Raw genomic sequence first — 72,089 nt, forward strand, 5'->3', positions numbered from 1 at the left:
CTATTTCCGCCTATGATATTGTTACGTGAAAGACCTACAGTCCGAAAGCTGTCCGCACAACTAACGTTGATCAGAGCAGCGATTTCATAACATTCAGCGCCGTCGTCTTCTCGGGGTCTGTCCCTTTTTTTCATCCTCACCACAAACAGCGAATACAGCTAAAGCGGGAAAAGTACAGTCCCGGTGTGGTCTACGTTAGCGAAATAGAACGTTGATAATAGGGCTTCAGACGGGACACATGCATTATTATGGAGGTTGGCGCTGTGGACAGGGACTTCGGAAACACAGATTCAACTTTGTAGATGACGTCGGTCACGGGGCGCTAAACACGGTAAGGACCTGTGTGACGGGGCAGAAGTTTTTCACACAAGCCCACTCGGCGACACGGGAGCTACAGCAAGACGAGAGATCCAGGAGTGTAGTGGACACCATGGTGGCGATTGTCGTACCGAATCTTTTGGGAGTCTTGGGATGCACAGAGCCTGGCATGAGCTATCCGGCGGGCACCATGAGCGCGGGCGACGGCATCACTGCCGTAAGTACTGGTGGTGCCTGCTGCGGGTAGGGAGGTGTCGAAGGGCAGTAACGGGGGTCGGCCAAATAATAAATAAAATGGGGAGTATCCAGTGGTAGAACGGACAGATGAATTGTAGACGAACGCGGCAACTGGGAGATGAACTTCCAAATCTCGCTGGTCGTCAGACACATACATCGGCATCAGGTCTGTGAGTGTATGGTTTAGACGTTCCTTGAGGCCGTCGTCTGGTGGTGATAGGCGGTGGTGAATTTGTGTCGGACGGAGCACGAACGGAGAATTTCGTCAACCACTCGCGACAAGAAAAAGCGGCCACGGTCAGTTAGTAGTTCACGAGGAGCATCATGATGAAGAATCAGGTTTTCTAGAAGGAAGTCAGCGACGTCTTTGGCGCAGCTGGTCGGGATGGCTCGGGTAATAGCGTACCGAGTAGCGTAATCGGTGGCGACGGCGATCCATTTGTTCCCCGAGGCGGAAACGGGAAAGGGGCCAAGGAGGGCAACGCCTATACGGGAAAACGGGTCAGTCGGTATGGGTATCGGGTGCATATAACCTGAAGGCAAAATTGTGGGCTTCTTCCGACGCTGACACAGTTCACATGCGGCACTGTACTGTGGGACAGAGCGGTAGAGCCCCAGCCAGTAGAAACGTCAGCGCAGGTTGTCGTATGTGCGAGAGGCACCCATGTGGCCAGCCGTGGGAGCATCATGGAACTGTTCAAGGATGGTGGAACGCAGGTGTTAGGAAACGACGAGCAAAAGGTCTGTGCCATCTGTCGCATGTTACGCCGGTATAGGGTGTCCTCGTGGAGCACAAATAAGGCGAGAGATGGATCAGGGCGGTCGGAGGTAAGACGGAGGATAATGGAATGCAGAGAAGGATCTAAGTGCATTTCGTCGGCAATCTTAGAAAAGGCCGAGACAGACAACACACATGCGTCATCGTCAGAGTCTGTAGGACTAAGGGAGTCGACGGGATGACGTGATAAACAGTCTGCATCTTGGTGAAGCCGGCGGGACGGAAAAGGTATATTCTTGTAATCGTAGCGCACAGCGCCCCAAACGGCCAGTAGGATCTTTGAGCGAGGAAAGCCAGCACAAGGCATGATGGTCTGTTAACACAGTAATAGGGCGGCCAAAAAATAAGGGCGGAATTTTGTAATAGCCCAGACAAACGCCAGGCACTCTCGCTGTGTGATAGAATAATTTTGTTCGGGTGTTGAAAGGAGGCGGCTGGAATACGCAATCACCCTTGTACGGCCGTGTTGTCGCTGAGTTAGTATAGATCCTATGCCATGGCCACTTGCGTCGGTGCGGAGTTCGGTTTGGTGGATGGGTTGAAATGGGCCAAGACGGGTGGAGTAGTGAGGGCAGCAATAAGCTTCGAGAAAGCTGCAACTTGTTCAGAGCCCCAAGAGAATGAAACGTCTTTCTTGAGGAGGTGGGTGAGAGGACAAATAGCCGGAAATATGAACATAGGCCAATAAAACTTAGACCATCGCTGGATGAACGCGGAGTGGGAAAATCTTCGACGGCACAAATGTTGTCAGGGTCAGGCTGAACGCCGGAAGCATTAACCAAGTGACCGAGAGCTTTGATTTCTCGGTGACCGAAGGTACATTTCTTGGAGTTGAGTTGAAGTCCGGCGCGGCGAAAAAGCGAAAGGATTGTAGAAAGGCGAAGGATATGGCTGTCAAATCTAGAGCAGAAAACAATTACATCATCAAGATAACACAAAAAAGTGACCCCCTTGAAGTCTCTGAGCAAAGAGTCCAATCATGCGTTCTAAGGTCGCTGGGGCATTGCAAAGGCCAAAATGCATGACTTTAAATAAATAGAGGCCGTCAGGGGTAATGAACGCTGTTTTTTCACGGTCTCTCTCGTCGACAGAAAAATGCCAGTAGTCGGAACGAAGGTAGATGGACGAAAAGTAGCGGGCTCCGTGCAAACTATCAAGCGCGTCGCTGATGCGCGGAAGAGGATATACATAATTTTTGGTTATCTTATTCAAATGATGGTAGTCAACACAGAATCTCCACCTATTATCCTTCTTGCCCAGCACGACATGGGATGCCCAGGGGCCACTGGAAGGCTCGATTATGCCGTTCGCTAACATCTTTTCGACCTCCGTTGGAATGACGCGTCGCTCGGCATGGATGGATAGACGGATGGAATACAGGAGCGTCCCCTTTGAAACAGGGTGGTAGCAGTAGCTATCATGCTCAGTCTTCTCCCTGTATCTTGATTATTGATTTAGATTGGTTAACTAAACCATCATTCTATTTCTGAAATGCTTTGTTTCTACATTACTAACATTATGTCACTTCTCTGCTTTTAAGCCACCAATCTTCCAGTCGTTTTTTTGCTAGTTTCCACCGCTGGTTTATTCACCCGGCCACTGTTATCTCTAAACCCCAGAGCTTCAGGAACAGTGATTTCGCCTGCATCAACTTCCGGATGGATACCATTACATTCGAGTATAAATGGTCAATTGTTTCACTGGAGTTACCACATACAGCACATCCGTCATCTCCATTGTTAAATTTCTTTTTGTAGCTGCGTGTTCTAAGGCACCCTGATCTAGCTTTAGAAAGTAGGGCACTGCCTCTTGAGTTATGAGCGTCATTGTCCTTCATAGCGACCTCTTGTAGACTCGATCATGTAGACATGCTGATTTCTTCGGAATATCCTGTGCTCATGTTGCAAAAATAATAAGCTTGCCATTGCATCAATTCAAAAGCCCAGTCCGCTTATTAAGCCCTTTGCCCTTATGCTTGTGGAAAAGTTATAAAGTATATGTCTCTATGGGTAACCAATCTGAGCAATTAGCGTTGCTCTTCCTTCCTGATCTGCATTTTCCACTTTCGGTATAATTCCACAGTCTGTATCTTTTCCATCGAATTTATCCAATTTTTACCTTCTGTGTTTTCCACCTGTTGCTTAGTGCTCTTTATTTCTTCGTCCTTGTGACTAGCATACTTACTAGTTAGTTTCCTAGTTCTTTTCCTTCATTGTGAGTCAACGCTTTTTAAGTACAGGTATTTAAATATTTTAGCCGCCCATCTATTGCTGTCCAATTTCCTCAGGCGTTCCTCGTATATTTTACTCTGAGCTTCCCGTACTTCGAAAGATGCCCAACCCATATCTCCCTGTACCGCCTCATTTCTAGTTTTGCCGTGGGCACGTAGTGCTAATCGTCCAACGGATCTCTGATTTATTTCTAATGTCGACTGTACCTCTGATTTTAGGCACAAAACCGCATTTACGAAAGTAAGTCCGGGCACCATAATTTCTTTTGAAATACCTCTCAAAATCTCATATCCATTGTATCCCCACAATGCCTTATGCTGCATTATCCCGGCATTCCTTCGCCCTTTGGCCTTAAGTGATTGCTCATGCTTTCCAATGTATGCCAACCCTTCGTTTACCCATACCCCCAGATATTTATATTCTGCTACTCTAGGTATTTCATGGCCTTGTATTTTAAGACCCTGATCAGTTGAGCCGTTGAAAATCATTAGACCCGACTTAACTGCGCTGAAACTGAAGCCTAGAGCGCCCCCTTTGTCTCCGCAATACTTAACTAGAGTTTGCAATTCTTCCAGACTCTCAGCTAGCAGCACAATATCGCTTGCAGACATCAAACCGGGGAAGCGCTGCCGCCTTTCCACCTAATCTATATGACAGGGTAAAACCTTGGTTACTCTCTTGTATCCTCAGTTCCAGGTTCATCATATAAAGCATGAACAGCAGCGGTGATAGAGGACAGCATTGTCTTAATCCTTTGCATACTTTGACATCTTCCGTACTTCTTATCCCTTCCCACGTAATTTCTACTTTGTTATCCCGGTATATTTCCTGTAGGAACTCTATTTTATCATAACCGATACCTTCTTCTTTTAATATGTTCCACAGGAGTTCCCTGCTTACGTTGTTGTACGCCCCGTTTATGTCCAGGAAGGCCAAATACAAAGGTCTATTTTCCATACTAGACATTTCGATGCATTGGGTAAGCACGAACAGGCTATCATCTAAGCGCCTACCATTTCTAAAGCCGTTCTGATGTTCTCCGAGTATTTTGTTGCTTTCTACCCATGCTTGCACCTTTAATTTCAGCACCTGCATGGCTAACCTGTACATAACAGATGTTATGGTAATCGGCCTGTAGGATTTTATGTGCATCCTGTCTCCTTTCCCTTTATAAATCACATTGATTTTACTCTGCCGCCAGCTGTCCGGAATTTGCTTATGCGTTATGACTGTTTCCGGAGCTTTTAACAACGTTTCCTTACTTTTTGGACCGAGTTCATTAATCAGCTTGATCGAAATTCCATCTATTCCTGTAGATGTGTTTTTAGGAATATTTTTTTTCTGCCTTTTTCCAGTTTAGATTGGTCAGTTCTAAGCTGTTTTGTATTCTGCTACCTTGTGTTGCTTCCTGATTTGCGGAGATTACCCTATCGTCGCTTTTAAATGACTCGGCTATAACTTATGTAATGTAGTTCACTGCGTTGTTTCCCTTTAAACAATTTCCCTCGTTCTCTTGAAACCGATCCTGCTTTCTTTGATTCTTCCTTCCTAGCCAGCTTATATGGTTCCAGAATTTTCTTGCTCCGCCTCTAGAGGCATCGTGTATGTCAGCCATCCAGCGATCGGTGGACTGCCTTATTTTACTTTGGATGAGGGCCTGCACCTCAAGTTTCGTTTGTCGATATGATTCCAATTTTTGGTTGATTTCCTCCTGAGATACCTGTGCTTTCTTTGCCATTCGGTGTTCCATTGAAGCAGCCCGTCGTTGTTCAATAGCTTCCCTGATTACCTTATTCCAACAGCTCCGTGGCTTTCTCTTTCCATTCCAGCATTTTGCTACTTTAACCTCCTGAGTTTTCCTCCTTTTGAGTAGTTCTACCTGTTCATAATCCCAGTCTTCCATGGGGCATTTCTCTATTGCTTCCTCTATTTCTGCGCTGCTATCTGCGCTATTTGATCGTCGTTTAATTTTGCGTTTGCGTTTTGTCTACGTTCCATTTCCCTGTTCATCAAGGGCCCCATCTGCAGACTAATACGTTTATGATCTCTTCCCAGACTACACTCTCCTTCTTCGTCTATATCCATTTTTGTGACCTTGTTATAAAGTTCCTGCGACATTAGACAGTAGTCAATGGTCGTCTGCCTGTTGCGGAATTCCCACGTGATTTGGCCTTCATCATTTTGTTTCTCTATTTACTATAACTAGATCGTGTCACTCACAAAAATCTAGTATTAGCTTCCCGTTACAATCAGTGTATTCATCCAGATTGTCGATGTGGCCGTTCATGTCCCCCAGCAAAATAATATTGGCCCCGTCTCCAAACTGGCTTATATTGTCACTGAGACATTCAACAAGATAATTGTTTTCTTGCCGGTATTGGTGTCCTGTTTCTAAATAAACTACCCCTAGCCATGCCCTTATGCCGGTAATAGTTCCTGATACCCAGATATGTTCTTTACAAGATGATTTAACTTTTTGCCAGTTTTTTTGCCTGGTGTATCAACATACCTACCCCTTCTACCCTTTTTCCCAGACGTAGCCATCTCTAAACGGCGGATCTTCTAGATCCCTGAGCTGAGTCTCACAAAGAGCGTACACACCTATTTTGTCATCCTTGAACTTCTGTTCTATCTCTAGCCATTTCGCTCTTTTTCTACCTCCTTGCATGTTTATGTAGCTGATCCTAGTGTTAAATTTCTTTTTTGTACTTTCCTTTCTTGACCTCCTCTTTGCCATTTTTGGGCGGTCAGCCTCCGTTATTACATTTTCTTCTGCCTCACTTCTAGCTACCTCTGTGCACGGAGTCCTCGCGGACCCCCTAAAAAAGCTACAGCCCTGCCTGCCAGGCGCCAGCCGATCTCTGCTCCCACCCTTCTGTTAAAATTATTGCCATCTCGCTGAAAAGCCCTACCAAAACCTGCTTTATGCACCTTCCTGTTTACCTCAACCACTTCGAAACGCTTCTCCACGCTTAACTTTCCTGAATAACTGTCACCACGTCCTTTTCCAGCTTTCCGTTCAATCCTAGCACCTCCGGTACTGTGCATACAACTATCCGTGCTTGCTGTGTTATCTCCTTGATCTCGTCAATTCCATTAGCTAAACTTTCCACCACTTCTGCAGCGTCACCATTTAGGACATCGTTTAGCCCCGCGGCTACTTTCACCATACTGCGCTCTGCGGGATTTCTCGACAGCCTATTTTTACTCTCTTTTAGCACTGCCCTCATTGTGCTCCTTGTGAAGGCTCCAACTAACACTCTCGTATCACCCTTTACACGTTCCAAGATATCTCGCTTGCACCTGTTCATGTTAGAATCTCCAGCGATAAGCACCTGGGCCTTCTCTCTCCCTCTCCCAACTGTTGGCTCCGGCAAGCGAAACACGATAGCGCCACCTGTGAATAGGACTGGCGTCCCCGGTGTCAGTGCGGTGTTTGACAACTGTAGTTCGACCCAATGGGTGGGTACCGAAGTCCGAAAGTCACTGTAGGTAAGCAAAAGCTTATGTAACTCAGCGGTGAATTCAGGTCAGAGATCAGCTGCAATCATGCTGTTAAGCGGATCAGGGCGCGATGTGGAAGACGAGGGGGTGTGTGCAGAGACGGCAGTTGATCTGGAGACAGAGCTGAAATGGCACAATCGGTAATCGGGGACAGCGCAGCTAATGAAATTTCCTCGGGCAGAACTTGAGTTGAAACGCTGAAGTTAAGGACAGGGAGAGTGGTGCGGTTCTGGGAGATGTGCACAATTATGGCGAATTCCAATCGCAGAACTGGAGCAGCGCGCACGCTCCATCACAGAACGCCTCAATCCGGCGGAGAGCACGCTCCCAGACTGCGTTTCGAATACTCTTGCTCCGGCCGGAGCAAGTAGGTGGCGCTCGCGAGGAAACGGAGACGGAGAAAGTATCCATCGTTCCTTGCACTTGCCCGCGCTTTTCGTGCGCTCGCGTCGTCTGCTTAGCAAGCATGCAGCCTTTCTTCCCTTAGATCCTCCTTGCTCGAAGAGCCGAGCGCGGACACACACTGTAAGACTCCTTCAGCACTTTCTTTAATATGGAAGAAAACTTCGGTTCACGTACCGAATGTTTGGAGTCTTCCAGAGCCGAGCTGTAACGTGCGCGGCTTTGAGTTTACACCGACGATGGACGTATAAATAGTTGATTCTTGATTCTTCGACAGATGGGTCGGAACCGCTGCTCTCAGACTCGCTGTCCTCAAGCAAAGGGAGCGCAAGAGCGCGACGCGAATAACCATCCATGGCGGCGGCAAATACTGATCGTCTGCTATGGAACGGCGCGGTGCAGAGACCCAACGCGGCTAGCCACCGGAAATGGATGCGCTAGCTAGCACATGCGCAGGTGTCGCTCGGAAAGTCACGTCACGCAAACTTCCGGTCGGTTCCCCCGATTTTGGCGGAGCAGTTTTCACTGCTCCGCCGAGCGACCCTTGCTCGCAATTGCTCCCGTTCTGCGTTTGGAAGACGCGATACGTGTTCCGGATCTGCGTTTGGAAGACAATTGCTCCGAAAGGAAAACGTTGCTCTGGAAGTGCTCCTGCTCTGCGTTTGGAATTCACCGTTAGATGAGGAAGGGTGACGTGCCGCTGCAGCATGACATCAGTCATGGAACAAGCGAGATAGTCGCCATCTGGGACGGGTGGGAATGGCGACATAGGGATGTAAACGGAAGCTTCAGGAGGAAGGCGGCAGAACTGTGCTGATCGATGGCGGGGTGAGCAGGAGGGGTCTTCAGAGCAGAGGGGAAGGTCTAAGCGAAGTAGGCCGGTAAAGCAGTCAATAAGGGCAGAGTGGGCTGTTAAAAAGTTAATTCCAAGGATAACGTCATGGGGGCATTCATGTAGGACGGTGAACAACACTGGGACATGAGGGTCAGCAATTGTAACTCGCGCCGTACACATGCCAACCACGGCAGCAGGGCTACCATAGACTACGCGAACTGTGGACGAGACGGCTGGAGTAAGGACTCTTGAGGCGACGGCGAAATGAGGAGCTGAGAGCGGACAATTGGGCGCCTGTATCAATGAGAGCGGAACGGGAACTCCATCTACAAGGACGTCGATCCGAATATTTTGTAGGGCCGGAATCATCAGTTTTTTCGGTTCGGATCATAAATGCAGCGTCACCTCCGGGAGATGCATTGGCTAGTTTTCCTGTAAGTAGCTGGAATAGGACGGTGACGAACTGCGGCGCGGAAGAGGAGAACGTGAACGTCGTGTTTGCCGGGATGGTGAACGGTTGGCAGCACGGACAGAGGAACCGGGGTCAGCACGGGTCTGGTAAGGGCGAGATGAGGGATAGCGAGAGGCATAGTCACCGCGGCGGTCGACGTAGGTGTACTGACGAGATGGCGTTTACCAGCGGCTACGGCAGTGACGGCAAATGTGGTCAACGCGAGAACAAGTAAAACAGATGGGGCGATTGTCATGGGTACGCCATTCATTTGGGTTGCAGTACCGATATCGGGGCGAGAAACCTACGCAGGTTGAGGCAGCAGCAATTACTGGAGCGGCAAGTCCTGAATCCATGGTGTCGGTGGCGCTGGTAGAAGGGAGGCCCATATTCGCAACCTCTTGGCGAACAACAGCCTTAAGGGATATAGTAGCCAGGGTGTTGTCAGGTGTATGCGACAGTGAGGCCGCGGGAGTCATTGCCTCAAGCTCTTGGCGGACAATGCGTGTCAAAGTGCTGTCGTTAGCAGGCGGTCGAGGAGGCGGGAGATCGATACAGGAGGAGCTAGCAGCCCTGTTCGGCAGCCGATCGAAACGGTGAGATATGCGCCTCTGTTTCGCCTGCTCGAAACGTCGACACACCTGCGGCACAGAGTCCACGGTGGAGCAATCACTGCTCAACAGGAGGTTAAAGGCATCGTCGGCAATGCCTTTTACAATATGGCAGACTTTATCCTCCTCAGGCATGCCTTGGTCGACTTTGCGGCATAGAGACAGGACGTCTTGGATGTAAGTGAGATAAGACTCCGTAGACGTTTGGGCGCGAGAGGCGAGGGCTTTCTTGGCGGCAATGTGGCGGCCATTAGGCTTTCCAAACAGGTCGTGGAGAGTCTGTTTGCAAATGTCCCAAGATGTTATATAGTCTTCCTGGGTTTCAAACCACACCCGCGCGGTCCCAGCCAAGTAAAAGATTACATTCGCAAGCATGAGTGTGGGATCCCACCTGTTGTGCTTGCTCACGCGCTCGTATAGGGCTAGCCAGTCGTCTACGTCGACGTCGTCGGTCCCACAGAAGGTTCCGGGGTCACGGTGTGGGCCATGTCAGCAGCAGGTGCGGCGGCTTAGAGGTACAGGCGTCTGTGGTCATCGTAGTGGTTCCGATGTTGCGGCCGCTGCGAAGATCCAGCTTGTGACAGGGTATCGAATAGATTCACCTCCACCAAAGATGTTACGTGAAAGATCTTCAGTGCCAAAGCTGTCCGCGCAACTAACGTTGATCAGAGCACCGATTTCACAACACTCAGCGTCGTCGCCTTTTCGGGGTCTGTCCAATTTCTTCATCCTGATCACGAACAGCGAATACAGCTAAGTAACAATATAATACAAGCATCACAAAAATGAAACATGCAAAACACGTATCCGAATACAGATACAGGAGCGATACAATCAAATTCTCATTTTTTCCGCATCTAATCGTGAGTGGAATAAGTTACCTGGTGAAATAAGCCTGAGGTATCCGGAAAAACATTTCTGTCACAATTGTCAACGTGTATTGAAAAATGCTAAAATGTCACCATGTACCATTAACATGTTCGTTGTCATAGAAACGCAAAAGTAGATTCTATGCTGTGTTTGGTTTCTATTTTTCTGTTTATTTACATGCATGTGAACCCGATCCTGTTACGGTCACTAAATAGTGCGGAAGCAATGAACATTATAAAAAATATCCAGACCTAGTACGCCACACAAGTAGGTAATTATGTAGTTGGCAGGATAGTGGCAAGCTATCTAGAAAGACAAAATATATGATAAAAACGCCATGAAATTAAAACCGTCTAACCAGCTGGCACCATACGCCCCGTGCGCCGCCTGTAAGGGCGGCACTAAAAGCCACCTAGCGGTTGTTTTCAAAATGACTTCTGGGATACGACTTGCGGTTGCTCATGCGTCGCCACGAGAATTGGTTATGTTGGCGGAGGCGTTGTTTTTTCAGCTCCTGCCGATTTTTTCTGCAGCGGCCTGAAGCATAAAGTTCTTTGTTAGAGACGAAAACATTGATGGTGCTGCAGCTATCTGGGAAAAACTAATGATTACACACGCACGATGCCTGCTACAAACAGGTGCTGAATGATCAGCTGCATTTTTTGAGCGCTGCTTTTCTGTTTGTATGCTGCATCGACTGATCGATTACTTTAACAGAGCAATCAGTTTCTTTTTTATTGTACCCTGAGTTTGCTTTGCAAAATCTTTTAATATGTGCTCATAGTGGCGCGCCTAGATGCAATATATGAGAAATTCTGCGCCACCCACCATTACACCATGCCAGCACCGCACTCTTATACGCATATCGCTTCATCGGCCGAATTCAGGAGACTTTACTGCAATGTCGCTAAGGATCGCCTATTGGAGAAAATTTGGCATCGTCACCGTTTGCCGCGAAAGAAAAATCTCGATGGGAAATTTAGAAGTTTAAAATGTTCAGATAAATTACGCTAAATGTCTTAAGGAAGTTCTATAACCTGGAGGCCACCTTGTAGAAGCTTTGTTGTTTCTAGGCCAGCGAATACCATCTTCGACTCTGACTTTCTTTTCTTTTCAATATTAGTATTATTATTATTATCATCATCATCAGTATTATTATTATCATTCTTCTGTGGATTCTGTGTTGTTGGACAGGGTTAATAAAATTAATAACCTTGGTGTACTTTTTGACGCACCCTCCGCTTCTCCTCTCTTACTAAACGCATTGCTCAACGGGCTATGCGGATACTCGGATTCGTCTGCAGACTTTCGAGAGAGTTCTGTAGTCCACTTTCATTCCTAAAGCTGTACCTGTCCATATGCTTACCGCTTTTAGAGTACGCGTCGGTTGTGGGGAATGGCACTTGTAAATCGAACTGGAACAAGGTTTACAGAGTAGAGCAAAAATTCGAGATCGCTTTCCTCGCTCAACTTCCTCCTCTCGCTCCACCAAGGGTACCCAACTGAACCTTCCTTCTTTTAACTGCCGTCGTGTCAGAGTAGATATAACTTTTCTTTACAAGCTCCTTCATGACCACAATATGTGCCCTTAGCTCTTAGAGTACAACCTTCTGAGCATTCCGCGAAAGAGCATGAGGGAATTCAGACCGGTTCAAGTTTCTTCATTCCCATTCTCCTCTTGACAGAATGCAGAAGTTGTTTCACTCTTTTGTCTTCACCTTGACATCTTACAAAACTCGCTCTCTTCATTTATATTGCACTTTCGTAGCTTTGTATTCTAAACTGTATTTATCACATATAACTTCCACTTTCTAGCCTAAGTATCGTATTTATTTACTTCACGTTTTGCTATTTATTTCCGTTAAGTGCTGTTTAAAGTATCTTGTACTGCTTTTTATCCGTTTCTTATTTATATTTTAACTTTAAACTTTATTTTCGAATCTTACTGTCCCGCGTTCAATTCTATTTCTTAATTGTATTTCCCTGTATTTCTAGCCTGTGTTTTAAATACCACGCTCTTGTTGCGCCAGGAATGGTTGTTTATTTTATGTTTATTTATATTACTATAATCAATGTCAGTTATTTGTTTTTTTCTCATTCTATTGTTTTTTTGTGTGTGTTATGTGCTCTACAATTCTCTGACTGTGTATATAAGACATGCTACTCATTGATTTCTTTCTTTCCGTCACACTTTTCGTCTCAGTTTAATTTGGTGCGTTGTTTGAAAACTTGTGTGCGCATTTTCTTTTTTTTTTGTCTGCGGCAGCACAAAGACTACATGGTTGTTCCTGCGCACATTAAATAAAGATTGATTGATTGAATAATATTAATATTATATAATTATTATAAATAAAAAAATAAATAAATATTACTAATATTATTTCTCTTTTAAGAACAGGTCTTTTGAGTCGTCAGTTTTTGCTCCCTTTTTTATACTTATTTGTCTTCAAGCCCGATAAATCTCTTGCTGGTACGGACTCCCACTTCTTTTTTATATTTCTCGTTAAGTTCTTCGAAAGGACAAATAAAAAGGGTAAAATTGACTTAGCCGTAACGATGTATTAGATCGCGCGATATATGACACGTTTTTTAACGTATGCATGAGAAAATGGGTGAAACGGGGCATACCGAGCGCTTGAAATCTTCGCCTTCGCTTATGTAACAGGACAAAATATTTAAAGATGCTTCCCTTAACAAGCACCGCATAAGCCAATAAAAACATATACCAGGCACTTCGAGTACCGCGTTTAATTTAATAAGTTCCGTACCTGATGCTCATAAAACACATCTTTACTTTGTACTCAGGAACTACTAATGGCTTCAAATTTTAAGTGCCATAAATATATGCAGCACTGCATTAAGTAAATGAAATATTCTAGGCTTACTCAGTAAACAACATATTTACATTTCTTTTTCATGTGACTGGACGCTAATTATAGGGATTTTAAGAAATTCACGATGAATGTGCCGATATTCGTTGAAATTCTTTCATATCGAAATGAGACAGGAATGACAACCGATTTGTTAACGCGAAGTGAACTCGGACAGTACGCTCCAGTTCGTATTGTTTTCCGACCAGGGGAGAGTAAATACAATATCCAGCGCATTTGTATAGTTTGCGAATATTTGCCCCAAGGAAACATATTGCTGGATGTGCCCCGTAGTTTTAGTCACAGAGCATTAACAGCGGATGTTTACGCAAAGATACAAGCGCCTCAGTAAAACATATTTATGATTCCGAATAGAAGAAAGAAGGGGGTGTAGCAATTGTATAATGACATGAGGAATTCTACGCGAACGTTACATACGGCAAACGTAATATCCCAGCCGCTATGATCATCCGACAAGCACATTAAAAGGATATCTGTGAGCGTGCGGTTGAGGCTTGTATTGAGTCCGTTCATTTGTGGATCGTAATCTGTGGTGAATGTAAGCTTAATGGAGCAGTACTTGAGAATTTCATCGACTGCTGGAGCAAGAAATTAACACTCACGGTCACTGAGCAGCTTACTTGGCGCACAAGCAGCAAGATGACTTCGTGGAGATAAAACGCCGCCACGTCAGTTGCACAGCTGGTGGGTATCTCTCATGTGACAGCGTACCTTGTAGTATAGTCCTTGGCATCCGAAATCCATTTATTCCTCGAAGCAGACAGCGAGAAAGCCCTAGGAGATCAAGACCAACTCGGGAAAACGTGTCTATTGGGATGTCTCTGGGCTGCAGCGATTCAGCAGGCAAACTCGAGGGCTTCTTCCATCGCTGACACCGGTAAAAGGAAGCCACGTAACGACTAACAGAGCAGTAGAGGCCTGTCCAAAAGATTCGCCAGCGGACGCTGTCGTACGTACGATATACGCCGAGATAGCCCACCCGCGGCACGGACTACAAACAGAAGCTCAGCACCATCTTGCCGCATATTCCGTCGGTATAAGGTACCGTTGCGGGGCACAAACAAAACAAGGATAGCATCATGGTGATCAGTACTAAGGCGGTTGATATGCTGCAGAACTTGAGATCTAAGCGCTGATCATGGCGAATGTTAAAAAGGTAAGAGATGGACAATACACATGTGTCATCGTCACACTCGCTTTCAGGCAGCGGATCTACCGGATTGCGGGACAGCGATTCGACGTCAGTCTGCAGCCGACCGGACTTGTGGACGACAGAAAAAGTATTCCTGAAGACTCAGCGCCAACACCCTATGAGTTTTCACCACAAAAGCCAGCATAAGGCGCGGTGGTCTGTGATGACGGCGAATGGGCGGCCAAAAACTAAGGGCGAAACACTGTAATGCCCCACAAAGTAGCTAGACTCCCACTTTCTGTGATCGAATAATTCCAATCAGCCGAAGAAAGAAAGCGACTGCCATAAGCAATGCCGGGAGTGCAACCCGTTGGGCGAGAATGGCACCAACACCTTAACCACTGGCATCGGCGCTTACCTCCGTTGGTGCAGAGGGGTTGAAGTGTGCCAGGACGGGCAGTTTGTTGGGGGCTGCAATGAGTGCATAAAAGGCTTGAGATTGGTCTTGACCATAAAAATAGAAGGTCGTTTTTTAGGAGCATATTGAGTGGACGATCCGTCTCCGCAAAGCTGTGAACAAACGGCCGAAAATTGAAGCAAAGGCCAAGAACCCTACGCGTGTTACTAGTAAAGCCGGTGTAGGATATGAACGTAGCGAACGAATTTTGTCGGGATCGGCTTGAAAGCCACGGGCGTCCACAAAGTTTCTTAGCACCTTCAGTTCACGTTGGCCGAAACTACACTTCTTCGAGTTAAGCTGAAGGCCAGCTCTTCGGAATAATTCAAGAATGGCATCTGGGCAATAAAGATGGTTCTCGAAGGTCAAAGGAAGTACTATGACATGATTGAGATAGCATAGCACGTCGTTCATTTGAAGTGGCGTAGAAGAGAGTTCATCAATAGATCGAATGTTGCGGGCGCCTTTCAAAGGCCAAAAGGCATCACAGGCCATCGGGAGTGATGAAGGCGGTCTTCTTTCTGTCGCGTGCGTCGAATGCGATCCGCCAATGACCGTACCAAAGATCCACCCAATAGAAAAAGCTGGCACCGCACAAGCAGTTGAGGACACCATCCTAGATGTGGGTAAATACCCTTTGAAATTTTATTGAAGTGTCGGTAATCAACGCCTACCCTCTGAGTACTGCTCTTCCTTTTACCAAGCACGACAGGGAACACACAGGGGCTTCTCGAAAGCTCTATAATGTTTCTTTCCAAAATCTTGTCCATTTCATCTTGTATGACACAATAAGAAATGACAACTCGGTAGGTCCGTCTGTGAATTGGGCTGGCATCCCCGGTATTGATGCGATGAGTAACGAGGGACCTCTAACCCAAGGGTCACTCACCAAAAAAAAGATAGCACTGTACTAAGTCAGAAGTTTCGTAAGTGCTTTAGCCCGGTCAGGACTCAAGTCAAGAGCAACCATTTCTGATATGCGGGCCTACGGAGCCATGGACGGTGCAGGTCGTGTCGGCACTTCAGCAATAGGGTCATCTAAAGAGAGCGGACTCATTAAGTAAAAAATTCGATTAGTTCAGTGAGGAAATGCCCTCGGAAAGAACTTTCACAAATAAGCCGTAGTTCAGGACTGGAATAATAGTGCGGGTAAATCGCTACGTGGAAAATGTGAAGAAGCATGAGTCTACGCTGCATAGTCACGTCGGTTAAGGGCCATCAGGAACAGGGAAAATGCGGCATGAGCACATACACAGTAGGTTCTGGTGGCAGGCGACAAAATTTAGCGGAGCGGAGAAGGAGCATTGATGTTTCTGTAGCCGGTTCGTCAGGACAGAGCAGAAGGTCTAAGTGAAGCATTCCACAAGAACAGCCAATGTGAGGGGAGTGTTCTGGTAAAAAGTCGAGTGCTTATATAACGTGTTGAGTGAAATTGATGAGGACCGTAAATAACCCAGGGATGTGGCGGTCGGCAGTGCTAATTCTCGCAGAACGCATAACAATCGCAGTAGCGGTGTTGTCATCAGGAACATCAACGGTAGGTAATGTAGCGGGTGTAAGTAATTTCTTGAGGCGTCGACGGAGCAAGGAACTGTGAACAGAAATGTGGGCGCCAGTGCCAATAAGGGTAGAAACTGGGGCTCTGTCTCCAAGTATATCAATAAAATTGTGTGCGTGCAGGGGTCAGACCGAGTTTGCAGTCCGGGTGGGTAATGCAGCATCACTCCCGGGTGCTGCACTCGCTAGTTTCCCGTATATGGGCCGACATATGACGGGGAGGCGCTGCAACTAGATACCGGTGAACAGGATCGGCGAGCCTGTGGAGATGGAGATCTGCTGAAGAGAAGGGCAGCTGAGACAGGTTCAGTGCGAGGCTCATCTGGTTGAGGAAGAAAGTGTCGAGGTCCATCACAGGTGTTGAGAGGCCCGTCTTATTTAGCTGAGAAGCATCAAGATTCATAATACTACCAATGATGAACATTCTACAAGGAGCGAGGGCTGGGAGGGTACGGCTAAGGCAATAATGCGAATTGTAGCCGGCTTCACAGCAAATGAAACAAAATGGCCTGTCGCCTGAGCCGCGCCGCTCTGAGGATTGCAACTAAGCTAGCGATGTGGGGAGGCCTGGCTGAAGGTAGGAGCAGCTACGGGAGGAACAGGGTACGGTTATGAGATTGGCGCAGGGGGCTGGAGGAGAGTTCGATGTTGGCAATTTCTTATCGGAGAACAGTCCGTATCATGAGTGTCGGGCAGCCGAGACGCGGGTGGTGCAGGGCGTAAGGCCTCGGGTTCCCGCCGGATGATCCCGGCCATGTTCATTATATCAGAAGGCTGTTGCAAAAGGGCCTGATCAACGCAGGCAACGTTTCCGCCGTGTTCGGAAGGCGCGCAGAGCAATGTACGAGACGGCTCTGTTTAGCCAGCTCAAAATTTTGGCAGACTGAAAGCTCAGAGTTGACCGTAAAACAATCCTTGCGTAAAAGGGTGTTGATGCATAATCCGCTTTTCCCTTGAGAATATGCCCTACCTTGTCACTTCCTGCCATGATGCTGTTCACCTTGCAACACAATGCGAGCACGTATTGAATGTAACAAGGTAGGACTCGGTGGGGATTTGGTGTGAGAAGAAAGCTGTTTTGCTGCGAGTGCTCGCCAAATGGGCTTCCCGAAGAAGTCTTGAAGCTCTTGCTTACAACTTTTCCAGATAAGCAACTCCTGTTCATAATTTTTGAACTAAGTGCGAGCTGTTCCCGCTAAATAGAACATGATGCTAGACCGCATGATGGTCGCGCATCAGTAGTTGCTGTTGGAGCTCTCATACTCATCCAGCCAATCGTCAACGTCTGGCTTGTAATCACTATAAATATATAAAGTTGGCTTATTTTCTTGAATACTAAGATCCGTGTCGATGTTTAAGCGGTTGTAAGGGCTACCTCGGAGGTCATAATGGCCGTTTCTGACGATGTTATTATCCAAGGTAGGTGGCGGCCGCATCACAAATCCAACTTTTGGCTGCGTAAATGGGCGATTCTGTGCGCACAGGGATATTTATTCACCTGCACCTCCACCTAACACGAAGAAAAGTTAGGCAAGGAAACACAATCTCCCCAGTACTATTCACAGCTTGTTTAGAGGAAGTATTCAGAGACTTGGAATGGGAGCAGTTAGGGATAAGGGTAGATGGCGAATATCTCAGTAATCTGCGATTTGCTGATGACATTGCCTTGCTAAGCAACTCGGGGGATGAACTGCAAATAATGATTGATGACCTAGACAGGAAAAGTAGAAAGGTAGGCTTGAAAATCAATATGCAGAAAACTAAGGTAATGTTCAACAGTCTCGGGAAGGAACAGCAGTTTACATTAGGTAGCGAAATACTGGAAGTAGTAGGCGAATATGTCTACTTAGGGCAGGTAGTAACCGCAGATCCGGACCATGAAAAGGAAATAACAAGAAGAATAAGATTGGGATGGAGCGCATTTGGCAAGCACTCGCAGATTATCACTAGCAGCTTACCGATATCGCTCAAGAGGAAAGTATACAACAGTTGCATCTTGCCTGTACTCACCTATGGGGCTGAAACGTGGAGGCTAACCAAGAGAGTTCTACTTAAGTTGTGGACAATCCAGAGGGCTATGGAACGAAACATGGTAGGGGCAACATTAGGAGATAGAAAGCGTGCAGAGTGGGTCAGAGAAATAAGTCAATTACCGACATTCTAGTAGAAATTAAGAAGAAATGGGCAGGACATGCAGTGCGAAGAGAGGATAACCGATGGTCGCTGAGGGTAACAAACTGGATTCCAAGGGAAGGAAAGCGTAGCAGGGGGCGGCAGAAAGTTAGATGGGCGGATGAGATTAAGAAGTTCGCAGGGGTCAAGCGGATGCAGCTAGCACAGCACCGGGTTAAGTGGAGAAATATGGGAGAGGCCTTCGCCCTGCAGTGGATGTAATAAGGCTGATGATGATGATGATGATGATGATGATGATGATGATGATGACGACGATCAAGATGACATGTGGCAAAAAAACGCCCAGTAAACACATGACATGCGTAAATGGTTGCAAGCGCCAAACTTCGTAGCACCAACCTTCGCTACAGCTTCGTCTCTTGTCTCCCTGTTATTGATCATTGTCTTCTTCAATTGATTTTCACTGATGCAGGGCATATACATAACATAATCTAGGGTACCATAAAGTTTATTCAGGAAGATGGTCCTGCAGCCTTTTGGAACGGGTACTCTACCAATAATCTTAACACTATCAACCAGGAAACAGAAAAAAGGCTCGGAATATTCTCAGCTCTTATACATAGCATACTGTGAATTTACGAGAGCATTTATTTCTGTAGAAACTTTACCATCATTCAATCACTGGTAAAGGAATGTGTGCACTAGCAATATATTAAATCTTCAGCCTGAGCTGAAACGCTGCTGTGAATGAGAATAACCCGGCTATCGTCGACAGCTGTACATTATAAGTCCTATTACCCCTGCCAACGAGCGACACCTAGCGTTAGGGTGCTCAAAACCTACCGGGAACTTCACAAGCGCATCTCAATAGTCATGCAAGCTTCTGCCCCAGACAATGTGCGGCCGCCAGGTCTTATACGGGTTGCATATCGCCACAGAAGCTGATAGAACTAAGTAAAGAGGTACACTTGCATCAGCTCACAAGCGTCAGCGAAAGGCACGGCAGGCTATCCAACTAGAGAACGAGCTCCCCGAACGAAGACGACGAACGTCTGTCTACTCGCGAGTTCGACAACATAGCGGCACTTATATGTAATGAAGAGTGCGGTATTGCCGCTCCCAGTGGGAAAGGCATCGTCCCAATGCCTCGTGGCAAGACCACGTTGAACCGTAGGCGACGCGAACATCACGTTATCATAGATAGACAGTTGCAGTCACAGGAAGAGAAAAATAGATGTCACTTGACCTTGCCGTCGCAGAAGGACTTCATCCTGGCCACGAGTAGGACTTTTGATTGCGCTTGCCATCAGGAAGAATGAACTGTTCGTGCCTCGATCACTTCGTAAGTGTCGTCTCTGAGTTTGCTCAGCACACCGTACGGGTCGAAGTAGAGGCGCTGAAGCTTTTCGGAGCGACCCCGGTAGCGAACAGTTCTTATCAAAACTAGATCGCTATGGTTGGAGATTAGCTCCCTGTTACGAAGGTATAAGTGCTGAGCATCCTTAGCTTGTTGTACAGACTCTGAGTCTAGCCAGCTGGCGGGTGGCCCCAGCATGCGAAACAAATTTATCAGCAGCGGCTACTGATGGTTGGTCAACATCTGGCAGTATCAATACGTCTGGCATGGTATCGGCTTCGCGATCGTGCACTATCCGAAATGTTGTGAAGTGGGTTGTTTCCTGGATTGCGGTGTTATACAACAAAGTGACATACGGTAATCTGGTCCCAATTGTTAGGGTCTTCGTCAACGAACATAGAAATTATATCGGGGGTAATCTTACTGAGTTGCTCAATAAAGCCAATCGTTAAAGGATGGCAACCTGTTGTTCTGCAATGGCAAAATGCCACTAAACCGCATAACATCCTACGTCAGAGCGGAAGTGGCACTGTGATGAATGACTGGGTTAAATATGAGAACGTTCGCAATATCAGTAGAGCTGCCGCTTGAAAGAGCTCTTGTTTCGCAATAGCGTGTGAGGTAATCAGCTGCGATTATGAAGTACCGGTTGCCTAATAATGACGTGGGAAAGGGCCAAAGGATGTCCGTATGGACTTGGTGAGTCGGTACTAGAAGAGGATCAGGAGGCTGCAGCATGCCCGCAGGCTTTAAATGTGGCAGCTTTCGACGTTGACAATCACGGCATGTCTTAACATAGTGCTGGACAACAGCAGCAAGCTTGTACTACTGGCCCAAAGTCCGAGAAAAACCGAGATGTCTAACAGAAAGCTCGACATTGCATGCCTGCAGAGGTTTGGTAAAGAGCGGCATTTGGACCAGCAGCAAATACTGAATATCTCTGGAAGCGCAATTTTCTTGTAGGGACACCGTACGTGTCTCAAGCAGAGCGACGACAGTTTATGCCTAAAAAGGCGAGGCGGCGATATGGCGCGTCCAGCGAGGTAATTGATGAAGGGCCGCAGTTCGTTATTGTCTCCTTGCTTTTGAGCGAGTTCAACATCATGAGTGCGCCGAGAAAAACGGAGTCATAAGCTTCAAGTGAAGAACGCGGGATACATTTTCGGAATAGACACTCAGTGTCACTGTGTTTCTTGCCAGACTTGTACACAATAGTGACGTCGATCTCATGTGAGCAGAGAGACTGTCCTGTCCACGTCTGGCAAGAGCTTCTCACACAGCCCAACTCTACGAGTGGGATTCCAGATAAAGACGAGAGAGCGCGAAGAGTAGTGGACGTCCCGGTGACGAGAATCATGGCAGCTTTTCTCGGAATTTTGGGAGGAAGCTAGCCGGCGGCGAACAATACCACGGGTGGCGTCAACTCGAGACATGGCGTCACGAACATAGGAACTGGCAATAACGGTGGGAGTCAGTGCGCTGTCAAACGGAAAGGGAAGGTCGCGGCCGTATAGAAGATAGAAGGGTAACTATCCCATTGTGTCTTGAAGGGAGGAATTATATGCGAACGTTAAAAACTGCAAAGTAACATCCCAGTCACAGTAATCACCCCATACGCACATTGCCAGCATTTCCATGAGTGCACCGTTGAAGCGTTCGGTGAGGCCGCTCGTTTGTGAATGGTAAGTGGTGGTGAAATTAAGCTTCATGGAGCAGTACCGGAAAATTTCGTCGACTACTCGAGCAAGAAATCAACGGCCACGATCAGTGAGCAGCTGGCGTGGAGCACCATGGAGCAGGCTGATGTCGTGGAGAAGAAACGCTGCCACGTCAGTTGCACAGCTGGTGGTTATCGCCCGGGTGACAGCGTAGCGCGTAGTATAATCCGTGGCCACCGCAATTCATTTATTCCCCGACGCAGAGAGTGGGAAAGAGGCCCAAAGAGATCAAGGCCAACTCGGGAAAATGGGTTTACTGGAATGTCGATCGGCTGCAGGTATCCAGCAGGCACCACCGAGGGCTTCTTCCGTCGCTGACACCGGTCACAAGAAGCCACGTAACAACGAAATGAGCGGTGGAGGCCTGGCCAAAAGAAGCGGTTGCAGACGCTGTCGTACGTACGAGATACGCCAAGATGACCCGCTGTGGGTGCGTTGTGCAGCTGTTGAAGAACGGTGGTACGCAGGTTTTCGGGGATCACGAGCAGAAGCTCGGCGCCCTCTGGTCGCATAATCCGCCGGTATAAGGTGCCGTTGTGGAACACAAACAAAGTAAGGGTAGCATCAAGGTGATTAGTGCTGAGGCGATTGATAATGCTGCAAAGCTTGGGATCTAAGCGCTGTTTGTGGCGTGGCGAATGTCTAAAAGGTCAGAAATGGCCAACACACGTGTGTCATCGTCACACTCGCTTGAAGGTTGAGAATTTACCGCATTGCGTGACAGGCAGTCGGCGTCAGCGTGCCGCCGGCCAGATTTGGGAACGACATAAAAACTATAATCCTGAAGAAGGAGGGCCCAACACCCAATGCGACAAGTAGGGTCCTTAAGTGTAGAAAGCTAACATAAGTAATTGTGGTCGGCGATGACGGAGAACGGGCGGCCAAGCAAGTAGGGGCGAAATATTGTAATGGCCCACAGGAGGAACAAGCACTCACGTTCTGTGATCAGGTAATTCCGCTCAGCCGCAGAAAGAAGGCGACTGGCATAAGCAATGACGTGAGTGCGACCCATCTGCAGCTAGGCGAAAATGGCACTAATACTGTGACCACTGGCGTTGGTGCGTACCTCCGTTTGTGCCGAGGGATTGAAGTGTGCCATGATGGGTGGGTTAGTGAGGGCCACAATGAGCGTAGAAAAGGCGTGAGATTGTCCTTGGCCCCAGCAAAATGAAGCGTCGTTGTTCAGATTTGTGAGTGGACGAGCCGTCTCCGCAAAGTTGGGGACAAACCGCCGAAAATAGAAGCATAGGCCAAGACAACTACGCATGTCACTGGTGCAGCAAGGTGTCGAAAATGCACTTACAGCATTTATTTTGTATGGGTCAGGTTGAACGCCACGAGCGTCGAACACGTGACCGAGTACCTTGACTTCACGTCGGCTGAAGCTACACTTCGAGTTGAGCTGAAGGCCAGCTCCTCGAAAGGCTCCAAGAATGGCATTAAGGCGATGGAGATGACTCTCGAAGGTCGAGGAAAGACAAAAACGTCATCGAGGTAACATAAACCCGTCGTCCATTTGAAACCACGTAAAAGAAAGCCGAGCATGCGTTCGAATGTTGCAGGAGCATTGCACAGACCAAAAGGCATCAACGTGTATTGGTTTTGGCCATCGGGCGTGACGAAGGTGGTCGTTTCTCTGTCTCATTCGTCGACAGCGATCTGCCAATAACCGGAACGAAGATCAATTGAAGGAATATAGCTGGCACCGTGCAAGCAGCCAGTGGCATTCTCTATCCTGGGGAGCGGGTTAACGTCCTTCTAAGTAATTTTGCTGAGGTGTCGGTAATAAAAGCAGAACCTCCAGGTATTGTCCTTTTTACGAAGCACGACAGGTGATGCCCAGGGACTGCTAGAAGGCTCTATAATGTTCCTTGCCAACATCTTGTCGACTTCATCTTGTATGAGGCGACGTTCAGAAATGGCGACTAGGTAAGGTCATCTGTGAATTAGGCTGGCATCTCCAGTATCGAGGCGATGTGTTACTATGGACGTTTGACCCAAGTGTCGGTCACCAAAATCAAAAATATCACTGTACCATGTCAGATGGGCATAAGTGCTTTAGCAAAATCAGGGCGCAATTCAGGAGCAACCATGCCAGATATGCGGACCTCCTGAGGTGGGAACGGTATGGGTCGTGTCGGCACTCCAGCAACAGGGTCACGTAAAAGAGCAGCCACATTAAACTTCGACAATGGCGTCAGATCGGCGAGATAAACGCCCTCAGGAAGAACCTGCACAAGAGAGCTGAAGTTCAGGACTGGGATAGAAGTGCTGTTATTGCTACATGCACTATATTGTGAGGGAGAGCGATGCTACGCTGAAGAGTCACGTCGGTTATGGGGCAAACAACGTAGTCGCCCTCCGGAACGGAGGGAAAAGGCAACATGAGCACATACACTACGGCTTCTGGCGGTAGGCGACTAAATGTAGCGGAGCGAGGACGGACCGTCGAAGTTTCACGAGCTTCGGTGTCAGGGCAGAGGGGTAGGTCTGGATGAATCAGTCAATGACAGCGGAGTGTTCTGTTAAAAAATCGAGTCCTAATATTACGTCTTGAGGGCAATTGGCGAGGACTATAAATAGCCCAGGAATGTGGCGGTTGGCAACGGTAACTCTCGCAGTACACATACCAATGACAGTAGCTGTGTTGCCATCAGCAACACAAACGGCAGACGAGGAAGCGCATGTGAGGACTTTCTTGAGGCGTCGATGGAGCGAGGAACTGAGAAACGAAATGTGGGCGCCATTGTAAATAAGGGCAGAAACTGAGACTCCGTCCACAAGAATATCAATGATGTTACGTCTGGGTGCGGCGGTCAGTTCCGAGTTGATGTCCGGGTAGGTAATGCAGCGTCACTCCAGGGCGCTGCACTCGCTAGTTTCCCGAGTAGGTGCCGGCGTATGATGGGGAGGAGCTGCGGCGAGGTACCGATGAACGGGACCGACGAGCCAGTGGGGATGGAGATCGGCTGGTGCGACGGGCAGTGAAGCCGGTTTCGTTGCGAGGCTCACCTTGTTGAGGATGATAATGGCCAGGTCCATCGTTGGGCAGGGAAGCGTCGAGGGCCTTGTTATTATAGGCGGTCGGCGCTTTAATATGAGCGAGGAGCGAAGAAAGCGCGGTTACGACAATAACGCGATGTATAACCGGCGCGACAACGAATGAAGCAAATTGGCCGGTCGTCTGAGGACCGCCACTCTGCAGGATCGCGACTAAGGTAGCTACGTGGGGAAGGTGGCCAGGCAGTAACAGCAGCCACTACTTGAACAGGGTGGGATGGTGGCGTGGGCGGCACGGTATTGGAGGAGAGGCCGACGTTTGCAAGTTCTTGGCGAACTACGGCCTGAATCATGGCCATGGTGCCGGGCAGCGGAGACAGTGCTGTAGGAGCTGAGGCCTCGAGTTCTCCGGAAAATCCGAGTCATGTTCGTGGGATAAGAAGGCTGTTGCAAAGGGGCCAGATAATCGCAGGATGATGTAGCTGCCGTGTTTGGCAGGCACTCAAAGCAATGTACGAGGCGTCGTTGTTTAGCCTGCTGGAATTTTCGAGACTTGAAACACCGGGTCGACGGTGAAGCAATCCGTGCAGAACAGGATGTTGAACGCATCATTCGCAATACCCTTCAGGATATGGCCTACCTTGTCATTTTCGATCATTGAGCAGTTCTTGAATGTAGGCAAGGTAGATTGGATGTGAGACTCCATGGTAGATTGGATGTGAGACAAAAGTTCTGTTTTTGCTGCGAGAGCTCGACCAATGGGCTTCACGAACGAATCCTGAACCTTTCGCTTACAGATTGCCCACGTCACCAACTCTTGCTCGTGGTTTTGGAACCACGTGCGAGCTGTTCCCGCCAAACAAAAAATGATATTGGCCAGCATAAGGCTCGCGTCCCAGTGATTGTTCTTGCTGCAGCGCTCGTACTCATCCAGCCAATCTTCCACGTCTGTCTTGTCTTTGCCATTAAAGATGAGAGGGTGGCGAATTTTCGTCAGCACAGCTGGCTGAGCCGACGTTGCCGTGGTGGTAGGGGTTGCGTCGGAGGTCACAGTGGTAGTTGTCGACTTCGCTGAGAGCCCAGGTAGCTGACGGCCACTGCGCAAATCCAGCTTTTGTCAGCGCAAGGGGTAATCTGTGCGCAAGGGGATATTTGGTCACCTCCACCAAGATGATACAAGGCAAGAAGGTTAGCTCGAGAATGCAACGGCTGATGACTAGAGTGAATGTTCGAGTAGGCGCCAACCTTCTCGTAGCATCAGCTACCCTCGCTACAGCTTCATCTTCCTTCTGTGTCACTAGTATTGATCGTCTTCTTCAACGACCAGCGACGCAGGGCAAATATGCAATAATATCACGTTTTTCTGCACAATAAATCAGTTGTGAGTTCCTGCTCTATTCCGTTATTTATTTGATGCGTGTGTGCCCTTGTAGTATTCCTTGAGCATGCACCGGCAGGTATACATATCTGCGTATTACTGCACGATTGATCAGTTGTGAGTGGCGCTCTGTTCCGTTCTTTATTTCGTGTGTGCGCCCTTGTAGCTTTGGCGCCTTTAAAGTTAGAATGAACAGGCACTAACTAGCCAGTTAGCCCAGGAAGTTCTCTTAAGTCACCAAGATCACGGCTGTCGATGCATGCGCTGTTTCTCAGACGGCGGATCAGACTTCTGGAGGACTCCGCCAGCACCGCAGAGCAACAAGGTGAAGTTATGTGGGGAATCTAGAATAAAGCTGCGCACACACGGAGCGGCTTCACCACATGCCCTCCGGCTGTCCAAATGTCCTTAACGGTGCCTTGCGCACAGTGGCAAGAGCTTTTTGTATGATGGTCCCGAGAATTTTAGTGCCGCATAACGCAAAAATTAGTGCCGGTATCTACAAGAGCAGTTGTGTGATGGTTGTCAACGACGATTGGTATCGCAGCGGAAAGAAACTCCGCCGGCAGTGTGTGTCGTATCACGGGTTGTCGCATTGGCAAGTCGTTCACTGCGTCAACTTCGGCGTAGAAGAGAAGCATCTGTGATTGGCGGGAGGTAATCGGACTAGTTGGCCATTCGGTGTGTCGATTGGTGGCGTAATAAAAAAGCTCTGGTGATCTTCAAAATGTGGTCTGACTGCTGACCGGAGCAGAAGGTTGAAGGTCGGACTAATGGAGTCTGCGAGTGGAGTATGTTGGGCGTAGTGCGCGAGCCGCCGTCCTCAATTTTCCCGGCCCGGCCTTAGGGACTGCCTGAAGGAAGAACGGCGGTGGGAGCAAAACTATCGCGAAGGTGGATATCTGGGCTGACGTCACAGGAGGAACGTGGCTGGGACGTTGTCAGTGAGATGATATTTAATATCTTGGTGTCGTTCACCTAGTGCGGCCGACGGGCATCCGCTGAGAATCCGCGCAAGCCTATCGACGGCACAAGCAAGCTCAGTACGTGACCCGCATCGCCGCAGTGAAAGCACAGATGTTCGGCATGCGTCTCGCGTGCGCTTCCCTAGCGGGTGGTCAAACTTCAGGCGCACCACTCGAAGCTGGATATCAGGGTGCAGGAAGATAGGGAGGAGCGGAACTGCAAGGTGCTGGTGGTGCGGGGGCAAGGGTCCGTAAACGTCGTTGTAGTTCATGACATACGGCGCAGGCGGCTGGGGGATGTCGATTATGGCACTTCTTGGCGGAGGTCTTCACGCGCAACGTCTGAGGTGCCTCCAACACGCGGGTGTGTCTCGAGAGAGAGAGGACACTTTGCAGCTCTTCGCGCACTATGCTTCCGATACGTTCGCGAAGGTCTTCAATCTCGTTCCCATACCGCGGCAAGTGAGACTCCACAGCAGTGATGTTCGCAAGCCGATCAAAGTACACAAATGCTGCTCAAGACATGCTTCATGCTTTTCGCTTCCCTCGTAAAATTAGCCTCAGTATATTGAGGTTCACGTACAAGGCCGACTAACAGCTCCTCCTTGAGGTCTCACATATGATGGCGCACCTACATTGCCCCCGACATGAAAGCATCTCTGGTCGGTGAAAAACGCTGCGAAGTTTCGCGTAAGCCAAGACGGCTTAAAACTGCGTTTTGAACAAAAAACTAAAATTCATATATCTCTCATGTCATATACCATATTCCAAGAAGTTTAAAATCCGCTACATTTATAGCCAAGGTTCTCTTGTTGTTTGCTTCTTTTTGCCTTCGCATCTCCTCTTTTTTTCTTGCATTTCTTACAGTATCAAGAAAGTGACGGAAGCATTTCTTGAGGCATCGCTGGCCATCTATCAAACATACTTTCAAACAAGTTTTCATGTTTCACATCTGGTTAAAAGTGTAAACAATGAGAAGGCACGAGGATCCGAACGGATAATCTGCAGGATCACTTGGCGGGAGAGCACTCCAGTGTACACCACCGACGTGATCTAAACATTATACCTATAAAAGGAAAGATTCACAGCGCTAACAAGTAGAAACTCACAAATACACACTGAGGACAGGCGCTGACTCCAACTTGTTATTCGAAACAACAGAATATAGAAACGTCTTCAACAGAAGAAATGATCCCACACTGTCGGCAAGGTATTGTTACGGACTCGGTCTCAAGCAGAGCACGGAGGAGGGAAGAACGAAGAGGAAATAGTGTGCGCGAGCAGTTTCTGACTTAAGCCACGCTTCCTTAGTGGACGCCAAAGCCAGACCATTTTGCTAGGGAGGTAGGTGACGTGGCGATTGTGGTCATCGTAGCAGGATTTCGAGAGCTTTTGTGAGGCGAGAGTTCTCAGGCGGGCTATCCGGCGGGTTACCCGGCGGGTTTCTTCATCCCCGCAGAGGATCTCAGCAATCCCAGGATCGTCGTCTGTGGAGAGCGGGAGGATGGTGTTGAGGTTGTGTCGAGGCGACCGGGAATATATATATTCATTTTTTTTTTCATTTATTTCAGTACCCTCAAGGCCCGAGGGCATTACAGATGGGAGTAAGGCACAATAAAAGAAAAAAAAGGAAAAGAAAAACAGCAATCAGTATTAAAATAAATGTGAACAGTAGTATGGCTGGCACACATAAGCAAGTTACAACAATATACGAATAAAAATTATTAGCTACTGACACAGACGCATGAGCAAAATATATTGTAACGTAACGTTACAAAGAAGGCGCTCTGGAACCAAAGAACACCAACAACCAATCAGCTCAGCACGAAAGCGGAGCACCGTTTTCCTTCGTCGTCTTCTCTGCATCGCCCGTTCAAATCTTCGTCGTCTATGAATGGCATGTGTCATTGCCTCCTTCTTAGCAGCATCGCCTCGATGCTGCAAATTCTGCTTGATGCGATGAGCTGACAGATTGTATGCTAGCTTGGTAAGGTATACCACAACACAAATCGAGGCACCATCAGTCTCAAGAATAATCAGCGGTGCGATCGTGGTAGGGTTTCATCCTGACGACATATAAAACATCAGTGAACTTGCGTCGTCTGCGGCTTGAGGGATCTTGGGTCACGGATTCAACTTCGTAAGTAATGTCGCTGAGGCGGCGGAGGACACGATATGGGCCGAAGTACCGGCGCAGCTATTTTCAGAGAGCCCACGATGACGAACGGGCGTCCAAATCCAGACATAGTCTCCAGGCTCGTAGGCAGCGAAGCGCCGTCTCTTGTTGTAACGGTCAGCGCCTAGTTGCTGTTGTAGGTATATGCGCTGCCTTGTCAGCTGCCGCGCTTCTTCCGCACGCTGGGTAAAACTAGTGATGTCCAGGTCAAGCTCATCTTCGTAGTCGGTGTATATGGGCAGCATTGTATCCAGTGGAGTGGTCACTCGACGGTCGAAGACAAGCTCGAAGGGTGTGAGCCGCGTTGTCTCCTGAAGGGCCGTATTATATGCGAACGTTGCATATGGGAGGATTTGATCCCAGGTCTTATGCTCTATATCCACGTACATAGACAGCATGTCGGCCAGAGTTCTGTTTAGCCGTTCGACCAAGCCATTAGTTTGCGGGTGGTATGCCGTGGCCCGTCTATGGCTAGTGTGTGTAAGGTTCAGTGCAGCCTTAGTCAGGCGGGCCGTAAAAGCTGCCCCGCGATCAGTAATGATAACAGCCCAAGCGCCATGACGCAATACAGTGTCGTGGACAAAAAACTCTGCGACTTCGGTGGCAGTTCCATTTGTGAGCGACGCGGTCTCAGCATATCGGGTCAAGTAGTCTGTCGCGACAACAATTCAACGCTTTCCATTAGGTGACTTCGGGAAAGGACCAAGAAGATCCATCCCCACTTGTTGGAATGGAGTTTTCGGTGGAGCGATCGGCTGAAGAAATCCAGCTGGTTTCGCGGGTGGAGTCTTTCGGCGTTGACAATCACGGCAGGTTTTAACGTAAGATCGCACTGAAGGTAATAATTTCGGCCAATAGTATTTTTCCCGAGTTCTTGCAAGCGTACGACTAACTCCCAAGTGGCCGGAGGACGGTTCGTCGTGACAAGCGCTTAAGATGTCAGGCCGTAGGTGCGTAGGTACTACGATTAGAAATGTCTCTTTTGGTCTTTCAAAATTGCGCTTGTAGAGAACTCCACTTCGTAAAGCGTATGACTGCAAGCCACGACGAAAAAAAAGAGGTACTCTATCACCGCGTCCTTCAGATAATCGATGAGCGGCGCCAGCTCCGGGTCCTTGCGTTGAAGGTCAGCCATATGGGATTAGGTAATGGCCCCAATAAAGGTAAAATCGTCGGCGTTTTCCACTGCAGTGGAGTCCAATGGCGCGCGTGACAAGCAATCCGCATCTTGGTGTTTATGTCCCGACTTATAGACAACAGTGACGTCATACTCTTGAAGACGGAGGCTCCAACGAGCTAAGCGTCCAGACGGGTCTTAAGGGCTTGCTAGCCAGCACAAGGAATGATGGTGGCTGACAATATGGAAGGGATCGTCCATACAAATATGGTCGAAACTTGCTGATGGCCCAGATTACCGCAAGGCACTCCTTCTCCGTTGTCGAATAGTTTGCCTCCGATCGTGAGATCGTTCGGCTCGCGTAGGCGATAACCCGTTCTACTCCGCCTTGCCACTGAATGAGTACTGCGCCGAGGCCAACGTTGCTGGCATCAGTATGTACGTCGGTTGCGGCGCCTTCATCGAAATGGGCGAGTATTGGGGGTCTGTGTAGTAGGCTTCTAAGTTCCTGGAAGGCTTGTTCTCGATCGTCGCCCCACAAGAACGGTATGTCTACTCTGGTTAGTGCTGTCAGTGGTTCAGCTATCTTAGAAAAATCTTGGACGAAGCGCCGGTAGTATGAACAAAGACCTAGAAATCGTCGAAGTGCCTTTTTGTCGGTGGGGCGTGGAAAATGTGACACTGCGGTAGTCGTCTCGGCATCAGGGAGAACGCCCTGTGCACTGACAACATGGCCGAGAAAGCGTAGTTCCTTGAAAGCAAAGTGGCATTTCCCAGGCTTGATCGTTAGTTGCGCGCCTTTGAGTGCTTGAAACACGATGCGCAACCGATCCAAGTGTTTCTCGAAAGTAGGTGAGAAAATAACATCATCTAAGTACACCAAGCACGACTGCCACTTCAGACCTGATAAACTGTGTCCATCATACGTTGGAACGTGGCCGGTGCAGAACAAAGACGAAACGGAAGCACCTTAAACTCGTATAGGCCGTCGGGCGTCCCAAATGCAGTATTCTCTCGGCCTCTCTGATCCATCTCGATTTGCCAGTATCCGCTTTTGAGGTCTAATGAGGAGAAGTACCTGGCGTCGCGTAGTCGGTCGAGGGCATCATCAATCCTGGGCAGCGGATAGAGGTTATTTTTAGTCACGTTATTTAACTTTCGGTAATCTACACAGAATCTCAAGGTGCCATTTTTCTTCTCGACAAGGACTATACTGGCGACGCCCATGGTCTCGTCGAAGGCTAGATCACGTCGTCCGCAAGCATTTCATCCAATTGCGTTTTAATGGCGTCACGTTTCTTAGGAGAAACCCGGTACGGGCGCTGGCATACCGGTAACGTGGTCTCATCGGTGATGATGAGGTGCTTGGCGACAGGAGTACGACCGACCTTAGAGCCTGTGGCGAAGCAATCTGCGAAATCGCTCAGAAGAGCCGAGAGAAGATTCTTCTGATCGGGCCTCAAGTCGGGGTTAATTTTCATGCTTTGCAGAACATGACGAGGTGCGGCCTCTTCTTTAGGGTTCGCTCCGGCGGTGCATAAATGAGCCAAGGCAGTTAACATCGTGAAGGACGGCAACAGCCGTGTCCTTGGCGAGATGCCGCATCTCCTTAGCAAAATTTGTCAGGAGGACAGTAGCACAACTGTTCTGGAGTTGTACGAGTCCTCGAGCAACGGGTAATTCCTTCTCGAGTAGTAGCGGAAGGTGCCCATCCGCGATGCCCTCGTAATCGTGGAATAAGTCATGCTTTACAAGAACCAAAACACTAGAACGTGCCGGAACCCTCACGTCATCGTCGACTATACGCAAAACATTCAGACCCGGATCTTCGTTTTCAATGCGCGCCACGGCTCGTTTTGTCGAAAAGGAAACACGCTCTTCTTTCAGGTCAATGACAGCGTCGTTGGTCTGCAGGAAGTCTAGACCAAGGATCAAGTCTTTCGAACACTCAGGAAGCACGATAAATTCTCCGACATACACAAAACCACGGATGCCGACCCGCGCTGTGCACTTGCCTGCAGGTTCGATCAAGTGACTTCCCGCCGTGCGAATTTTCGGGCCGGACCAATGTGTCAAAACTTTCAATTCTCGGGCGCGACCACGGCTTATTACTGAATAATCGGCACCAGTGTCGAGTAAAGCCGAAACCGCATGGCGCGATTTAGGGCGCGATTGCCGCGCGGATGGTGGGACACGCGCGTCATTCTGGCGCGTTCCCACCAGTTCCCACTACGAAATCGCGCCGTCACGTGGTTCTGCGCTTCGTAGAAAAAAACGCCTCGCGCGGCGCGTCCACTGACGCCACGGCCGGCGTCCACCAATCAGCGTGCAGTCACGTGTCATTTTGTTTTTTTTTTTTTTGGTTTGCCAACAGATTGCTCTGCTCTCCGCGCATCTCGGCGGAACCTTTTTGGCGGAACTTCGTTGTTTCCTCGGGAAAGCTGGTAGGAGCCACGTTGGCCACGTGCTTCACGTATCGTGTTCGTTCGCGCGTAGTGTTTCGCACGCAATGTTGCTGTTCGAAATTAGGTTCGAAATTAATGCACTTTGGAGGGAATGTCGCTGTTAGTTACATGATGATTGTTTTTATTCTAGTGTCCTGTAATTTAAAGGGCATATTATACATGCGGTAAAAGAGATAACTCATCTCGTAGGGAGTTATGTGGTCTGGCAACCCGGAAAACGCGGCGCGACACCGCCGCTATATATACCGCCGCTCAATTTTTTTTCGTGCGGGTGCTTGCGCGTCGGCGGCAACGCGGCCGTTTTCCGCGCGTCGCTTTTTTCGCTCGCGAAAAACGCTCCATGCGGTTCCGGCTTAACGCGGTGACATCCACTCCATCAATCGTTACACATAAATCGGAGGTAGTATGCCGGATGCTGTCGCTACCTGACACAAGCGAAATCTCGTCGGGTCGGCCTGACGATGACGGAGGATCTCCACATTTCCCGACATCAGCGACCCTGCCTCCGAAGGCCGCTGGTATTAGTATTCCCGGCTAGGGCTGGGAGAGGAGCGGCGTCGGGAAGAGTGGCGACTTGTCGAACGGTAGCTCGTCGGGGACGTAGACCGACGCTCTTGGTAACCGGACGTTACGGGATACTGTCGCGCTGCAAGGTCGCTTGCAATCTCAGTCGGTCGTTCGTCATTCCGAGGGTAGAGGTCCTCCGAGGCGAAACCCCACATGTTGACGCGGCGGTACGGGCACGCCCGGTAAAGGTGACGGGCTTCCCCGCAATGATAGCACAGGGGCCGACGGTCCCGGGGCCGCCATACTTGACTTTTATGAGGTGGCTGGAAAGTTGGCGGAGGGGAGTAATGAGGCTCCATGCGGCTCCATGCGAGGCCCTCCATGCGAGGACCCTGCGGCTCCATTGCTGGAGCTGCGGCGTTGATACTATGGTCTGGCGGGGGAGCCTTACGTAAGATGGACGCGTAGGTTGGCCTCGCGTCGAACGTCTGGTGGGGAACGCGCTGCTGGGGAACGTCAGCAACTTGCTGAGCTGCCATACGCACCTCGCCCGGACGACTTCAACCAGTGAAGGAAAAGGTGTTGTGTTGCAAGGCATCCGGAGCGCTTGCAGTTCCTCCCGCACGACAGAACGGATGAGGTTGCTTAGTGCGTTCATGTCGCTGCCGACATGCACAGGGGGTGCGTCAGACCCAATGATTTTCACGTCACGGTTGTACTGACGGGCTCGGTGTTGCAGCGTTGTCTACATAGTCGCTGCCTCGCTGAGAAACTCCGCCACAGTGCGCGGTGGACTGCGCACCAGTCCCGCGAAAAGTTCTTGTTTAACGCCCCGCATCAGGTGACGCAGCTTCTGATCTTCTGGCATTTGTGGTCTGCACGCTTGAAAAGGCGTGTCATGTCCTCAAAGAACATACGCACGCTCTCGTTCTGGCGCTGATTGCGCGAGTGTAGCGCAGCTTCTGCTCGCTCCCGGCGGTCGGCGCTAGGAAAGGTGGCTTTCAAATCACGACAGAATGCTGCCCAGGATGGGAAGGAAACCTCATGGTTTTCAAACTATGTCCGTGCAGACTTTTCAAGAGCGAAGTACACGTTGTGGAGCTTGCGCTCATCAGACCACCCGTTGTAACGAGCGACTCGCTCGTAGGTCTCAAGCCAGTCCTCGGCGTCCTTGAACATGTCTCCATGAAAAGAGAGGGGTGTTTGCGGCTGATGACACAGGATGTGGGTGGGAAGCCTGCTCTCAGATGTCATTGCAGCAGGTTCTGCGGCCGTCTGAGGGTGCGTCGTCCTGGTAGCGGTCGGAAGGGGTCCGAATTCAGGGGGCTCTCCACATAGGCGGCGGCCGAGGCGTTGATGTACGGGGGTAAGCTCCATAGTGACAGGTTGATTATGCAGGACCGGATCAAGACCCAGCACTTCCACCATATTTGTAACGTAACGTTACAAAGAAGGCGCTCTGGAACCAAAGAACACCAACAACCAGTCAGGTCAGCACGAAAGCGGAGCACCATTTTTTCTTCGTCGTCTTCTCCGAATCGCCCATTCAAATCTTCGTCGTCTATGAATGGAATGTGTCTATGAATGGAATAAGCACGCAAATATACCACGTAAGCCAAACAAACAATTTTACGAGCCGGCAGGAAACAAAGTTGTTGAAAGATACCATCATACACGTAATCAGCAGCACAATTTGGGGGGAAAAAGAGACAAAAAGTTTATTAGAAACAGCAGATGAACCGAAAACAATAAACAAATGGCAGTGTGGAAGAATTCAATGTACTACGTTTTAACATCAGATTAGCTAAAGCAGATTTAAACGCATAATAGTCATTTACTTCAACAACCGATGGGGGAAGGCGATTCCATTGTGCCGATGTGCTGGGGATGAATGAGTTGTAGAAGTGATTTGTTTGGCACGAAGGAATACCAACTTTATGGCGGTGATCTATCCGAGGAGACATGTAGCAAGGTGGCGTAATGGTTTTCTCTTAAGGATAGGGTTATTATAGTAGATGTTATGAAATAGACGAAGACGGAATATATTTCTACGTTGAGACAGTAGTGGCAGTGATAAGCTTGATTTCACAGCATTGACACTAGAATTACGATGATAGAGAGAATGAAACGGGCCGCACGCGGTTCTCAATAGATTTCAGTTCATAGATTAGTGTCTCTTGATAAGGGTCCCAGATGGATGAAGCATACTCCAGTTTACTACGAACCAACGATTTGTAAAGGAGCAATTTTACTGACTGGAGGAAAGACTAAAGTTGTGACTTATGTAGCCTAGCATGCGATTAGCGTTGTTGGTTATGTGATCTATATGAGCCTTCCAGTTAAGATTATGGGAAATAAATACACCTAAATATTTATAGTAAGGCACAGACTCAAGGCTATTATTATTAAGAAGGTATGAGGGTAATAAAGTGTTACGACAAGAGACACGCATATACTTGCATTTGTTAATGTTCAGTTCCATGTTCCACCTGTTAGTCCATTCAAGGGCATGATTAATATCGGATTGAAGGAGAGCAACGTCAGCATAACTGTTAATTTCACGGTATATGTCGCAGTCATCTGGGAAAAGATTTATTGTTGAACATAGTTATCAGGTAAGTCATTGATATATATAAGAAAAAGAAGAGGCCCTAGCACAAAGCCTTCTGGCACGCCTGATCCAACTGGAGAAGTGAAGGATGATGTGTTATTAGCAGTGACAAACTATGAACTGCAACATTTTATATATCCAACCACTATCCAGTCTGCAAAGTCTTTATTGATAATCAGTCACCCGGACAGTTCTTCGTTTCTGACTTCTCATCAAAGCGTCTAGAACGTGACCTGGCCTGCAGTATATGATGCAGACTCTGAGGCTAAACACAGTGATTTTAATGTACTGTGGTATTTCTCAGGACATTTATTTGGTCGCATCAAATCTTCAATAAAAAATCAACTAACAATGATTCGAACTACGGCACTAAAATGACAGCCTTGAATTTAAAGTCGCCCAAAATATACAACATTCCGCAAAAGCGGGCCTCGATGGAAAGCTCTCGCATATCTGCTAGCGTAAGTGATGCAAGTATTAGGCGTGACATGTAAATTTGCGAAATATGGATACACTATAAGGAAGGTGAGAGAGGTATACTACATGACATACTTTTGCAAAACTTCTTCTGCTCCTTTTTGCTGCCATAGTGTGATAGATATGTTTTAAAACTCTTTATACGTGAATAGTAAATCATATACTCCTGAAGCGATCCAAATTTTCTCTCTGAGGTTGGAAAAATTTAAAAGCCCAGAAACTCATTCTCCTCTTAATTTATGTACAAACAATATATCCAACATGTTTGCTGCGTACCCCCAACAGGACGGAAACGAGGACGAGAATTGTGACAAGCGGCGGGTAGCTATGCTTACGTTTTTTAGTAATAACCTATAAAATATCCTGTGTGTACGCTACAACACTTTGGTGAATCTGTCACGGTCGGTACGTGTACGTTTCAAGAGGCCAATAACAAAAGCTAGGCTGTTTATAGAGTTCACTTCGACTGTCTATTCCCTAGAGAATAAAGATAAAACAGATAATAAGTGGAGACAGCACGTTAAGTGCAGATATATTGCTTGCGCGACTGTACGTGCAGAGCATGCCGTCAATAAGCCTCCAGCGTGTGGAAGCCCCCGCATTTCTCAGCCTTATACCCATATACCCTGTTTACCAGCTTCCTGCGTTTGCTTGCTCGCGGTAGATGCTGCAGGCTAAGAACGTCTGCTCTGTGCTCTGAGTGTTTGCGGTTTATGCCAAGAAGCACATGCAGGTCACGTTGATGCTTCAGTATTCTGTTGGGAATTCCGCCGACAAAATTTGCTCCTACCAAAATTGCAGCTCGGCAGCAAAAGAGTGAACAGGAGAGAGTTAAGGGACAATATATGTTTTGTCCCAACTCCACTGCTTTGCGCTTGCTTGTGGTTTTGTTGAATACGATATCTTTCCCACTCTCCGAAAGATTTCCCGACAAAATTGCCTTTACATTTCTTGACAAGTTAGGTTACTTATATATATTTCGCCTGGCAATTTGGACAGAGTAGTGCAATCCTGTCTCAGCACATTACACTTTTACGCGGCATGCCATTGAAGAAACATGGCGTAGTTCCCTCTTGCAGAGTTGCGCAAAGAGGCAGTTCACACGATTCTGACTTCTACCATGGGCACTTTGATGAACTATGAAGAACGCGAAGCGCGAGCCGTGAAAGGGAAGTTCCGGAGGAGTATTGTCGTCGCCGTCGTCGGTGTAATACGAGAGAACAGTGTCACCTTCCCATCAAGAGCCGTCGGTTTAAGGAGAGCTGAAATAGCGACGCTTGTTACGGTCGTATATAGCATTTCGCTCCGACCTGGTCAACTTTCGCTTCCCTCTCCGAGAGTGCCATCCGCCACGTTCGTATGACTGATCCTAAAGGGCTGTACATTGCTCATCACAGAATTCAATTTCGCTGTCGAGAAGACACCCATTTTTATCCTTCTCCTGATTTCTGCCAACTGCATCTTCCGAGGTGTCCTCTTGTTTCAGCACTACCTAAGCTGTCTCTGCTTCTGATCTGCTATGTGGCTCCCCTAATATGCACGCAAAAGGTGCAGGTGACGTCAATGTGGTCGTCGCGTTAGTAGCATATTCTGGAGTAGGCTTTCGCAGCAAAGCAGAGCCCGAAACATCTATGCAGGCTTCGCCGAAGTCGGTAAATGTGTTATGGATTATCCTGCCAGCTAAATTCGTCGACGACCAGGCCTCGCTGTGTGGAGCGTCACCAAGTGGTTCCGCGCCACTTTCCTCTGTGGCAGAATCCGCTCCGACGTGTCAGCAAAAAAGCTACCTTAAGCTGTCAGCTCTTCTTCCCCCTCGATTCTCTCATCGTTGGAATCGGAGACTCCGTGCTTGGTCTCCAGCTGCTCATAGGAAGCTGGACAAGAAACTGTGTCTCTGTGGCCGGACTGGCGCTGCGGTGTGGTGCTGATCCTTACCACAACAGCTTGACTGAGCCAAATGCAGCGCATCGGACCCATTCGAAAAATTTGACTGTCTATTGCATCCACAGCGCGAGCGGCGATGGCGTCTCCCCTTCGCGGAATTACTGTAGGTGCGAGCGGCTCTCCACATCCGTTTCGCCTGCGTTGCACCTATATATACGCAAGATGATATCTGTAAGTGGAACATTGGTATTCTACTGATCCAGACCTAGGTTTCTGCAAAAAATGCATTTCTGAAGTGAAAATGGCCGCGATGGTATTTCAACTAACTAAAGAAAGCATGCCGCAGGCAGTAGCGGCGCCTGTGGTTTCTTCGTCCTCTTCATTTTATTTATTTATTTTCTTTCGAAAAGTTTGCCACAAGGCATAAGTTGAGAAAGGGGGAATGGGATGCAGGAGATAGAAAGTTAAAAGAAGGAGTGAAGTTCAGTTGCGCTTATGTATTCGAGAAGGTTGGCAGTGTAGCGATTGTCCATTGTCCATTTCTCATAATCACAATCGCGATTCCACCGCAGGCCCACTTTCATGATTATCCGTTGCCTAATGTGAATCGTTGATGGACACGTCCACAACAAGTTACGCACATCGCAGACGTCAGGTGGAGTGTCACAGTGAGGGCACTTGTCAGTCACTGGTAGATCTTTTTCCCGCAATCGATGTGGAACAGATGGGGTCAGAGCCGCCCCTGCCCGGATCCGGCGCACTGTTACCTCCTCCTGTCGAGTAAGACTACGGGGGAGAAGGTGCGATCACGAAGGAATGAGAGCGCGTGTTCGCTGGCGCAGAACTTGAGAATCGAAAACGTGGGACAGGAACGGATCTGGGGGAAGAGGGGAAGGTGGTGGATCGCCTGATGTGTTTATGTGCGTCATAGCATCCGCTTGAATATTATGTGGATCACGAGCATGGCCGCGAGTCCAGTGTATGCGCACAGGACATGTGTACTTTGAACAGAGCAAATGTATGGACTGTGTTATTTGGAATGTGCGTCGAACGGCCTTAAGCTGTTTAAGTGCAGTGAGAGAGTCTGTGTAAAGATGAACTGCATTGAATGTAGGAACTGGCGGAAGGGAATGTATGGCATTGTAAATGGCTTGAAGTTTCAGTGCCAGAGGGGTGCACGTATCCGCGGTATATGTCACGTGAGTGTTGAGATGCGGATGAGAGGGACTATACACAGAAGTAACTCCTCGCTCTGCAGTATGTGATGCATCGGTATATAATATGCACCCTTCAGGCAGATGTGTTGGGTGATACCGACGGGGAAGCAATGGGGCAATTGTCCGTGAGCTGCCAGTAAGACCATAGAGGTAGTGTCTTTAAATGATGTAGTTGTAAAGACTGTTTGCGAGCTCTGTTTGCCATCCGCTGATCAACGACTTCAGTGAGCATATTTAGCTGGGCGTACATCTGATTGATTATGCGAAAGTGTTTGACTGCTTAGATCACAGCAGATTGTGGCAAGCTCTCCAAGAGATGGGAGTTGCAATTCACCTCATCTGTCTCCTTAGGAACCTGTATGAAAGGCAGGAGGCCACAGTAAGAACTGGGCGTGGTCTCACTGATTGGTTTCCGATTGCGAAAGGAGTGAGGCAAGGCTGCATACTGTCGCCCTGCTTATTTAACCTATATGCAGAGTGCATCATGAGGAAGGCCGGTCTGGACGAGTCTTTAGCTGGAAAACGTATACAACAACCTTAGATATGCGGATGATACCACTTTAATGGCAGAAAGTGAAGTGGAACTCAAGAGACTTCTGATGCGCGTACAGGAAGAGAGTGAGAATTTTGGGCTTAAACTGAACATTAAAAAGACAAAGATCATGGCGTCTTGCCCTATCAAGTCCTGGAGCATCAATGGACAAGAAGTGAGGCTGTGACAGATTTTCTCTTCTTGGGCTCCAAGATTACCACGGAAGGAGACTGCAGCCATGAAATTAGGAGACGCCTACTTCTGGGAAAGAGAGCAATGGTTAGCCTTGACCGCCTAGTAAAGAGCCGAGACATTAGTCTGCCAACCAAGATCCGTATGACTCGTGCTATGGTCTTTTCAGTTGTTATGTATGGATGCGAGATTTGGACTGTGAAAAAGGCTGACCGCCGAAGAATTGACGCGTTTGAATTGTGGTGCTGGCGAAGACTCTTGAGAGTTCCTTGGACTGCCAGAAGATCAAATCAGTCAATATTGTCGACCAAGAGCGAGTATTGCGACGCCGTCGACAAACCCTTGTATTACGTTAGCGGGAGAACACGCAGGACTTGAAGAGTTCGAACCAAGCTCAGTTCTTGCCCCGGTAACTTCGACTTCTAGTTTCCTTCAACAGTGCCGGTAGAACGTCGTAGCGGAGATGGCGAACGGCGACGAGGGGAAGATGATCGGCGAAGGGTTTGATTGTCGCGAGATACAAAGTCGAAACCGGGCGGAGTTCTCGGCGAGAGCTGGTCGGTATCGTAAGTGTGGTTCCAAAGATTAGGACGAGAAGGTGGAAGGCGTTGGCGGCAAAGGTGTGCGACATGACCTGGCAGCCCACAAGAGTAGCAGATTGGCCGGTCGTCCGCGGTAAGCCAAGGCTTCGTAGGGCGTTGGCGTACCCTTGGAATAGGGACGATAAAAGCAGATTCAGCCAAAGGCGAAGGAAGGTTAGAAGGAGCGCGCTGGTGGGAAAGAGGTCCTGATGGCGTTAGCGGCCTGGCCGCAACTTGGGCGTACGTTAGTGGTGCCGTTACTTGCACTGGCACTGGGCTGGTCGGCAGCACTGGGCTGGGCGGGAGCACGGAACTTGGCGGAAGGACATCAGCGATGTTGTCTTGCACGGCACGCCGTAGGGTAGGGGCCAAAGACGGAGCCATGTCAGGAACAAGGCGGCCAGTATCTTGTAACTGAGGGACCAGTGATAGCTGGCGGGCGACCTCTTCGCGAACGAAGGCTTTGATTTGTTGAATCAAAGGGCTGTCCTCTGATGGAGTAGAACCGCCCAGAGCTACTGCAGAGATGGTGTCGTCTCTAACACCGGACCGCCGGGTAGGAGCGTGCTTCTTACGAAGCACGTCGTAGCTCTGGCAAAGTTTGATAACGTCACTGACCGTGGCAGGATTTTTCACTCATAGCATCTGGCACGCGTCGTCAGAGATGCCTTTCATGATGTTTTCTATCTTATCCGCTTCGGACATTAAGGGTTCGACACGTTTGCACAGGTCAATGATGTCTTCTGTGTAACTGGTGAACGACTCTTCGGCCTGCTGAGCGCGCTCGAGCAAGCGTTGCTCTGCACGGAGCTTGCGAACTGTAGGGCGGCCGAACACTTCCGCAAAATTCTTCTTAAATGCAGACCAAGATGGCAGATCTGCCTCTTGGTTGCGAAACCAGAGGTTCGCCACGTCAGTCAGGTAGAATATTACGTTACCTCATTTGGTAGTGTCGTCCCATCGGTTGTAAGTACCGACACACTCGTACACCGACAACCAATCGTCGACGTCTTGATCAGCCGCGCCACTGAAGAGGCATGGGTCACGCTGCCGTAGAGCTCCAGAACACAGGATCGTGGTTGGGAGGGGCGGCGATGTTGAGGCAGTATCGTCCGGCATGGTGGAAGCAGATGGCAATGTGCGGCTTCTTAGTTTCAGGGTGGACGGGAACGTATCCAGCAGCACTTGCACTAATTGTAGGGGTGTGTTTATTCGGTAAACCCAGATGTATCCAGCCGCTCAGGAGGAACTCGCTGCGGAGAGTCAGGCGTGGCGAATCAGCAAGGCAGCGGCCAACGCCTTCGTCCTCGAGCGCGCCAGCACGCGATGCATGGCAGTGGCTATGAAGACGAAGATTACCACACTTCAATCGACAGAATCTAGTCGTTTCAGATAGGATGGTCTTGATGAACCGTATGCTATGCCCCCATGGTCTAACCTTGAGCGAACGACAGAACGATAGATATGCAGGAGGGATGCCCTGTATGATCCGCAATGCTTTCGAGACAATATTTTCAGGACGTTGAGGGCCTGCGCAGCTTCTTTCTTTAGGTTGTTAATGTCAGGTAAAAATGTCAGATATGTTGTCAGAAGTGATGCCTACAAAATTTTGTTCCTGTCGTAGTGGCAGTGCTGTTTGGTTTAGATATAGTGTTTGATCGGCCTGCAGGTCTCGTCCTAAAGAAAACAGGACTGCTTCAGTTTTTAGGAGAAAATCTAAACATAGTTTGATCTGCCCAGATAGCCAGTATATTTATTAATATTTGCATATATCGTTTCCAAGTAGATGTGCTGGATAAGGCGCACGCTATTTGCAGGTAGTCTGCGTATACTGAGTACATTATGGATCTACGTATGACTTTTGCTATGGATTCATTTTGATTATAAAGAGGATTGTACTCAGAGTGCACCCCTGGAGTACACCATTCTTTTGAGTAAACGTATTGGAGAAAGTTGCACCTAGCCGGACACTGAATGTGCGGTTGGTTAGGAAGTCGTTCAAGCATCTCAGCATCCTGCCGCGGATACCCAGGTCCGCTAGGTTGCGGAGGATACCGAATCTCCACGTGGTATCGTAGGCCCTCACCAAGTCGAAGACCCCGATATATTGGTTGTGGATGAATGCTTCCCGGACTGTGTTTTCTAAGCGGACAAGGTGATTGATTGTAGAATATGTTTTTTTTTAAATCCGCATTGGTGTATGTCTAAACGTCGCCGGGGCTGAAGTATGAAAGATAGTCTTATGTTTAAAATGCTTTCAAATGATTTTGCTACGCAGATAGTGAGTGCTATTGGCTTAAACTGATGGGAGTTGGTGGTTTGCCTGGTGTTAAGAAAGGTATTATAAATGCGCCTTTCTCTGCTTAAGGAATTTTTCCGGTGATTTATATTTTATTGAAAACATTTAGCAGAACCTCTATGGCAGTTTCAGAACGGTGAGAAATTATGGTATAATGCATATTGTCTAGCCTGGTGCTGTCTTTTCACCAGATATTATTACTGTCTTTAGTTTCCTTCAGCGAAATAAGCTGATTGTAGTCTTCATGTATGCCTTCCCTAAAGGGACGTTTTTGTTTTTTTGACTATTGTTTGCGCTTTCGAATGTATGTGTGTAGTTGGCTGAGCTTGACACTGTAGGCAAATGCTCACCCACTATGTTGGCCTGCTCTTCCAGGGTTGGTGTTGTTAGGATTTGTTAAGTGTTCTTAGTACTGGGTGGTGTTAGGATTGGAAATGTGAAACAAACTCCCTGTAATGTTCCGCACCTGTTCCCACATTTTCTTTGACGATATTGTACAGTTTATCGTGGATATGTATTGATGCCATGCGGCCCTCTCTGCATTACATCTAATGTATCGTGCTTTGGCTGTGCGCCTTTTGAAGTTTAAGTTTCCTGCAGTGGGGTATCTGTGAAAGATGCGTCAAGCTTTGTTTTGTTGTTTTCTAGCCAGTTTGCATTCTTTGGTCCACTAAATGCTATGTGTTTTCTGCGCAATTTCTGATGTTTGTGGGATGGCTATTATGGTTGCGGAGTTTAGGCATGTTACAATTTTTCATGTAATTCTTCTATTGTGAGGATTTCAGAATAATCGTTTTCTATTGTGGCCTTCGTTATAAAAATAGCCCAATCGGCGAGGTGAATTTTCCACCACCGTGGTTTCATGGGGATGATGTATGCAGATGTTAGCTTTAATCCATAGTTAGCTGGTCACTTCCTTGAAGGTCGTCTAAAACACCCCAAAAAGAATAATTAAAAAATGATTGAGATGCAAATGCTAAACCAAGACAGGTCATTTTCCCACATCTGGGGCATCAATACGTTGCCTATACCGCGTGCATTGAACTATTTTATATGAAAGCATAAAATCCTCTATGAGCTGTCCCCTTAAATCAGTACATTCACATTCCCAGAATAAGGATTATGCGTTCAAATTCCACTCATCACATATGGCTTAAGCAATTCATTAAAAAGTTCTCTTAATTCATTGATGGTAATTCTGTAGTATGGGAGTGTGTACACAGAGCATATTGTTATTGTTTTTATGGCTAATGATGTTTACTGTGACAGCTTTTAGGGGCGCTTTTAATAGTACCTCCCTTGCAAGGACGCCACCTTGGGGTATGATAGCGGCATCTTCTGATAGTCGGCTATCCTGACTCTATATTTCCGGAAAATATATCCTTTTGAAATGTTTGTGTGCTGTGATCCATTGTGCGTTTTTTGTAGACACAGCTGTAGGTGTCATTGTATTAGCATATCAGTTATGTCTTTCTAGTTTCCAGTAAACCTCTACAGTTCCACTGTATTATGTACGCCATTGAGATAATCTGGGGATTGAGAACAGTTACGTACTCTCCGGCGCAGTGACTCGTGGCTTCGCCCTTCTCTACAGGGAGTCTCGCCGCTACTGCAGCTTTGGCCAACAGGTTGTGTGATCCATTGCCATCTCATGGCGCCGGAATTCCGGAGAGATGCCGCGGATGTTTGAGTTTTAGATGCCACAGGCTCTCGCCGACATCCATATCCTCCCCGGTGGACGTGGAGGGTGTTTCTCGAATGCGATGGCCGGTGACCGCGTGATTCATTTTTGTTTGAACCGCTGAATCAGTCCCTGCTGGAACAGCAGAGTCTCTTGGAACTGGGGTTGCCTTCTTAATTGAATGGGGTGGCAGGTCCAGTTTAGCAGAGCTGTTCTGGGTATCAGCCGCCGAGTAGGCCGCTGCTGAATGTGATGTCTGAGGGCTTCCGGCGATCCATCAGATCGACCTGTGTGCCGACTGAAACAGAAGGGGGTGGCGGTCTCCGCATTACCATTTCAGAGTATGTCCCTTTCTGTTAGAGAGACGTTTTTTACCTCAAGTTAGGAAATATTTTCTGTGGTCTTAAAAGTTAAAATTTATTTTTCAATTTTCCAGAATGAATATGACCTGGATTATGCACCATGTGTGCCGCTGCAGTTAATGACGGTGTGCATTCACATCTTTTTTTGGTGTATGTATCTTCGCCATAGTGCGCATGTGGGTTTACCCCAGCATGCCATCAAGCTCTGTCCAAGCGCTGGCATTTAAAGCACCGTCGTCGATTTGGAATGTAGTGGCGGACCTTGCAGTGTATGTAGGCGGCGTGAATATACTCAGGCAGAAGTGTGCTATTGAAGGTTAGTACAATGTGTTTCGTCTTGATTTCCGTTTTGTTTCTGCGGATAGTTATTTGATGGGCTGCAATGACTCCTTGTTCGGCTAGTCGCTCTTTGATTTCACCGCTGCTACTCTGTAACAGTTCATACTCAGATATTACTCCCTTTTTTGGGTTGTGGGTGCGGTGAGGAGTGACTTGTACATTCAGCTCGACAGTGTTTTCCAAATGTTGCAGATTATGACTGATATTTGGTTTTTATTTCGATGAGGAGGTCTCCCTTTCTCTGTTCTTTGCATTGTAGTTCTTCCCTATGCTGGGTTTGAGTGTTTTTGCGATGACAAAAGCAGATAGATTGGCTACTTGTTCGTCAGAAGTTCAGTCGATCATGAAGAACTTCGATAATGCTTCTGGTTTCTGTGGGATCGGTTTCTTTTCAATTACGTGCGACCCTTTCTCAGGGTCCGAACAAGTGTTCTAGAACATTTACCCGTGTGGCATCAATTAGCTAGGAATTCCTACTAATATGCCACCTCGATTTCATCCGTATATACAGAGGAAGGTCCCGGAGCTTCTCGCCTGGTAAACACACGAGCAGCCCGTCCACCGAGGCTTGGCCAAGGCCTCGAACTGGCGCAGTTCACGGTATCTACCCTCCACCTTACAACCTTTCGCCACGGTGCGGATGACAGCTTCGGTAGGGGAGCTCAGGGTCCGCGGTGGCGCCAGGAGCAAACACCTAGTTTACACAAGGTGCCCAGCGGGCTGCGTGCAGTTTGGTAGTCTTTGACTCTTGGTGGTAAAGAAAAGTGCGACATCTTGCCCTAATTCTAGAAAAAACTGGAGATATATCTAAGGGGGCTCTTCAACTGGGCAACTGTTCGAAAAATTTAGAATGATCTTGCATATTTACAGCTCCACGAGGGCAGTAGCTATCACTTCGTTGCAAATGCTTTGCCCCCATAGAGAAATCATCAATCAGCGCTGTCGTTGTCAGGGGCAGCAGTGATGGCCTTCTACTCAAGCGGTTGATCTGTGCAAGACGAGGCGCTTCAGAGAGCACTGCGATGCTTTCAAATTATCTGTTAAGATGGTTCGAGTGCGGTAGCTTGAGGAGTAATATGTTGCAGTAGCTGTGCAATGAACTCCGTGGTGAGAGGCAGCGAGAGATCACCAAGGGTTGCCTTAAACGTCAGCCCTAAACACTGGCTGATTTTTCTAGTGTTATGCATCCATTACAATGATAGTGAAATGAAGAGCCTTCCAAAAATGTAAAAAGCAAGTAAGTTACCGGGAGATTCTTTACAAATACAGTAATCTACGTGCTGATTATATCTCCGCAGTTGTGAAGAATGGAACATTTATTTAGGAGGTGGCATGCAGCTGTGCTTTCTTTTACCACTTAATAGCCAGAACCCCTTTCATGGATCACTGCTTTGTCGTGGCGGAGGGGCTTGCGAAACTCGATGAAGTCGTGAGCTCTGCTGTGCAGGGCCGCACAAGATAGATAGGTCACGGCAGAGAGTTCTGACAAACTGTGATTCACTGGAGAAGGTAATAACAACACACTCCAGTACTTCCTGCCACGAAAACCCTGTGACCAGTCACAATAGCATTAATGATATGGCGCCGGAAGATGAGCCCTCCAGGTTAGAAGGCGTCCCACATGTTACCGGGGATAAACAAAGGGCGATTCCTAGTAGCTCCAGGACGAATGAAGCGGCTGGGCTAAAGCCAAAAGGACACTCAGTTGTGGATTTGTCGGGAAGCGACCGGAAAGTCCGATGTTGCAAGGAGATATATCACATAGCAACATGTAATGTAAGATCTACGACGCAAGGTAAACTGGATGTCGTCAAGCAAGAAATGGACAGATTGAACATTGATATCCTGGGTATCAGCGAGCTCAAGGGACCAGAATGGGAGAATTTAAGTCCGGCGACCATTATGTCGTTTATTGTGGGAACGAATCCAAGAGAAACAATGGGGTCGCTCTCATAGTAAACAGAAGAATGAGCAAAGCAGTGCTAGGGTACAACCCCAAAAACGACCGAATGATCTCACTTCGCATCCAAGGTCACCATTTCAACATAACAGCTACCCAAGTCTATGCACCAACCACTACTGCTGAAGAAGCTGACGTTGAGAGATTTTATGCGGACCTACAATGCCTTTTCGACCGCACTCCATCATTAGATGTCGTTTTTCTCATCGGAGACCGGAATGCTAAGGTCGGGAGTGAAGAAATATCCGGAATTACAGGCATGTTCGGTCTTGGTGTGCCAAATAAAGCTTGGCAAAGGCTAGTAGAGCTTTGTCAAGAAAACAACCTGACCATAGCGAATACTCATTTTCAACAGCACAAGAGGCGCCTGCACACATGGACTTCACCGGATGGTCAGTACAGGAATCAGATAGATTATATTATTTGCCGGCAGTGATAGAGAAGCGCTATACCAGCAGTAAACACAAGGCCTGGGGCCGATTGTGGCACCGATCATCAGCTCCTTGTTGCCAAAATTAAGCTTCGATTGAGGAAAACGCACAAAACAAGAAGGCCGTTCAGGTATGATCTGGATCAAATTCCACCAGAATATGCTGTGGAAGTGAGGAATCGATTTCAAGAATTAGATCTAGAAGACAGACAGCCTGAAGAGATGTGGAGATATGTTCGTGATATAATAAAAACAAGTTGCTACTACGATAGTTCAAAAGCAAAAGAAATGCAAGAAAGCAAACTGGTTATCTTAAGAGGCTTTGAAGATAGCTGAGGAAAGGAGGATGGCAAAAGTTATCGGGGAAGGAGAAAGATACAAGGTTCTCAATGCGGATTTTTAAGGAATAACAGCGCGGAGACGAAGCACAAGGAAGAAGACAACACCACGCTGTTATTCCTTAAAAATCTGTACCAACTAGCTCAACTTTCCGTGTTAATGCGGATTTTCAGAAAATAGCAAGGAGAGAAAAGAATGCCTTCCTGAACGTACAGTGCCAAGCAGTTGAGGACAACAGCCAATTAAGGAACACAAGAGCACTGTATAAGACATTCAAAGATATCAAAGGAAGCTTCTGTGTCAAGCTGTGCGTGATAAAGGACAAACTAGGCAAGGACCTCACTGAAGCCTCAGAGATAAAGAAGAGGTGGCAGGAATACACAGAACTCTACAAGAAGGACCCGGATGTGCAAACCCAACATACGACGGTTGTGATTACTGATCTCTAGGCGGGCATCCTGATTGAGTGTAGTTGAATGGGCCTTAGCCAGCCCTGCTAAGAACAAAGCTAGCGGAATTGATGGCATTCAAGCTGAGTTGCTTCGAAACCTCAACCATGACGCTGTTAACATTCTGCATACATTATGTCAGAAGATTTGGACAACCCTGCGGGGGCCACAGGATTGGAGGAAGTCAGTTTACATCCCCATTCCAAAGAAAGGCAGTGCCAAAGATTGTTCCAACTACCTCACGATCGCGCTTACTTCGCATGCTAGCAAGGTGATGTTGAAAATCATCCAAGGTAGGCAGCAGCAGTATGTGGATCGGGAGATTCCGGACGTGCAAGCTGGGTTTCGCAAGGGCAGAGGAACTGGAGACCGGATTGCCAACCTTCGCTGGATCATGGAAAAAGCAAGAGAGTTCCAGAAACTCATGTACTTCTGCTTTATTGATTATGTGAAAGCTTTTGACAGCGTAGATCACAGCAGATTGTGGCAAGCTCTCCAAGAGATGGGAGTTCCAATTCACTTCATCTGTCTCCTCAGGAAACTGTATGAAGGGCAAGAGGCCACAGTCAGATCTGGGCATGGTCTTACTGATTGGTTTCCGATTGAGAAACGAGTGAGACAAGGCTGCATACTGTCGCCCTGCGTAATTAACATATATGCAGGGGGCATCTTGAAAAAAGCCGGTCTGGACGAGTCTTCAGCTGGAGTAAGGATTGCTGGGAAACGTATGAACGACCTTAGATAGGCGGATGATACCACTTTAATGGCAGAAAGTGAAGTGGAACTCAAGAGACTTCTGATGCGCGTACAAGAAGAGAGTGAGAAGTTTGGGCTTAATCTTAACATTAAAAGACAAAGATCATAGCATCTTGCCCTATGAAGTCCTGGAGCATCAAAGGACAAGAAGTGGAAGCTGTGACAGATTTTCTCTTCTTGGACTCCAAGATTACTCCAAAAGGAGACTGCAGCCATGAAATTAGGAGACGCCTGCTTCCGGAAAAGAGAGCCATGGTTAGCCTTGTCCGCCTAGTAAAGAGAATCTAGTAAAGAGCAGATACAATATTCTGCCAACCAAGATCCGTATAACTCGTGCTATGGTCTTTCCAGTTGTGATGTATGGATGCTAGAGTTGGACTGGGAAGAAGGCTGACCGCCGAAGAATGACATGTTTATATTGCGGTGCTGGCGGAGACTCTTGAGAGTTCCTTGGACTGCCAGAAGATCAAATCAGTCGATATTGTCGACCGTAAACCCTGACTGCTCATTGGAGGGTCAAATTCTAAAGTTAAAGCTCAGCTACTTTGGTCATCCGATGAGAAGAGAGGAGTCGCTGGAGAAAGATTTGGTGTTGGGAAACGTTGAGGGGGGTCGCCGGCGAAGGGGTAGGCAGTGAACGCGATGGTTAGAAGGCATCCTCGGGGCGCTGCAGATGAAGTTTTGTGATGTTAGGAAGATAGTAAGAGACCGGAAACCGTGGCGTGACATGATCCATAGGGTCACGAAGAGTCGGACACGACTGAACTGAACTGAAGCCAGAATCAGTGTCGGATCGAGATTTCCGAAAAGTTTTTATGGCACTTAAACCCCAAAATCACTATCAGCCGTAGCCACTTCCTTGTTATAGGCAAACTTTCTCCCCATTCTTATTGCTGCTCCCCCAAGTTACTTCTACTCTTCCGAACACATCTGGCGGCTCTGCTGATTTACACTGCCATTACCGCCTCACCAAAGCCGCCTACTACCCTTCAAAGGAGCTTTAACAAGCACCGCAGTTTTTCGCTTAACAATTTCATCAGCAAGGATTCTATGGTGCGCAATTTCTAGCAACCCCATTTGCTATGCTTACAGAGGTCTTGGACATGTGGCTAGCGATTGCCGGCATGATCTCCTCCTCTCAGCACTAGTTGCACGAGTCTCCTACTACCGCACTCCAAAGAGTAAGTATTCTGCAGGTCAGCCATCGTACAGTGGTACATTTCCTCAAAAACACCGAGTATTCTCTGACTGCTGATCCGCTTCGCCACGACGCCACAAGGCCGCTCCGTCTAACCTTATGCGAGGTTGCCCTAATGCTTCTCGAGATGTATGCGAGCTGCTGAATTTCTTGAGACAAAAACTGCGCCACAGTCGAAATGTCAATGGAATGCTTTTAATATCATTCATTATATTGTAAGCCCTCCTCGGATCTTCTTTCATTTGGAACTACCATTATCTTTCTTTTAGACATACCATCGTCATCGCCCCGCGGCGCTGGCTCCGGCACGCGCCTGGGTTCTCCATCGGAATAAACGCTTACATGGCATACCTTGCCTTGTCGTCATGACTATGCTGTCTCGGCCTGGCCTTCTTTTGCAAGTTGTGGAGGCGAAATTCGATCCCCTTGCTGCCTTGTGCCCTGCCTCTCGCTGGAGCGGCGTTCCAGTCGCCGTTTGCCAACAGCTACCATCGTCATGCCAAGCGAGAGCAGTTCCCACCCGGTCGGACCCTCTACCTCGGCTACACTCCCGCCACCGACGGTGCGCACGCGACAACGCGACCCGCCGCTGTTCTCTGGTCGTCGCGGCGAAGACGTGGATGGCTCGCTAAACACTTTTAAACGCTGCAGTGCCTACAACCGGTGGGATGATGCTTTAAAATTCCTCAACGTTTCTTTCTACCTTATTGAGGTCGCCAGGAAAGGTATCTAACATTTCACATATCTCGCCACATTTCTGAATATTAGGTCGCCAGGAAAAGATTTATAAAACGCGAGCTCCACACCACGAACTGGCCCACCTTCAAGCAGCAGTTCCGGCAGTACTTCGCCCACCCGGCTGTTCAGACTGAGATCGCCAGGAACAAGGTCGCTTCTCGCCTGCAAGTTCCCGATGAGTCATATGCGTCATACATAGAGGCCGTGTTCGCACTCCGTTATCCTATCATTCCCATCATGCCGGAACCTGAACGCGTACACAATGTCTTGAAAGGAATAAGTTCTATGGCTTATAACGCCCTCGTAGCCCAGATTACATCACGTGTTGATTACATTATTACAACCTGCCAACACCTCGACTACCTGCAGTCCTCTCGATTGCAGCCCGGCCTAACTACTGCCCCGACCTCTACTGACATCGATCTACGAGCACTTATTCGAGCTATAATCCGCGAGGAGCTCCAAGCCCTCAGTCCTTCCTGCTGACACGGGTGCGATCATTCTTCTCCTCCTAATGGCGCCGGCCTCGCCACATCATTAAAGTAGAGTTGGCCACTATCACCCACCCTGTCACACCTGACGCTTCTGCACCTCGCCCAGCATCGACTACTGCTCACGTCGCTGCATCCCCTCCTCCTTTTGTTCCCCCACCCCAAGCACCGCCCTGCAACCACATCAACGCTATGACGACGGCTCAACCTACGCCACCCTATTACGCACCTTGGCGTCCCCTAGCCCAGTGTGCTACTACTGTGGAATTCGATATATATATCCCGCTTCTGTCGTCGACGCATTTAGAACGAGCGGCTTGTTTACGGCGCCTTTGAAAGTGACATACCTGCATATTATCAGCGAAGATATATTCCCAGCCCACCTCGTCGATCCTCTCAACCGCCGGTATCCTCGTCTGAACCAACTGGGGCTCATATATCCCGACGCCGGTCCCCTTCCCCATATCGTCGCTCTGTTTCTCCACTTCGACCAGCAACAACTCTCCCTGTCCATCATTCGGCAAACTAAGCGATGCAGTTTCCGGAGGTGAAACTGCACTTTGCGAACTTACAAAAAGTGCTCCTCATCGTCCATATAATATGATTTTCATTTTAGCTGAAGGATTACCGGGCGAAGCTTTGATTGACACAGGGGCTGCACTTTCTGTTATTCACGCTGGTTTGTGCCGTTTGCGGAAATTAATGACATCATATGATGGACCTGAACTTCCTGGAGCAAATGACGTCACCCTGCACCCTTCGCGTCGCTATAGACAGCGTCTGCCACCACGTGAAGTTTGCTGTGTGTTTACCGTGTGCGCATCTGATAATTTTTGAATGGAATTTTTGTTAACCACTCCAGCTTTAATTTCTTATGACGACCGTGTCATTCATATGACAGACAGAAAATTTTCGTCTGATATTTCTGAGCGACATCATTCCTTCATTGCCGAAGCTGATACTGTATTGCCTCCACAGTGCGAAACACTTCTTACCGATGTTTCTAAACACATCACTGACGGGGAGATACTCAGCGCACCATCTCATCGTCATCTTGCACGTGGAATCGCCTTCCCATCAAGTCTTGTACGATTCCGCAGCAGCTCAGCAATAGTAGCGGCCACGAACACTTACCGTGAATCCCTCGTGCTGTCTAAAAGAACTTCCCTGCCATGCATATTGCCACCTGGTGTCCCCATGTTCTTGCTGCGCCTGAAACAAGAGGACACTGAAGTTGACTCTCGCGTGCTGTGGGCCGAACTTCGCCTGCAGGTACAGCTTCGTCCCGGCGTTTTAGTCAAGTCTAGCCCTGTTGTCCGTGACATATATTGGTGTCGGCGCAGGGTATCGATCCCAGTATATGTCCCGCACTCCTCCGCATACCCAGGATTCAGGTCCTGTGCCAATCGACACTCCTGTTCACCGCGCTAGCAGGAGGAACCTAGGCCTACCACCTGAGCACGGGCCGTTGGAATTCACCACCGCAGCCGCCCCTCGACCTGTCATCCGAACTCCAACGTACTACACTCTACAGAGCCCACGACTGCCTAAGGCTTTCCACGGCTGTCAGACGGAAGACGTCGAAGACTGGCTCACCCAGTTTGAACGGGTCGCCGCATTTAATCAGTGGGATGACGCCGCAAAGCTCAGGAACGTCTTCTTTAGCCTGGAAGATGGCGCTCGTACTTGGTACGAGAATCGTGAAGGCGTGCTAACATCGTGGCGCGAGTTCTGCTGCTGCATCCTGGACACCTACACCAGCCCGGATCGCCGAGAACGAGCAGAAAGGGCCTTACGCTCTCGAATACAGATGCCGAACGAGACCATAACCATGTACGTGGAGGACATGACTAGGTTGTTCCGACGATCTGACCCGGCCATGCCCGAAGAGAAAAAGGTGCGCCATCTCATGCACGGCGTTAAGGAACAACTGTTCGCTGGGCTCGTGCGCAACCCGCCGAGCACAGTTGCCGAGTTTGTTTCGGAAGCAATCACGATGGAAAGGATGCTCCAGCAGCGGTCTGCGACCTACGACAGGCCGGTACTCTCCGCTTCGCTCACTGAGCCGCCTTCGGCCTTCGGGGCTAGTCCGGATCTTCTTCGCGACATCATCCGCTCCATTTTGCGCGAAGAGCTCCAGAAGCTTTTCGGTGCCCCCAGCCGACGGTCAGCTCTGTCGCTAGTATTGTCCGAGAAGAACTCCAGCAAGCACTTCGGCCTTCGGCACCAGCTGCTAACCCGCCATCCTTTTCCACCGAGGCCTGTCGGCCAACGTATGTGGAAATCTTGCGACGTCCCCCGACTGATTCCACGCAATTACTGCCACCTGACCAAGGCTCACTTTATTCAGCCCACCCCGAGCCGTACATCGACAACCGCCGACCACCCCAGCGAAAGGCAGACCTGTGGCGTGCCCCAAATCGGCAGCGCCTGTGCTTCCACTGCGGAGAAGCTGGTCACCTGTATCGACAGTGCCCATATCGACAACTGGGACTGAAGGGTTTCCCCATCGACATGCGTAACCCTCCTTTAGGCCAACGACCCCGGGATATTGAGGACTACGTAGCCCAGCAGCGCATGGCGCCAACTTTTAGACGACAGTCACGATCTCCGTCTCCACACCGACTATCCTCGCAGCCCAGCTCATCCGGGATGGCGCAGCGACGGTCGCCTAGTCCGAGCCGGGAAAACTAAAGACAGCGACCTCAGGGGGCGAGGCCGCTTCAAATCGACGCGACGAAGACCCCCCGACAACGCGACCTGTGAGTGACCGCGACTTGACGGCCCCGACGACAGTTCGTACACGTGAAGACAGACTCTCGCTGGATATACCCGTGCTCCTCGACGGCTATAAGGTTAGCGCATTGGTGGACACTGGTGCTGATTTTTCGATTTTAAGCGGGAAGCTAGCGGCGCTTCTAAAGAAAGTGATGACGCCATGGTCTGGCATGCAGATTCGAACCGCTGGCGGACATGTCGTAACTCCGAGCGGTCAGTGCACGGCGAGAGTCCAAATTCGCAACTCCACGTTTGTTGTCAGCTGCCTTGTGATACCTGACTGCTCCCGCGACTGTATCCTTGGTGTCGATTTTCTCCGGGAGTATGGGGCCATTATCGATCTCCGGAAGCGGACCGTGACCTTTTCGACCGAGAAAGCTGATGATACTGGCACCGCAGACCGCCAAAGCCGTGCCCCTCTTCGAATTTCTGCCGAGAGCGTTTCTATTCCGCCACGTTCTAGTGTTTTTGTGACTGTTAACTGCAATGAACTACGTGACGGAACGGCGGTCGCTGAGGGCAACCAGTCCCTTTTGCTCACCCACGGCGTCACCTCGGCGCGGAGTCTCATCCATCTGCGTAACGGCCGATCTAGACTCCTGGTGACTAACTTTACGAACGAACCCCGCCATCTTTTCCGCGCTACTGCAATCGCATTCGCCGACGCCTTAGCGGACGTTTCTGAATGTTTTACGTTCGGAGAAGTTGAAAATGAGCGCCCATCCCTTGATCGTCTGGATATTAGTACAGATCTCTCGGAAACACAGCAGCACGATCTGCGTTTTCTCCTTCTAAAATACAGTGCTTGTTTCGCGACATCATCGAAAATTCGGCAAACGCCTCTTGTGAAGCACCGCATAATTACTCCCGACGATGCCCGCCCTATACGCCAGCAGCCGTACCGCATCTCAACGACGGAACGTGAAGCGATTCAGACGCAGGTTCAGGAGATGCTTCGTGATGGTGTCATCCAACCCTCCAACAGTCCGTGGTCGTCCCCTGTCGTGCTGGTGAAAAAAATGGATGGTACCCTTCGCTTCTGTGTTGATTACCGAAAGTTGAACGACATCACTAAAAAAGACGTCTACCCGCTGCCCCGCATCGACGATTCGCTCGACAAGCTTCGCCGTGCCCAGTACTTCTCCTCCATTGATTTGAAGAGCGGGTACTGGCAGATTGAGGTCGATGAGCGGGACCGCGAAAAAACAGCTTTTGTCACCCCAGATGGACTGTACGAGTTTAAAGTGCTGCCATTCGGCCTATGTTCAGCGCCGGCTACATTTCAGCGCATGATGGACACCGTTCTCGCCGGCCTCAAATGGCAAATCTGTTTAGTTTATCTCGACGACGTTGTCGTGTTCTCTGAAACCTTTGGAGAGCACCTCAAACGCCTTCGCGCAGTATTAGACGCCATCCGGTCAGCTGACTTGACGCTCAAGCCCGAGAAGTGCCACTTTGGCTACAAGGAGTTGAAGTTTCTCGGTCATCTTGTGAGTGCCGCAGGCGTTAGGCCAGACCCCGACAAAACTGCCGCTGTCGCTAAATTTCCCGTTCCTGCCCCGAAGAGGAGTTTAAAACGTTTCCTGGGTTTGTGTGCGTACTACCGCCGCTTCATCGCCGACTTTTCCAAGATAGCCGCACCCCTTACCCGCCTCACGCGGGATGATACACAGTTCGTGTGGGCTGCCGAGCAGCAGGAGGCTTTTGCGGAGCTGCGCAGACGACTGCAAACTACCCCTGTTCTTGCGCACTTTGATGAAGACGCTGCCACCGAAGTCCACACCGACGCCAGCAACATCGGCCTTGGCGCTGTACTCGTACAACACCAAGCTGGCGTGGAAAGGGTCATTGCGTATGCCAGCCGCACGCTCTCCCGCGCTGAAACAAATTATTCCACTACGGAAAAGGAATGCCTCGCGGTTGTGTGGGCAACTATGAAATTTAGGCCTTACCTCTATGGCCGTGCGTTTAAAGTCGTTACTGACCACCATTCTTTGTGTTGGCTGGCCAATCTCCGTGACCCATCGGGGCGCCTAGCACGATGGAGCCTTCGCCTCCAAGAATTTGATTACTCCATTGTGTACAAATCTGGTCAGAAGCACGAAGATGCTGACGCGCTCTCCCGGGCACCCATCGGATTTGTCGATAACGTCACGGATGACAGAGGGTTTCTTGGACTAGTGAATGCCTCAGACATAATGACCCGACAGCGAGCTGACCCAGAACTTCGACTTGTCATTGACCACCTGGAGGGTCGCGCTGCTGACGTCCCCCGTCAGTTTGGAAGGCACCTGTCTGCATTCTGTCTTCGGAATGGCGTTTTATTCAAGAAAAACTCCAGCACTGTTGATCGAGCGCACCTCCTTGTCGTGCCGGCCGACCTTCGCGACGATATCCTTTTTGCTTGCCACGATGAGCCCCCATCCGGCCACTTGGGCTTTGCACGCACACTCGCTCGAGTTCGTCAAGCCTATTATTGGCCTAAACTTTCTGACGCTGTCCATCGCTACGTCAGAGGCTGCCGCGAGTGTCAGCGTCGAAAGGTGCCTCCTCTCAAGCCCGCGGGTTTGCTCCAACCTATTATTCCACCTCGGTCGCCGTTTGACCAAGTCGGCATCGACCTACTGGGCCCATTTCCGCTGTCATCGATGGGTAACAAATGGATTATAGTCGCGACTGACTATCTCACACGTTATGCGGAAACCAAGGCAGTGCAGCGGGGCACATCACTTGAGATCGCCCAATTCTTTATGCAGCAAATTGTGTTGCGTCATGGTGCACCGTCCCTAGTCGTAACCGATCGAGGCACCGCGTTTACGACACAGCTCATGCATGACGTGCTCGAGCTTAGTCATACCAGCCACCGAAAAACTACTGCATATCACCCGCAGACGAATGGCCTCACGGAGAGACTCAACAAAACCATCGCCGACATGATTGCAATGTACATAGACTCGCAGCACAAAAACTGGGATGAAATTCTCCCCTACATCACATATGCCTACAACACGGCCACCCAAGAGACGACGCGTTTTACACCACTTCGCCTAGTCTACGGACGTGACGTTGAGACGATGTTGGATGCCATGCTTCCGAGCTGCACAGATGATCATCCACTCACGCCAGACGCCGAGCAGTTTGCTCAGCGCGCTGAGGAAGCACGTCAACTTGCCCGCATTCACATTCAACAACAGCAGGGCACGGATGCACGCCGCTACAACCTCCATCATCGACACGTCGCATACCATCCTGGAGAGAAAGTTTGGGTGTGGACCCCGGTGCGTCGGCCCGGCTTGTGTGATAAACTGATTTCCCGTTACTTCGGACCTTACGAAGTTCTGCGCCGAGTCACGGAAGTGACTTACGAAGTTCGTCCAGTGGGTACTGTGCAGCCCTCGCGTCGGCAACCACGCTCCGAGGTCGTGCACGTTGTCCGCATGAAGCCCTATTTCACGCGGTAGTGCGCTATGCGCTTGTTTCGTTGTCGCGTAGGGCACCTTACCCCGCCTCCGTTATCTGTGCTGTCAATGTGCTGGTCTTTCGTTTCACTTACATTGGCCATTGCTCGCGCTCCGTCCCTTATTTCGTTTTTAAGAGGGGGAGTAATGCCACCTGGTGTCCCCATGTTCTTGCTGCGCCTGAAAGAAGAGGACACTGAAGTTGACTCTCGCGTGCTGTGTGCCGAACTTCGCCTGCAGGTACAGCTTCGTCCCGGCGTTTTAGTCAAGTCTAGCCCTGTTGTCCGTGACAATATGCTCACCCTATGTCCATAATGGTGCTCACTTCCCCGCTACCTCAACGGCGTGATTCATCGCAAGAATTTCTTTTCATGCTGTCGAAGACAGTCCAAACCTCATGCCGTACCACCGCCAATAATTACTGCAATTGCTTCAAGCCCACCAAGCCATTTTTGATGCCACTTCCCCACCACTGGGACGAACTAGTGTTGCACGCCACCGCATCCTTACTCAAGGTAACTCAATCGTACGCCTACGACGTTATCGAGTTTCTCTCTCGGAACGATAAGTAACTGAAGAAAATGTCGCGGGTATGTGTCACGATATTATTCGTCCATCAACAAGCCCTTGGTCCTCTCCAGTAGTATTAGCTAAAAAAAAATGAAGGTTCGGTACGATTTTGTGTTGCCTATCGCGCACACAAAAAAATTACCCGCAAAGATGTCTACCCGATGCCGTGTATTGATCATGCCCTATACTCTCTTCAAGGCGCCGAATATTTCTCGACCTCGGACCTCCGCTCAGGTTATTGGCAAATACCTATCTATGCATGAGGACGACAGAAAGAAAACCGCTTTCGCAACTCCCGATGGACTTTACGATTTTAATGTTATGCCCTTCGGCCTTTGTAATGCACCGGCAACATTTGAAAGAATAATCGATACAGTACTTCGTGGCCTAAAATGGAGAACCTGTTTATGTTACTTGGATGACATTGTTATCTTTTCGTCAACTTTTACCGACCATCTCAAGTGCTTGAATGAAGTTCTCATGTGTCTTGCTTCAGTGGGCCTTCAGCTGAACACCAAAAAGCGCCACTTTGCAGAGAAGGAAATTAAAATATTGGGAAATCTGATAGCCATGACGGCATTCGTCCAGACCCTGAAAAATTGATCCTGGTCTTGAACTCTCCTCGTCCGCAATGGACTGAAGATTTGTGCTGTTTCCTCGGCCTGGCGTCCTATTTCCGGCCATTTATAAGGCATTTGGAACTATTGCCGCTCCACTTCATGGAACTACTTAAAGCGCGCAGCCCTTTAGTGTGAACTGAACAGTGCAACACTGCTTTTAATGACCTAAAGCACGCCCTCACTTCAGATCCCGTTCTTGGCCACTTAGCGACAGCGCTGCTACCATCCTGCACCTTGATGCCAGTGTTCACGGTCTTGGCGTTGTCCTTCTGCAACGCGATGCAACTTCGCGTGAGAAAGTGATTGTTTCTCCAGTTGGATCATAACTCCAGCTGAGAAAAACGGCACCATTACCGAGCAGGATTGTCGTGCCGTCATCTGGGCAGTTCAAATGTTTCGCCCTTACCTATATGTTTGGCACTTCACAGTTGTGGCCGATCACCATGCTCTTTGCTGGTTGTCTTCACTGAAACATTTGACAGGCCGACTCAGCCGTTGGATTCTACGCCTGCAAGAATACCATTTCGACGTTGTTTATAGATCGGGTCGCCAGCACCAAGACGCCGACGCTCTTTCTCGCTGCCCACTTTCAGAATCAGCCTGCTGTTTTTCTTCGCAATGCATTTCCACCTGTGACCACCGCCCACCATCGCTTCCCCCGACGCATATCACAACAGTTTATTTTGATGACTCTGAGAACAAACACGCTCTCCGCTCTCAGCAATTAGCTGATGCTTACTGCCGGCCCATCATCGACCGCCTGACGCTTCGAACCCACCCAATGATAGGCTTCGCCGACCGCTTCGCAATTTCAAGCTTGAAGCTGGCATACTACGCCGCTGAGGGAGGTCCTGATGGACCTCCCTGGCTCCCAGTCGTACCTGTGTGCTTTGTCCACATATACTAACGGCTTTCCACGATGACGCTACTGATAGTCACCTTGGTTTTAACAAAACATACGACCGCGTGAAAAGACGATCTTTGGCCTGGCCTATCTAACACCGTAGCTTAATACGTTGCTTCTTGCCATCTGTGCCAATGTCGCAAGCGACCACTTCTTCCTCCGCTGGCCCCCTACAGCCCCTTTACTTCCCCGCCTCGCCATTCCACGTAGTTGGCATCACCTATATGGTCCCCTACCTCTCTCCGATGGGGGTAACCATTAGATTATAACCGCTGTCGACCACCTTAAATGCTATGATTAGACAGCCCCTGTACGGACTGGTTCCGCTGAAGAGGTAGCTAATTTTTTTTTGTGTCATGGCGCTCTTCTGATGCTCTTAACTGACCGCGGGACGGCCTTAGTATCGACAGTGGTTGCCGAAGTTTTCATGTATCATCTGCCCTCCATATGACAACCTCGAAGTACCATCCCCAGATTAAAGGTCTGACTGAGCGATTTCATCGCACCTTATCGGATATGATATCCATGTAAATCACATCGAATCATCGAAATTAGGAGACTATTCTACCATTCGCCACATTCGACTATAATACTGCAGTACAGCGGACTACCAGTTACTCTCCATTTTCACTCGTTTTGGGCCGTCCTCCCACTACGATTCTCGACACTTCCTTCTTCTCTACGCCCGACTACTCCTCATCAGTGCCAGCCCAGTTCTTATCCCGTGTGGCCAGATGCCGTCATCTTGCCCGCCTCAACACAGAAGCGTGCCAGAAAGACGGCAAGAGTCGCTAGGATTCGATGCATCGTGTTGTCTCGTTTCGTCCTGGTGACGAAGTACTGCTTTATACACCACTGCGCACCACTGCCCTTAGTGATAAATTTCAGCGCCGCTATCTTCGTCCCTACAAGATCATTAACCAAACTTCCCAAGTGAACTACCAAATCACTCCTGTTGATCCCCCAGCCGACCGACGCCACCGTGGAACTGAAATGTTCATGTCTCTCGATGAAGCAGTTTGCGCCCCGCAGTGCATGGATTGGTTAGGAGCGGCCAGGCTGGCCGCTTCCGACCCCCTCCCCCCCGGGCAAATTGTGTGAGCCCCCCACGGATCTTTTTTCATTTGTACATACCATGATCTTCTTTCTTTTGGACATACCAACGTCATCGTTCCGCGGTGCCGCCTCCGGCACGCGCCTGCGTTCTCCATCGGATTAAATGCTGACACGGCATGCCTTGCCTTGTCGTCACGACTTAGCCGTCTCGACCTGAACTGGCCTTGTTTCACAATATAATCTACGTCGTTTCTCACCGCGCTTCTCTGCGGTACTACTGGGGAATTTACGGTAAAGTAACCAAAGCTGCTCCTTAAAAAAGTCATCGCAAACGGAGTACACTTGGTGCTCATGACCAGCGCGCAGAACATTAAGCCGTGAGCAGCGTGCAGGACTAGAGTTGTGACCTATGCTATTTTATTCATCACTTTCTTCCGGTGAAATTTCTGGTCTTTGCCTGTATGATGCAGTTGGCTCATATGTTTTGCAACGGACTTTATCGCGTTGAATTAATTTTGATGCTATTTTCCTTGATATTCTCTCTCGTGTCGAGTTACTAATAATGGGCGTTAAGATGAATTTGTGTTTTTATTTCTTTGCCCAATCTACAGTCTGACGTTTCTCGTATTCACTTTGCTGAAGCCAACATTGCCTAAACTATCAACCGTCACCAAGTTCCTTGCATGATTTGTTTTGTCCCTTGTGACTCTCATAAGGACAACACTGTTCTTTCACGCCAGCTGATAGTTTTTGGTTTCAACAAGTGGCTACATCTGGTTTACAAAGCTCCGTACTATTTCTGCTAGCTTTCCAGTGCGCGCGGCCTTCGTATCGACAATCGTTGCCGAAGTTTTTCATGTATCATCTGCCCTCCATAAGACAACCTCAAAGTACCATCCCCATGCTAACGGTCTTACTGCACTACTCATTTGCTCCAAGGCTAAAGGCTCGGCAGCTTTCAACACATCTCTTCAGCTTTCAATCCAAAATTCTAGCATCTTCGCCATGATGTTTCTGAGGCGCCACACGTCCCTACGACTTTGCTGCACCGCCGTCATAACTGCCGCTTTTCCTACATCGAAGACGATATTTCTTCGTCGCAGCCCAGAAACCTCAAAAGTTTCATTAGTTCCACACCCTGATCGACTGCCTTCAATGTTCATTTGGGAAATATTTTACTTATTTCACGATGTGCGAGTTCTTGCAATATTGCCTGCATTCCAATCGAATTCCTCTAGCTATTTTCATTTACAGTTCTGGATCTGCAGCATCATGTTTCGAAATATTATACTTAGTGCATGGCACCCAAAAACTGCATCGAGACTTGTGTAATATTTCTTTACTTCAATTTATTGCCCCTTAAAACCCCCTTGTGGGGTAGTACAGTGTGGGTTATTATATATAAGGTTGGGTTAATATGATCAACAGTAATAAGATGTTTCATTGCCTTCAGAAACGTTGTTACCGTAGATAAGAATGAAGATGGGCACGAGATAGCAGTGACGATGGTGGGAGTAAATTCCAATGCACATTAATGCGGTCAATAGGAACCTCTGAAAGATGCAGTATGAGACAGGGGCCGGTCAATCTGAAACGGATGTGCAGTGCTGTGAGATATACGGGTAGGGTGAGTATTGTAAGTCGGTTGAGTCAGAGTGCTGAGGAAAACCGTGAGAAGCAAGCAATGGCTTGCGATGTGGAGACGAGTTTCGAGGTTTTTGATACAGCTAATCTTCTACGGGAAAGAAACGCGGACGCTCTAGGAAGACACAGAATGGATGAAGCGATTGACACGGTTTTGAACTCATTCGAGTTCATTTATTATGTACATTTGGTGAGGGTTGCAGATGTCACTAGCGTGCACTTGTTAGGTCTGATTTGTTTTATAAGAGATGAGTTTAACGTATTGCGGTGCATGACGATGATCACGTTTTAGGAAACCTAGATATCTCGTGGCAGGTGATTTGATTGTGGTAATGAATGCACACCAAGAAAGACCGCTGCACAGGATTATACCGAGGTACTTAAACAATTGCACGCTATCTGTGGATGAGGTAGCAACTGCATAACAAACTATAAAGGGGTCATGAACCCCAGACAGTCTGATGATGCAATAAGATAGTCACCGACGGATCTGGGAACACCAATGCCACTGCGGCGTTTAATGATGCCAAAAGATTAATTCGCTCTGTTCGTTGACTTCTGTCCTCAGACTGCGTCAGCAAAATCGTGTCAGCAGCAGTTGTAATTCAGAAGTGATATAGGTTCATAAGTGGTGTCGACCAATAGAGAGTGACAATGTTCTGTCCAAATATATTTAGGCCAATGGGATGATTAGGTAATTATTTAGAGACAAAACACGCAAAATCATGACTTCAGCTGTTGTGAGTAATTGAGAAGTGGCAGAGGTTAATGAGTGGTGTATATCTATCGAGGCTGATGCAATTTTACGTCCGAAAAAATAATTACGTCAATAAATAGACAATTAATTAGAGGCAAAACTGTAAATGTAAAAGCGAAAACGGTCTCGTTAGGAAATGGCTTGGCGCCCCATTTGAATGTATCAAATACTAAAATAGGTAAATAAAGCCGTTGTAAAGATTAAGAAGTGCACGAGGAACGTTCCAGTCAGTGGCATTGTGATCACTGCGCGTGTTGGACCTGACTGTGTTCGCGGTCGCTGTGTTAGCATCTGATTTTCTCAGTCCTGCAGATCGAGTCATGCTGATCTGCTCAATAAATTCCCATCTTACATTTGGTGGAGCTGCCGGTTAAGATCTATCCTCTCGACCTGGAACTCCACAGCCGCACATTACAACCTCCTGCGATGCCTGAAGGCGTTAACCCCCAAGCCCTACAAATTGGCTCGGCCATCATCTGTCCCGGCTCCCACTGCCATCGAGACCCCCCATCTACAGCGGGACTAACGACCATGACGTCGAGGACTGGCTCACATCCTATGAGCGAGTGAGCAAATGGGACGCAGAAACGAAGTTAAGCAACGTGATTTTCTATCTCACCGGCATAGCAAATCTATGGTTTCAAAGCGTGTTCAAAGCCGGCTTCTCTGAAGTTTTCGGCCGTCCGGTTGTGAGGAAACTTCCCGCTGAACAGCGCTTGCGTGCGCGGTCTCAGCAAGTTGGTGAAATTTTCATGAAGTATATCGAGGACGTCGTCGAATTGTGCAAGCGTGTGAACACACAGATGTCAGAGGCCGACAAGATCAAGCACATTCAGCAAGGCATCAATGACGACGCCTTTCAGATGCTGACGGCTCGAGATATCCGCACCGTCGCGGAAGTGGTCACACTGTGTCAAAGTTATGATGAACTGCGCAAACAAAGGGCAATAACTCGCGCGAATACCGAGCACTCTGAGTCGCTTGCTGGCCTGTGTCACCCGTTAATAATTAGAAGGTATTAGTGACGATGCGCCCTTAACGGTGCGCACACTCCCAGACACTCTTAGAATGAGTGGGTCATCTGTTCCGGTCGCAAAGGAGATGCCCTCGACCTGCGTGGCAAGCTCAGCCGGAATTCGACTACTTTGTAGTCTATCATGAACGTAACCAACTTGCCCACCTTTCGGCATTACCTTGTAGTGACAGAAGGGGATGGCCGTTTGGTGCCCAGCTGTCGCCGGTTCAAGTCAGAGTAAGGGTCGGAGACAGAAGTAACAATCAAAACACACTTTATACACAGCAAGAGACGATACAGAGGAACATACTAACACTAAAAATGTACAGACGAGAGGTTCACAGGAAAACAAACTCAAAGCATGGAACACCAGAGGTATCCAATAACACAAATGCTCTACAACACAGACCAAACACGAGAGAGACACGTAAACACCAAATTGTTCACCAGGCACTGTTGCAGTCCGACGCCTCGAGAGTCACGATGTGGCCGCCATACAAGACGAGCGCCGCTCCCTCGCAGGGCCGTGGGCTTGCCAGCAGCGGGTGATCCCCGGGAGTCCAGTCGAAGCACTGGCGAACACGCCGCAACCACTGGCTTACTGACTGACTGCACAAGTGGCGCGGCCTCAATAATTAGGGCGTGCCGCGTCTGTCTGTTAAGGCGCGCTAAGGCTAGCGCGCACACATACTTAGCTTCGCTGGTTAAAGCGCTCCCTTTTCCTCCCGTCGAGCAGCACGTCATCATTGGCCACGACCCGTAGAACATTCTGGAAGGCTCTGGAGTGTTCCAGACTGATGATTCACCGTCATCCCCGTTCGACGGGAAAGAGGGACGGCGACGCGTACAAAGCTACACGCTCTTTGGCGCGGGGAAGGAGGCTTTTCTCGAACTCTGTGGCACCATGCGGCGCCGCACGGGCCTCGCGCCGCGCCGGCTTGACTAAAATGTGAGCCGATTTCGTGGCAACCTGACAGATGCAGGCGAACATTCTGCGATCCTGCCACAAATCCAGAGCTTCATTCGGGAAGAAGTTGCTCGACAGCTCTCCCTTATGTCCTGCCATCAAGAATCTTCCTCAAAAAATCCTCCCAGTTTGCCCCAAATTATTTAAGAACTGGTAGCTGAATCTCTTCCTCCAGCCCCTCAATCCATGCCTGTCGCAGCCTCGTTGACTTATGCGGCTGTTGCTGCCCGACCACCACCTACATATGCTCCGCCGCAACCTGCCTACGTTCAGCTGCCTCCTGGTCCTGCTCGAGAACCTGCGCAGTTTATGCGACCGGCTCCAAGAGCACGAAATCTCTGGCTTACGACAGATAACCGGCCAATTTGTTACACTTGCGGGCTTGCAGGACATACTTCTCGTTATTGCCGAAACCGTCTCCCAGTGTTGGCACCACCTACTCATAGTTCTGGGTACTGGTCTCCAATGCCTCAGTATTCCGTGCCTACTGAGCCTCCAGCCAGCCGTCACTTCTCCCCAGACCGCTCAGCCATGTCCGACCGCCGTTAACCGCCGCCACGACGCCGCTCTATCTCTCCGATGCGACGTCGACAGAACGCTTCACGTGAGGAAAACTAGAGGCCGCAGTTTCTGAGACGAGAACTACGACCCCGTCGAACTTCCGAAGGCCACATCTGTCGCCGGCAAACCTTACTGATGTTTTCGTCGAGGGTGTTGCTGTTATGGCTCTAATTGACACTGCTGCTGCGAGTTCTTATAGCTCTTTAAAAGAAGTGAAAACGCCAATTGCGGGACTTTCGTTGCAAACGGCCAGCGCTCAGCATATCAAGCCTTTAGCAGCATGCACCGCTCGAGTAGTTATCCAGATTTGCCTTTGCACGATTGAGTTTGCCGTGCTGCCAAGTTGCTCACACGCTGTAATTTTAGGCAGTGATTTCCTGTCGCGTCACGCTGCTATTATCAATTGTGCTCGAGCTGAAGTGGGGTTCTCGACTTTGCCCAATGCCTTACTAGACGCTGCTCCATCAAATTCCTGTGCTAAATCCCTCGTCGCCTAAGTTATCGGCCTTCCTCCCTGCTCTTCTGTGCTTGATCGTGGCGCTTGTGCCTCCGTTAGCGATGACACCGTTCTCTTCACACTACCCCATACTTTCCTGCGCCGCAAGTGCCTTTCATTTCCCTACGCTGTGCTCGCTATTTCAGCCGGTCTTTCGATGTTATGGGTCTGCTACTTCTCTGCGCCATGGTGAATGCCTCAGAAGTATCCAACCAATCGCTTCTATTGTGATCTCTGAGGAACCTGACGACGCGCCGCACTCTGCCGTGACTGCGCTCAGCCCCCTTTCACCTGCGCCCGCTCCCCCCTCTACAAACTTGTTCCTCCGTTCTATCGACGCCGATCTTCCTCCAGCGCAGCGCTCTCAGCTTTTGAACCTACTACATCACTTTCGCTCCTCTAACTCTCACCAAAGTTCTTTGGGTCAAACTTCTACAGTCACTCATCACATTGCCACCGGCACCAACGCACCACCGCGACAGCGCTCCCATCGTGTGTCTGCAACCGAACGCCAGGCAATTGAAGAGCAAGTCGACATAATGATGCAGGATGGCGTGATTCAGCCCTCAAGCAGCCCTTGGGTGTCACCTGTTCTCCTCGTAAAAACGAAAGGTGGTTCTATCAGCTTCTGTGTCAATTATCGCCGCCTTAATAAGATTACGCGAAATGACGTCTACCCTCTCCGACGCATCGACGACGCTCTCAATTGTTTGCAAGGCGTCGAGCTCTTTCCTTCCCTAGATTTACGTTCCGGGCACTGGCAAGTTCCCCTGGAAGCGGCTGATAGCCCCAAAACTGCTTTTGTAACTCCGGACGGCTTGTAAGAATTTACAGTTTATGCCCTTTGGCCTTTGTAATGCTCCGGCAACATTTGAGCGGATGATGCACACCATTTTGCGTGACCTCAAGCGGAAGACGTGCCTCTGCTACCTCGACGACATTGTCGTCTTTTTTCCTGACTGACACACACCTCTACCGTCTAAAGCACGCTTTGACCTGCCTATCTGATGCCGGACTGCAGCTGAATTTGAAAAAAAATGTCGTTTTGCCGCCCGCCAGCTCACCATTCTCGGCCACGTTGTTTCCAAAGAAGGTGTATCTCCAGACACTGCCACACTTTGCGACGTAGCAGCCTTTCCCAAACCGACTTCCATTAAAGATATGCGTATCTTCCTCGGGCTGTGCTCTTACTTTCGCCGTTTATTAGAAATTTTGCTTCCATTGAAGCTCCCTTGACAGAACTCCAGTCCGGAAGTTCCGACCTTTCGTCGTGGTCGCCAACTGCGATGATGCCTTCAACGCTTTGCGCCGCATCCTCACGGCACCGCCTGTCCTACGTCACTTCGGCTCCAAAGAGCCTACTGAAGTCCACACGGACGCCAGTGGTATTGATCGCGGCGCTGTGCTCGCGCAGCGCAAATCAGGTTATACTGAATACCTAATCGCCTATGCTAGCCGCACACTCACGAAGGTTGAATACAATTACTCTGTCACTGAAAAAGAGTGCTCAGCGATTATTTGGGCTCTTACTAAATTCAGCCCTTACCTCTAAGGCTGTCCTTTCCACGTAGTGACGGACCACCGTGCGCTTTGCTGGCTTTCCTCACTCGATGACCCGTTCGGCAGACTGGCAAGATGGGCTCTCCCCCTTCAGAAATATGATGTCCGCGTTGTTTACCGCTCCGGCCGCAAGCATCACGACGCCGATGCACTTTCTCGCTGCCCCCTTACAGCTGAGGTCGCGAGCCTTTCCTCTTCCGACGATTCCCCGCCATCGCTTCACATCAATCACAAGCCTTCAGCGCAGCGGCAAGATCCTTGGATAAATTCTCTCCCCGACTTTATTTCCAATCCTACAGCTGCTGCTCCATCGCGTGCTCTCCGCCGCCTTGCTTCCCACTTCGCCATTCGTGATAACCTCCTCTACCACCTCAACTACTGCGCAGGTGGCCGCAAGTGGTTGCTAGTATTCTCCAGGAGATACGTTCGCAAATTTGTGACTATTTCCACGCTGACCCACAATCCGGTCACGCGGGCGTCTTCAAGACATACACTTGTCTCCGGCTGCGTGACTACTGGCAGGGCATGTACACCTTCGTACTCAAGTATGCTCCCTCATGCCTAACCTGTCAACGTCGCAAGACTTCTCCTCAACGTTCAGCTTGTGAGTTGGTGCCGTTACCCAGCCCGCCACGCCCTTTCGACCGCGTCGGCATTGATTTGTACGGGCCGCTTCCCTACACTGCTGCCGGCAACCACTGGGCTATCGTAGCCGTTAATCAAGATATGCAGAAAGTACCGCACTTCCATCTGCCACTCCGTCAGAAGTAGCTTCCTTCGTTTTGCAGCGATTTGTTCTTTGCCAAGCGCTTGTGTTGTCTCTTTTTCTTTTGTCCTGTGTTTCGCGCTGCTTTAAGATGCACCTCGAGAGCTGCTCAGCGACAGACGACGCGCTTTCTTGAGTGGCGTTGGGAAAGCCTTGCTCACCGAGTGCCACATTATTCATAGAAGCAGCTCCGCCTATCATCCCCAGACTAATGGCCTCACTGAGCGTTGCAGCCGTACCCTTGGCGATGCTCTCTATGTACGTCTCCACCGACCACTTAAACTGGGACTTCGTCCTTCCGTATGTCACGTACGCTTACAATACCGCAACGCACTCTGCTACGGGCTTCTCTAATTTTTTCTCTTCTACGGGCGTCACCCCTCTGCAACAATCGACACCATACTCCCGTATCAGCCAGACCTGTCAGAGTATACTCCTGCGTCTCAAGCAGCCCAGCATGCGGAATACTGTCGACAAATTGCCCGCGCATTTACGGCTAACATCCAGTACCGCCATAAATAACCATGACTGCCAACACTTGGCACCGGACTTCTCGTATGGCGCTCTTGTGTGGCTGCGGATACCTTCCAATGCTCCTGAACTGTCTTCAAAATTTCTTGCTAAATACCTTGGCCCATACTGAGTTCTGGAGCCCACTTCTCCGGTTAATTATGTGGTGGAACTTCTTACGCCGTCTCATGATCTACGCCGGCGCCGAGGCGAGATGGTTTACGTTTTAGGAAAACGTAGCGCAAAGAAGACAAGGACAAAAAAAAGAAGGAAACACACACGAGCGCTTTCTCACTTCTTTTTTTTGTCCTTGTCTTCTTTGCGCTACGTTTTCCTAAAATGCGAATGCACCAACTCGCCCAATTTAGCATTCTTATGGTTTACGTCCAGCGCCTCAAACCCTATTACGACCCTGCTTTCTCGCTCACGCCGTAAGTCGCCAGGATGACTCCTCTTCGTCCTGAGGGTAATTGTGAAGAACTGCACGAGGAACATTCCAGTCAGTGGCATCGTGATCGCTGCGCGTGTTGGACCTGATTGTGTTCGCTGTCGCTGTGTTCGCCGATGATCTTCCCAGTCTTGCTGATCGAGTCCTACTGATCTGCTCAATAAACCCCCATCTTACACAGTCAGTTAAGGGGAAGTCAAGTATGTGATGCACGCAACCTGAAGTCGAGCCAAAAAAGGGCATAGGAAGGGATTGGCGCGCAAGTTGAAAGTATCAAAGATTAAAGTAGTTTTTTAAGGGAGTTAATTAGGGTGGCGTCAAGGATGTGACGTCACGCAACCGGAAGTAGAGACGAAAAAGGGCATAGGAAGGGATTGGCGCGCAATTTGAAATTACCAAAAACTAAAATTGGCGAGCAAGAAGTGAGTTAATGTGACGTAAAGGATGTGACGTTATGTAACCGGAAGTAGAGCCGAAAAAGGGCATAGTAAGGAATTGGCGCGCAATTGGACAGTACCAAAATGATATTATAGGTACACAAGAAGTGATTTAAGCAACTATAAGCAACCAGAAGCAACCAAAACCAGCATCCGCGATTTTGCATTACTCCAATTCAGATTCTGCAGTGCTCTTTAATTTTGCAGGCGCTTATACAGGCAATCATCACAGCATGGTACGTGCACACTGTGCTACGCAATGCCATTGTCGGCACAACCAAGCACGATGCATCTTGCCATTTTTTTACCGTGCCATCAAATAAAGAAAACGTCACGCAATACAGCATCAATGCAATTAACAATATGAACACAAGAGATGCTGAATTATTTGCTCAAAATTCGTTCCGTATGCCAGACGTCGTGGTTCAGCCGTAGCCCGTGTCGATCTTCCAGGTGCCAAAGTAATCGCACAAGGAGAGCTCTGATGCCGAGTGTTTCCTGTGTCACTATCTCCGACTTTACTGTCGTCGATTTTGCTGGAGTGGTCAAATGCCTCTGCGTTGCCAACAGTTGTTGGTGATTAAGCCTCAGCGTTGTGCCTTCTTTGTTGCTACATTGTAGGACCTAGCCGCTAATTTTTCCAGCATCTTCGGCTTTCGCTGCCAGGCCTGGCCTTTTACACGAATCAATTGACCGGGCTGCAGTGAGTGCAGCTGTTGCCTTGGCGAATGTTGCTGGCGCTTTGTTACAGGCTGCTTCAGTTGGTGGGTAAAGTCGGGTAGCCTCGTGGGCAGATGCCTTCCCTGCAGAAGTTCCGCTGGTGACCGACCATTCTGTAGAGGAGCAGAGCGTAACCGATTAAACCTAGCTACAAATCTTCATGGGCATTCCCAGTCTTCTTCAGAAGCCACTTGAGGATCTGAGCGCCCTATTCCGCCAGCCCAGTGGAACGTGGAAACGCGGGGTTTGAAGTTACATGTTTTAAATCGTATCGTTTGGCAAAAGTGGTGAATTGGTGGCTTGAAAACTGGGAACCGTTGTGAGTGCATACTTCCGCTGGAATTCCGTATCTTGCGAAGATGGCAGCAACTTGTCGATGTCTGCTGTTGCAGATGTGTGCCCGAGGTTTTCGACCTCTGAAAATTATGAGTACGCTTCAAAAAAGCAAGATACGTACATCCAGCATAATGGAAAATATCTACGCCGACTCGGTACCAGCGGTGGTGCGTTGGGGACCGCATCAAGAGAGGCTCGCACGGCTGTTGGTATGCATAGGTCAGACAGACCGTACATTTCCGTACCACGTCTGCAATATTAGAATTCAAACCAGGCTATGAGACAAAAGCCTTGCTCTCGCGTTGCACTTATTTATTCACAGATGGTCCTCGTTGATGCGCCTGAGCCTTTCTGCACGCGGATTCTTTGAGATAACTACCCAAGCAGCACACCAGCATTGGTCCAACAATGGTTCATCACTGGAAAAGAATGGCATCAATATTGGACTGATATTGGCATTTGGGCATTTTACTACATTCTCCATTCTTGGCCCATCTTTCGTTCCAAGATTGGTCCAGTGTTCAACCAAGCTGGAGCCACCAATGTAGGCCCAATATTAGACTTTCCATTCATGCACCATGATTCTTGCCAATACTGTCCAGCATTATACCATCATTGTATTACCAATATTTGTTTAATACCAGCTATTCCATTGATGGCCCATTGTCAATGCCAATATCATACCAATGGTTAGCCATTGCAGGTGCACTGGCTACTCCATTCATGCCGCATATTGTCGATACCAATATTAATCGAATGGTTTATAGGTACACCGGCTACTCCATTCATGTACCATTGATGATGTCAAGATTACACATTTCGTGGCACTGCCTGTGCAGGCCATAAAATGCAGCCTTTTT

The 72,089-nt window shown here is 48.9% G+C and overlaps 1 protein-coding gene across 1 annotated transcript; it reads right to left on the bottom strand.

Annotated features, from left to right (window-relative positions):
• Nucleotides 1-7,128: 7,128 nt before the first annotated feature.
• LOC146180101 (uncharacterized) lies at nucleotides 7,129-57,966 on the bottom strand. Its single transcript, XM_084580327.1, has 4 exons — nucleotides 57,958-57,966; nucleotides 33,355-33,399; nucleotides 9,065-9,853; nucleotides 7,129-7,191 (listed from the first exon to the last, which is right to left on the bottom strand). The coding sequence occupies exons 1-4, from the start codon at nucleotides 57,964-57,966 to the stop codon at nucleotides 7,129-7,131; spliced, it is 906 nt and encodes a 301-aa protein (XP_084436453.1).
• Nucleotides 57,967-72,089: the final 14,123 nt, after the last annotated feature.

This window comes from Amblyomma maculatum, chromosome 9 (genome assembly GCF_055883805.1).
Source record: "Amblyomma maculatum isolate TAMU_Amacu chromosome 9, ASM5588380v1, whole genome shotgun sequence".
NCBI lineage: Eukaryota > Metazoa > Arthropoda > Arachnida > Ixodida > Ixodidae > Amblyomma > Amblyomma maculatum.

Excerpts from the sequence above, each read along its gene's own strand:
- LOC146180101 (XM_084580327.1), bottom strand. Across the intron at positions 9,854-33,354 it reads CGGCCCCTGTGCTATCATTG|GGCCCACACCGTGACCCCGG; the intron begins CGGGGAAGCCCG and ends TGCTGCTGACAT. Across the intron at positions 7,192-9,064 it reads TTGCTGCTGCCTCAACCTGC|CTCTGTCTCCAGATCAACTG; the intron begins GTAGGTTTCTCG and ends GTGCCATTTCAG.